The 71,618-nt window shown below is 31.3% G+C and overlaps 8 protein-coding genes and 1 long non-coding RNA gene across 11 annotated transcripts in view; 4 read left to right on the top strand and 5 right to left on the bottom strand.

Annotated features, from left to right (window-relative positions):
* Nucleotides 1-7,827: 7,827 nt before the first annotated feature.
* On the top strand, nucleotides 7,828-9,711 carry LOC148206785 (uncharacterized protein At2g23090-like). The gene is made up of 3 exons (XM_088114771.1): nucleotides 7,828-8,119; nucleotides 8,264-8,304; nucleotides 9,328-9,711. The coding sequence occupies exons 1-3, from the start codon at nucleotides 8,044-8,046 to the stop codon at nucleotides 9,445-9,447; spliced, it is 237 nt and encodes a 78-aa protein (XP_087970897.1). The 5' UTR covers nucleotides 7,828-8,043; the 3' UTR covers nucleotides 9,448-9,711.
* A 2,174-nt stretch (nucleotides 9,712-11,885) lies between these two features.
* Nucleotides 11,886-19,014, bottom strand: LOC148206786 (casein kinase II subunit alpha-2-like). The gene is made up of 10 exons (XM_088104739.1): nucleotides 18,701-19,014; nucleotides 18,040-18,169; nucleotides 15,991-16,185; nucleotides 15,529-15,686; nucleotides 13,351-13,441; nucleotides 13,146-13,211; nucleotides 12,794-12,876; nucleotides 12,522-12,585; nucleotides 12,342-12,410; nucleotides 11,886-12,224 (listed from the first exon to the last, which is right to left on the bottom strand). Exons 1-10 carry the CDS (start codon nucleotides 18,997-18,999, stop codon nucleotides 12,165-12,167), a joined length of 1,215 nt encoding a protein of 404 aa, XP_087960865.1. The 5' UTR covers nucleotides 19,000-19,014; the 3' UTR covers nucleotides 11,886-12,164.
* On the bottom strand, nucleotides 14,430-15,520 carry LOC148206787 (uncharacterized). The gene is made up of 2 exons (XR_015783735.1): nucleotides 14,753-15,520; nucleotides 14,430-14,633 (listed from the first exon to the last, which is right to left on the bottom strand). It is a non-coding gene; the product is annotated as an uncharacterized LOC148206787 (long non-coding RNA).
* A 2,957-nt stretch (nucleotides 19,015-21,971) lies between the features above and the next one.
* Nucleotides 21,972-28,375, bottom strand: LOC148206788 (ribonuclease III domain-containing protein RNC1, chloroplastic-like). 2 transcript variants are annotated; one of them, XM_088104737.1, is made up of 6 exons: nucleotides 27,449-28,375; nucleotides 24,594-24,795; nucleotides 24,164-24,364; nucleotides 23,470-23,556; nucleotides 23,229-23,341; nucleotides 21,972-22,413 (listed from the first exon to the last, which is right to left on the bottom strand). In XM_088104737.1, the coding sequence occupies exons 1-6, from the start codon at nucleotides 28,231-28,233 to the stop codon at nucleotides 22,398-22,400; spliced, it is 1,404 nt and encodes a 467-aa protein (XP_087960863.1). In that variant the 5' UTR covers nucleotides 28,234-28,375; the 3' UTR covers nucleotides 21,972-22,397. The 2 variants fall into 2 exon arrangements, with proteins under 2 accessions (XP_087960863.1, XP_087960864.1); XM_088104738.1 differs by lacking the exon at nucleotides 21,972-22,413 and having other exon boundaries at nucleotides 22,853-23,341; nucleotides 27,449-28,366.
* Nucleotides 28,376-34,383: 6,008 nt separating this feature from the next.
* Nucleotides 34,384-38,340, top strand: LOC148206789 (BTB/POZ domain-containing protein SR1IP1-like). Its single transcript, XM_088104740.1, has 6 exons — nucleotides 34,384-34,612; nucleotides 34,719-34,874; nucleotides 35,035-35,104; nucleotides 35,185-35,787; nucleotides 36,302-36,844; nucleotides 37,618-38,340. The coding sequence occupies exons 2-6, from the start codon at nucleotides 34,855-34,857 to the stop codon at nucleotides 38,155-38,157; spliced, it is 1,776 nt and encodes a 591-aa protein (XP_087960866.1). The 5' UTR covers nucleotides 34,384-34,612; nucleotides 34,719-34,854; the 3' UTR covers nucleotides 38,158-38,340.
* A 1,762-nt stretch (nucleotides 38,341-40,102) lies between these two features.
* On the bottom strand, nucleotides 40,103-42,754 carry LOC124834433 (uncharacterized). Its single transcript, XM_047309113.2, has 3 exons — nucleotides 42,145-42,754; nucleotides 40,859-41,040; nucleotides 40,103-40,776 (listed from the first exon to the last, which is right to left on the bottom strand). The coding sequence occupies exons 2-3, from the start codon at nucleotides 40,937-40,939 to the stop codon at nucleotides 40,231-40,233; spliced, it is 627 nt and encodes a 208-aa protein (XP_047165069.1). The 5' UTR covers nucleotides 40,940-41,040; nucleotides 42,145-42,754; the 3' UTR covers nucleotides 40,103-40,230.
* An 18,526-nt stretch (nucleotides 42,755-61,280) lies between these two features.
* LOC148206790 (peroxidase 73-like) lies at nucleotides 61,281-64,067 on the top strand. The gene is made up of 4 exons (XM_088104741.1): nucleotides 61,281-61,577; nucleotides 61,807-62,007; nucleotides 62,144-62,309; nucleotides 63,358-64,067. Exons 1-4 carry the CDS (start codon nucleotides 61,359-61,361, stop codon nucleotides 63,759-63,761), a joined length of 990 nt encoding a protein of 329 aa, XP_087960867.1. The 5' UTR covers nucleotides 61,281-61,358; the 3' UTR covers nucleotides 63,762-64,067.
* A 2,081-nt stretch (nucleotides 64,068-66,148) lies between these two features.
* On the bottom strand, nucleotides 66,149-68,431 carry LOC148206791 (uncharacterized). 2 transcript variants are annotated; one of them, XM_088104743.1, is made up of 2 exons: nucleotides 68,213-68,431; nucleotides 66,149-67,618 (listed from the first exon to the last, which is right to left on the bottom strand). In XM_088104743.1, exon 2 carries the CDS (start codon nucleotides 67,593-67,595, stop codon nucleotides 66,561-66,563), a length of 1,035 nt encoding a protein of 344 aa, XP_087960869.1. In that variant the 5' UTR covers nucleotides 67,596-67,618; nucleotides 68,213-68,431; the 3' UTR covers nucleotides 66,149-66,560. The 2 variants fall into 2 exon arrangements, with proteins under 2 accessions (XP_087960869.1, XP_087960868.1); XM_088104742.1 differs by having other exon boundaries at nucleotides 68,090-68,431.
* A 3,158-nt stretch (nucleotides 68,432-71,589) lies between these two features.
* Nucleotides 71,590-71,618, top strand: part of LOC148206792 (uncharacterized) — a 701-nt gene continuing 672 nt past the window's right edge. The window contains exon 1 of the mRNA XM_088108785.1: nucleotides 71,590-71,618. This exon is cut by the window's right edge and continues 439 nt beyond it. Within this exon, the coding sequence (XP_087964911.1) occupies nucleotides 71,590-71,618 (29 nt within the window).

Here is a 71,618-nt window from a genome sequence, read left to right on the forward strand (position 1 = left end):
AAACTAAATATTAAAAGACTCATTTTGTTTCCCAAAACTTAGGATCACAGTTTCAACTCTAGCTGTAACATCCTAAAATACAGTAATAAATCATATAATAGAATTAATTACATTTAATAATATATCAGTTCAGTCTTACACTAAAACGATGCATACAAACGGCCGAACGGCCTTGAGGAGGCAAGGATAACTCGTACGCCACTGGTCTGATCTTCCTCAAGATTTGATAAGGTCCGACGAACTTGGGGGATAACTTCTTTGGACGAACGGCTCTGCCCACTCCAGTGGTTGGATTTAGTCTAAGGAAAACGTGATCTCCTGCAGTGAACTCCAAAGGTCTTCTCCTCTTATCCGCGTAAGACTTCTGCCTGCTCCGCGACGTCTTCAACCTTTCTTGGATCAACTTCACCTTCTCGGTCGTCTGTTGAATGAGCTCAGGTCCAGTTAACACCTTCTCTCCTTCTTGAAACCAACATAATGGCATTGGCACTTCCTTCCATAGAGAGCTTCAAAGGGAGTCATTCCAATGTTGGACTGGAAACTGTTGTTGTAGGTGAATTCAACCAAAGGCAATACTTCATCCCAAACGCCCATGTGGTCCAGCACGCACGTCCGCAGCAGATCTTCAAGCGTCTGGATGGTCCTCTCGGATTGACTATCCGTCTGAGGATGATAGGGTGAACTCATCTACAGTTTGCTACCCAGCTCGCTTTGTAGGGATTGTCAAAACCGAAAAGTAAATCTTGTGTCTCGGTCCGAGATGATACTTGAAGGAACTCCATGTAAACGAACGATCTCGTTAATGTAGAGCTGTGCAAGCTTCAACATGGACATCTTCAAGTTGACTAAATTGAATAAGCTTCCCTTACCTCTAGTGTGAACGAACGTCTTACAGGCTGAACTCAGTTCGCCGAACTACAATTCCTTCTACCCTCAACGCTCAACGACTCTACTGTTCAAACTTGAAACTTGGTCGGTTCAAGATGAAGCTTGGAACACCAGGAACGCTTCTACGGTCTCTGAATGATGATCGGGGAAGAGAAAGGGTGAGTTTCCTTAAGAGAAAAATAGGGTTTCTAGTGAGAAGGAGGAGAAAATGAAAAGATCAGAGTTTGGGAAGACGATGCATGCAGAGTGAGTGAAACGGAAATTTCAGAAAATCAGATTTTGCTTCTCTCTCGTTAAAACGAACGTCCGCTCACTCGTTGACACCTGCCGAATCATCGCTGCTTGACACCTGGCGTCCGTTCAGAGGAATTTTTAAGTGCATTTGAAATGAGCCTGATAGGAGAAGTTTTGGGTGCGTTTTTACGAGGTCTGACACTAGCTCTTAAAGTTACTATGAAATAAGTTTTTCATATTAAGGGTGTTTTTTTGTACAGTTTTTATTTTCAAAGTTTATGACACGTATTAGTGTTAAAAATATCATCAACTCAATGCATAACATAAGTTGTTTTTTTGATGATTTTTGTTTTACAAGAGAACAAATTGAAGTATAATTTTGAGGAAAGAAGAAGGAAAGAAAGGAAAAAGTAACAATATAAAGATGAAGAAAAAATATTTGATAAGGACTGAAAAAGACATGCTCAAATTGTGATAAAAAAAGAAACGAAAAAAAAAATACAGAAAAGAAAATTGTAAAGAAAAAGAAATTAAAGAGAATGAGTTGAGAACAAAAATATAGGAAAATGAGTTGAAAGAAAAATAAATCTAAGAAAAGAAAAGAAATAAGAGAAATAAAAAAAATGGTTAGAGAAAGAAAAATAATAATAATAATAATAATGTTCAAAGCGATATTTTTTTTATATAAATATTGTTTTTTTTTCATTCAACAAAATGAGAAAGTATTTTTTGTGAGATGTCTCGATATCATGTCATTTGACATAAATCAATCCATGGTGTTTGCAGGGGTTCTAGTTTTTGAATGGAAAACCAGGTTGATCTTTTATCTAGATATTATGTTTTTATTGGAAAAAATCTATTCATAATATTAGAGAACGAATGTTCTTAAAAAAAGAGAATAATATGATTTCTAGATGTCAATGTAATTTTTAGGTTTTTTGTAATTTTTACTTTTTAAATTAAATATATAATGGGATTAAAGGCAACATTAGCAAGGTTAATTATTAAAAAATATTAAATATTACTTATGGAGAATTTAGGAGGGTATTGTTCAATTCATTTTATAAAAGAATGCATTTGAAATGTGATAGAGGTATAAGTTTTAATGAAAATTGAAATTTCTTTTTTGTGATTTTTTTTAAAATTGAGTTATAAAATCTAAATTTGATTTTATCAAGTAATTTGTGATAATCAACATTATGACTTTTCACACACATTCTCAACCTTATTGTGATTTATGAGTGTTTGACAATTTTTTTTAAGTTTAAATTATATTTGTCCACTTATTATATATATATATATATATATATATATATATATATATATATATATATATATATATATATATATATATATGGGTTTGCTAACGCGCGTATGCCTGTTTTTCAGTTGGTACATTTTTAGCAATGTGTATCGGATTTTAGTAGACAAAAATACCCTTATATATTATGGATTCCAAGTTTTAAGGTTAAGGATATTTTAATAATTTTCATTCTCAAAACTTAAAAAAAAAAAAAAATCCCAAACCTTTTTCTCTTTCATCTCTTTCACTTTAATATTTTCTCTTTCCCGATACACGCGTTAACAATATATATATATATATATATATATATATATATATATATATATATATATATATATATATATATATATATATAAATTTGATGATTATTTCAATTATCAGAAATTCCATTTAAGACCAGTATTAAAATTTACCATTTTATTGGTCACAAAAATCATACTTTTTTTTTAATGTTAACATAATAATTACATACTTGTGACTCAAAATATAGCCAGTAACATGCTCATAAATAAATTCATTAAAATAGACGTAAACATCATTTAATTATTTTTACTATTTCAAAATATTTTGTCGATTATCCGAGTTTACTTTAGTAAAATGTAATCAAGTGTAACATCATATTTATGACTTTTATCTCCATAATTTAAAAAAAAATTATGAAAATAATATTCCTTCCCTAATTATTTATATACCATGTTTTCAATGTTAAAAAGAGACTAAATATTTTCTAAAATTAAAAGATCAAATCCATTAATCTAAATGTACAATGCTAAGACAAAAACTTGATATAACTTCAGAGCTTATTTAAAAACCTATTTTAATTATGATAACTTAATACCAACATAAAAAAGTGAAAATAAATAACGATTACATATTATTAGAATTGAATATGACCGAACATATTTTTATACTTAAACTAGTGTTAAACTCATCTTTACACATGTGTTGGTGTTTGCTTATATGTTCATTAGAAAAGATTTAGATTTTAAAGAAAAAATAATAAATATTTTTAAGTTCATAATTAAAGTTTAAATAAAATCAATGTGAAAATTAATTTATAAATTTTAAAAATTAATATATTTATAAAAGTATAAGTAATAAATCTTGTAAAAACTATAGAATAAATTATATATAAAAATATAGAATAGGTTCAATAAAAATATAAATGATATATATGAATAAATTTATCTAATATTTATTGTTAAATTTGTATCATGTTTAGTAATATATATTAAACAAATTTATTCATATTTATATTTTTAGTTAGTTTATTATATATATTTTTACATATTTTTTATATTTTTATTAAATTTACTCTATATAATTTATCCTATAATTTTTACAATAAGGTCTATTATTAGTATTTTTATAAATATATTAACTTCCTATATTTATAAATTATTTTTCACGTTGATTTTATTTAAATAATAAACTTAAAATAATTTATTATTTTTTCTTAACATCTATTTTTTTAATAAATATATAAATAAATATGAACTGCACATGGATACAAATTTAAAACTAGGTTAAAGCTACAAAACAAATCACTTTTAAAAAATATATATAAGTTTTGGAAAAAGAAAAAGGGAATGGGTGGACAGGGAGCCTTGAGTTCATTATTATTGGCATCCAGCTGGAACATTGTCCGCGTAATATATTATACTATGCATATATGATATAAGGGACATATTATCGATATTTTATTAAAAAAATCTCTATTGGAGCATAATAATACGTTATAATGCTAATGTGTATAAGATAATGAATTTTGAAAATAAAAATTATTTAATTATAATAATTAAATTATTATTTTTAAGATTAAAATGATAAAAATGTTAATTTTATTATTAAAACAATTTTTTTAAAGATATTAAAAATAATGTAGCAAAAGCAAGACTCATTTAGAGTAAGATAATATCTCTTTGGAAATTTTTATATAAGTGATATTCTTATAACAGTTTCAATCTCATCATATATTATAAAGATTTAGATTTCATACATATTTAATTGAGAATTTAAAATAAAAACTCTAACCTGGTTCATGTATCCTGTGGAATAATTATATCACATTTATAACTTTCACTTTTATTTCAATATTTAATTTAAGAACTCCCATTGCTATTGAAAACACTTCTCCTATAAATATAAGTTCCTTAAATCATCTCTAATAAGAATCATTTAAGAAAACGATTTAAAAACAAGATTACTATTTTAGCGTAATTTTACATACATGATTATTTTAAATTAAAAAAGTTGACAATTTGTTTTCAATTTATAAATAATTATTCTTAAATTTATAAAAGTTATAATAATAATTTTATTTATAAGTAGTTTATAATAAACTGGAGACGTAGTTAGATTCTTAAAATTAATTTAAATTAAGAAATAAAAAGTGCAACAGTGAAAAAGGAAAGAAGAACAAAAAGTAAAGTTATTTAGATTGAGTACTATAAATAAAAATAAAAGAAGACTTAAATATTAATTATGTTATTATTTTAATAGCATTATTGTAATGACTTATCTTATTATAATACAAAACATAAATATTGATAAAAATTAACAGCATAGTTAATTAACCAGGTCAATAATTTAATCAATATATTTTTATAGTGTTGAAAAATAGAATTACTTTACCTACTTATAATATTTCCTCGTTTTGGAACACATTGATGGATTAAATAAACCTCAGCAGTTTGTTTCGAATTATTTATATAAAAATGCATGTGATTGATTAATTTGTATCAATTGTTGATATGAGAGGATGTATAAGAATGAATCTAGAGAAATAGGGGATAGAGCGATATTTTTCCAGGAGATTTGACTGAAAAGTCAGTTCACTTTCCAAACAATTATCGTTTTGTTTTTATGTTTTTCACTAATTCATTTATGCAATATGGTTGTATTTTTATCTTTTCTATTACATTTATCATACATTTGTAATATCTTAAAAATACATATCATACTATAAATATTTAATAAAATAAAATAATTAACAAAAGAATAAAAAGTTTCATTATACTTACTTAATATAACCATAAAATATGTCTAACTAGAATCAAAACTATACATATAAAAGATTTAAAAAGAAATATAAATATATGCGGTCTCTCTATCTAAAATATGCTTCAAAATCGTCTTACTATCATCTACTCACACTCACTGTATGATCATAGTCAAAACAATCCAAACACAAAAAGAAAAACAATAAAATACAAATAAAGGATAAGCTAGTGATGCAAGAGTCATTAATAATATATAATAAACATTTCTCAATTTAATCAAATGTTACATAACACACAATTCAAACATCCTAACATGCAAATACCTAGACTAAAATATATGGATTAATATGAATATCGAGTTATTGCGGTTCTTGCACTTGTAGTGGTGAAATAATTGGTCCATCCCAAACTACCATACAAGGTTAGTCTGTTATCACTCACCTTAGATCAATGTAAATCACATAGACTATGACCTCCTACTACTCTCACCACATGCATTTTCACAACTTTTCGTTCAATACATATACATACACATACAACTTTATGTATCACAATAAATCCCACATTAAATCATTTCACATACATCAAAAGATTCAAAACAGTGCTTCAAAAAACACAAAAACAGACAAAAACTAAAGAACCTAAAAATTGGCTAAGAGGCGCCCAGGCGCCACACTCACTCGAGCGAGTTCTTCTCGCAAAAAGAGCGCCTATGGGCGCTTGGAGGGTGCCCAACGTGACACCAAATCCTATTACACCTCTAATATAATCTTTGCTATCCTATATACAATTTCAACTGACTCCTAATACCCTCTAGACATTGATAGACATCCAAAAACACATATCTAACTCCACTTAACTACCTTAAACCCAATTTGATTACTTAAATTCATCTAAACTCCAATATACTACTTATAACACCAATTTCAACAATTTAATAGCTTAAACCAATCATATATGCCTCAAACAAGAACCCCAAACTCTCCAATTTTGTCCCAACTCCTTACTTCATAATTCCATTACTCAAAACTCCAAATACACACTTAAAACACCAATCATGGACTAACCTTTGGTTCTAGATCAGTTTTCACCCAATTCACACTTCTTAGAAGTTTCAAATGATCCCATAACAAACTTGAAATAATTGTTTTCTCGCAACAATACCTATCTCACAAACTCACCTATTAAAACCTCCATTTGTAACCTGAAAACCCAAATATTTGATCACTCACCACTTCAAACACCTTGTAGTCAAGTATACACATCAAAATAACTTTATAACATGCAATTCATAACAACACTGACATCCCAAATTTAATCACATTCAAAACAGATTATCAATTAACTAAACAAAAATTAACATAACAAAATTCTTGAACTCCTAACTCAATTAATTAAATAAACATACAAGCATCAGACTTAACAAACATCAATTAAAAGTAGACATTTAGTTTCTCTTACTTTACACCGAACAACGGGGTTCTAAAAACATTGAACCCTTGCTTAGAGTTCGAGGTACTCTAGAAATGCCTACAAAAACACCAAATTGAAAACGAAATAAGTCCTTAGAACCTCAAATTACCAAATAACTAGGGAAAAAAACAATTAGATGAAGAATGACTTCGAGTGATTTCAAATTAAGAACGAAAGAGGAAAATGAGTCAAAAAATTTTTGCTCTATACTAAAAATTGATTGATAGAAGTGGAGATTACTTTGTCGTTATCTGAGCTTCCGGGTAATCAAACAGATGATCGATGATTTAGAATTTTTAGAGAAAAGCTAGAAAAAAATTAAGAGAAAGAGTTATAGAGAGATGATATGTATTTCAAGCAATGAGACAAGTTGAAGAAATTCTATTTATTTTATTGAATTATTTTAATTTTAAAACATTTAATGTTACTGTTTGAAAACACTTATAAACTAATTCCAAAATTTTATTTTATCTTGATTATTGAAAATCATATCTTAATTTAATATAAATTTTTAGCAATACTTTTTTTCAATTTAAATAATCAGTCACATTTTATAATAATATAATTTACACTATTTATAATTAAAATTAAATTAATATCTTTTTATCAAATTAAATAATTATTTTCAATCTATCACTTACGTCCCATTACTTACTAATTCTAGTAATTTTTCATTTTTTTTCTTTTAAATCTTATTATATTTTTCTTAATCTAAACAAAGAAACTTTCATTTTTCATTCTTTCTAAATCGACTGAAATTCACTGTTCTAACTCCCAGAAACAAACACAATCTCAATAACAAGGGATACCGACAAGTGGTGTGGAAAATACTACTACATTAAAAGCGCACTAAATTTGAGACATGTTTGGATACCTACATAACTGTCCCTTACCTAGAAGATTTGAAAAATATAATTGCTTTAGCTGAATATGAGTATTAGAATCTAGTTATAAAAAGAAGTTTCAATCTAATCCAAACGCGAAGTTAATGAACCTAAAAATTGCGTGTGAGAATCACTTTCTCATTCTCGTATAAAAATATAGTAACCCATTCTCTCTTGCGCCCAGACTCAGCACCCAAATCCTCTGTAAGAAAAGTTAGGGTTTTGTGTTTTGAGTCTCTCGTCTTGGTGGCCGTTAGCCATGGGAGGAGGCAATGGCCAAAAGTCTAAGATGGCTCGCGAGAAGAATCTCGAGAAACAGAGGGCTGCGGCTAAGGGTAATCTTTCTCCTTTTATTTTTCGAATTTCGTACGTTTTAGGAGTAAACTAGAATTGTTTGACAAAAAATATTTCAATTGAAAATAATTGGGGCTATATGTGTTAGATCTGATGTAGTTGTTGATTTTAATAATCCTTTGCAGGAAGCCAGTTGGATTCAAACAAGAAAGCCATGAACATTCAGGTACAATTCCTCTGTTTAGTTCTTTTTCTGACATCACAACCCCTCAAAGATTGTAAAATTAGATTGCTATATAATATGATGGCTTGTAATTAGAAGGTAGAATTCCTTCCCTTCGTGAGAGAAACTCTCCAACAGAATCACTTTGTAATCTTTCATCTCAATATTTAATTAATTACTTTTAGCTATTGGTATTTTTGGAAATTCACCAAAGACGTTCTGTTTGATCAAATAGAAGGTAAAACTTTTCAATAAGAAGTTAAGATGTGTTTGACCATCTTTGGATAACTTTATTCATAAGTATTAATAAGATAAGAAAATAAATAAGAGAAAAATGAAATAAGTTACTTTTTTAAACTAAAATTAGCTTTGGTTTTTTTTTTCTGAAAACATGCATAAGCAAAAATTTAGTTTATTTTGGAATTTTATTTCAATTTTCATTGTTGCTTCTCCGAGTTATTTTGGACAAGTTTATCCACATAAGATTTTACTTTTTTTTAGGTAAATTAAAATTATGTTATGTTTAAGTTAAAATCCGCACTTGAAAAAGAAAATGAGAGCTAAAATAATTAATTTATGAATAAACTAATTTTAAATTTTAGAAACCGATAAATTTACATAACTTTTTTTCACCTAAAAGTGTTTGTGGGAAAGTTTATCTGAAGAAGACATGGGTTTTGAGAAGTTTATTATCTGAATGAGACATGAGTGATTGATTCTTTGTTGGACTAAGTATATACTCGGTAAGCAAAAGGCAGTTCTTTTGAAGTTTGACCTATTTCTTTATATTTGTCTCATGCATACGCTGTATACTTATATCAACCTTATATATAATTTTTCAATCTGTCTGCGAAGGTATTATTCTGTCAGATTATTTACATTTTCACTTTACGTATGATATTCCATCACAAAGATGTGGGATATTTAATAGATTGATGATTTGGTTTTGGTTGTGTTATAAGGGTGAGCTAGTTCTTTCTGATTGCATTACTGTAGTGACTATAATGTTGTAATTGATGATTGCAGTGTAAGGTTTGCATGCAAACATTTGTGTGCACCACATCAGAAGTGAAGTGCAAGGAGCATGCTGAAGCCAAACACCCCAAATCTGATCTCAATGCTTGTTTTCCTCATCTTAAAAAATGAGGGAATGCATGTTCAGCCATAATATCAATTTGGTCTGTTCTACATATCCACATAGATCTTCAATTTCTTTTATATTGAATATGTCTGTGTGTTTTGTGTCTTGGGGGTAGTTAGAGACGAGAGGGGATGATCAATACGTTTTTTTCCATTGTTTAAGTGTGAAAAACTGTTTTAGTTTCCCCTTTTATTTGTGGATTTGTAATTGGTGAATGTGCTAGTGTCCATATTAAGCCTATTATAAAATCATTACAAAAGCATAGATAAGTGTTTGACTCCCTCTCTTTCATTGCTTCTTTGCTTGCACAAGGCTGAATGGTCTCTGCCTTTCACAATTATTGGGACAGCAAAATTTAACACAATTAAGATTAGAAATTTAATTATTCTAATATCATATTAAGGTAATAAAATTTAAATTTAACTTAATTTCACAAAGGTTTATGAAGATAAGGTTTATCTTTATATATTAGAAATTGTTCCTATCTCATTAATAAACATTACAGATCATTTCCAACAAAGTTTTCTCTTATCTTTTCTTCACTTGAATGGATTTAGATGAGAGTGATTCAATGAATTTGAGGGAATTTGGAGATAATTTTTTTTGTTTATTTGAGTAAATTTGAAGGTGTTTGGAAGCAACATTTGCGAGAATTAGTGTGGAATTTGATTGATGTAATAGATAAAAAAAATTATTTCTAAATTAATTTTGATCTATTTTCAAATTTACTCAAATAAAAAAAGTTATTTTTAAATTCATTTATTCAAATGAAGAAAGTGGTAAGATCGGAGAAGTTGGATTGGATTTCGTGTTTTGACAATGAATGTAAAGTTTTGAAGTCTCTGATTTCAATTGTGACGGTGTTGATAAAGAAAAAGGAGAGTCAATGATGGCTTTGGTCAACGAGCATTTATGCTATTAGTTGAGAGAAACAAGATATGGTGAAATTAATGTAAGGAGGTTGATTGGTGTGAGAGAGAAGAAAAATAATTTAGAATTTTCTTATATATAATATTATTTTCACATATTTTTCCCTTCTTTCTATATATGTTTTCTCTAATTTATTTAATAAAATATCGGTTACTTTTATTTTATTTTACACTTATTTTCTTTCATCCATCTTTTTCATTCAATTTGTTTTTTATGTACAAATATACTATTAATCTACCTTTTTTTCTTCCACATTAATCATACCCTGTTTCCTATCCCCAACCCAGTAACAATAAATGTTATTTATTAAAATAACTTTAGTTAATTAATTAAAATTTCTGAATAGAAATATCTCTTTTATCTTTTGAATTTAACATTGATAATATAATTCATCTTGAAGTAAGCAAAAGAAATGAAAATACTAACACTATTAAAAATTAAGAACGATTGAATTTATACTTCTTGAAAACAATGAAAACTAGTGACAATAAGATGGAAGGAAAAAAGATCCGGGAGAGAAAATTGTACAAAAATTGTTATTACAAAAATATGAATATATATATATATATATATATATATATATATATATATATAAAGCTATTTATTTCTTTTACTAATTTTTGTACGTATTTTTTTGGTAACTATATTTGAGTACTTTTTTACATTTTCATACATTTATTTATATATATTTTTGTTTTAGTAATTATTGTATATTTATAAAATTTAATTGTTTGACTAGTTTGTAATATATATATATATATATATATATATATATATATATATATATATATATATATATATATATATGTATGTATGTATATAATTTTAAATATTCTTAAATTAATTTTTTAAAATGAATAATAGGTACTAAAATATTTCTTTATATTCAGTCCAATTTTATTTTTAATATAAGGATGTTTTAGTTTGTTTTTAAAATATTTAACCTTTTTTTATCATATTAATCAAATTACATTTACAACTTTTTATTCATTTTGTTTTTACATTCTTTCAATTCAAACAATTTTATTTTCCATTCTCATTTTTTATCTTCTTTTTCTCCGGTTCCATCTTAACCCAAAGAAAACATAAAAAAGAAGAAGAATAAATTATACTTCAATTATTTGGCAGCGAAGCTGAAGTTGACAAGCATGTACTTGACCCTTTAGTAAAGTGGACTACAGAAAAGTTTAGAGAAAAATAAATAGGAAAATATATTTTTTATACCTACACAGATGCTTAAAAATATGTTGAAAGTCAAAATAATACTATCCAAATAAATAATAAACAAGCAGGCTAGGTTTTCTGATGGAAATCGTAACAGTAATTAAAAAAGTGAAACTAAAAATATCTTGTTTTGGTTTTCTAAAGTCTAATTATAATCTTACGATGTAATCTTCAATCAATACATGCAATAAAACTGTGTTTTCTTGAAAATTGATAGCGGGAAAACTCTGAATAGATATATTTAAACTAGCTTATTACTCATGTAGAAAAGTTTATAATAAAAATGATATCAAAGAAAAATAACTATTTTTCTTATCTAATATTAATAAAAAATAAACACCGGCTTAAAGGTGTCTTCCGAGTTTATATCAAACCACAACTCTTTTATGATAAAATTTAATTTTTCAACAGATTAACAGATTATTCCCTTGGAACAAGATATATGATATTGTTACATTCCACAACAAATCTAACAAACTATAATTAACAGAAGGCAATCATGCCTCATGTTCTTGGGTATTATAAAACAATCCCACATATTAACTCAGGTTTATCACAAATGATGAAGTTACTGTGTCCTCATTCTGCTGCTTTCAGCTGCCCTTACTTGAGAGAAATATGGATGTGCCTATGGGAATACATCAAGGAAAAATAATGTTAAATCAAAAAGACCATAATATAGTGAAAATTAACTAACTCACAACAAGAACAACCATGTTACGGTAAATTAATGAGCTCTTCATACCATTGCTTCTCTTGCTGTAAGCCTGTCCTGGTGATCGTATCGAAGGAGCTTATCAAGAAAATCAATTGCCTGCATATCCGATAATTTGAATCAATTAAAGACCCTTTATAGAGAATAGTTCATTACAGTATAAACTAGTTGGTTAGTCCCAATGCCATAATGGAATACGGGTTAAATTACCTCAGGAGACACGAGATGTTGATTATCAGCATTAATAAATTTAGACCAAGGTTTGCGACTGTGCCTGCAAATGCAATAGTGTAACACATGTGTAAAAATATTAATATTGCATATATCTATAAGGAAGAGAGAAAGTCAAAGAAAAGCAGTAAACTTCTAAGAAGAGAACTCTAATTATACCGCATTGGCATGAAATAGTGACAGAACGATGTGAATTTCACTATATTTAAACTGGTATGAAAAAAGTAGAAAATGAAAATAGAATATGATACCTTCCAACTAGTGCATCAAGTTGAGGATCAAGCTCCAGATGATACTTATTCAGATATGCATTCAGTTCATCAGTACCAAGCACCTACGGATCACAGAAAAAAGAAAAGAAAATGAAAATCAAAACCTACAGACCTTGAAAGAAAAGTATCTCCCTAAATGATCAAAAGGAGGGGAAAAGTGGTCTAGAAATATATCTTTTAGCATGTTAAACAACAAATAATTCAGTCATACTTAAGATTCCCCCGTAAAATGAGAAGATATTTCAATAAGAAGCTTAAACAGATTAACTGGCAGAGTCTCAACATATTGATTTTGCAATTTTATACATTACTGAACCACCGTAAATATTACCTTAGCTATTTTGACTAGTTGGTCATGGTTGTCGTGACCATAAAAGAAAGGCTCCTTGCGAAATATCTACACGAAATAAAATGATTATAACCCACATTACACGCTCTTACACTTGTAGATTCAAAATTAGACTTCATATTAAATAATAGCAAGGGTCTGGCACATATAACCAGTAAGTTGTAGACTATAGTTAGATTATTCTCACCATTCCAGCAAACATGCAGCCAAGACTCCACATGTCTAATGAGTAGTCATAATCTTGCAAATCAACTAGAAGTTCAGGGCCCTTAAAGTATCTGCAAAGTAAAAGCATAGCACATGACATTTTTTTGGTGGTCATTCATAAACTTTTCCAAAACTTAGTCCCATATAGCACTATCGTACAAGTCTGACAAAATCTAAACAATATCTTTCCTTCGTCAATTTTATATCTAACTAACAAATATAGGCAAATTAGAAACAATTAAAAGGGGAAATCCAAAAGTGAATTGACGCTGGCGCCTAGAAGGAAGCTGAGAATGTCTACATAACTATAAACCAAGTGTAAGATTAGGGAGCTGAATATGTTTACTAACAATTAGTTGACAGAAATTTACATAACCAGACAAAATGAACTAGGGTATGTTTCGGCTGGAAATAACAATAGTTCTTGGAACCCCGGAAAATAGTTCTTCCAACCCCATTCCTTCTTGGGTATCCCTTCTATGCCTAACAGCCCTCACACATGGCAAGAAATGACTGGTCTTGTTTTTAATATCTTCAGCTATACCTTTAAATTATTGCTCAGTAGGAACTATGGATTAAATGGCGAAATGGGTTTATTTAACAAGTCTAAAAACGAAAAGTACAGTAACTTTGGCGCGTGTACATTAGCTGCTACATCAAGCTCGCATCATTAAGGTTAAACTGCTTCAGTGTCAACAAAAATATGCCTGAACTAGTCACCTGTCTCTTTAGATAACACTTGCACATTGATCCTTGACAGTACTCATTCAATTATGCATGTTTATGAAGAGCTTAGTGTACTATAAGCTTCTGAAAAAAATAGTCTAGTAATTGTTCAAAATTGTCTCTTGAAAGGTTAAACATAAAAGGTAGCTGAAAACGAGAGCTTAAATAAGCTCATGAGATGTTTGTACACTTGTAAAGTCGAATTGTAATTAAGGGTTTACTTCATATAGGATACTATTAAAATACCTATAAATAACATGACGATTGATCATTTTAATTATATAATAATGCAAAATATTAAACCTTAATAATAAAGCAACACCAAGTAAAACATAAGCTCATACAAGACGTAAGTTCTTAATACGATAAAATTAAAATAACTAAGAAAAGAGAAATATCTTCAAATAAGATTGAGTTTCAAATTATGCGCAGCAGAGAGAATAAGAATGATTGTGCAGCTTCAACACATTCACAATCCACAGCACTGCAGGGAGAAGATGTTGTTGCTGCTTGCTTCAGCCTCAAAACAGAGAATGGCTGGTGATGGACATTACAGAGAACAGCATGGCAAGAGCAAAGAAGTCAGGCTTCACAAGAACAGAGAAGGATGTCATGATTGTATCGCAAACAGAGAAGGGAGGTGAGAGCAGACCAACCATAATGATGAGCGCAGCAGCTGTCCCCACTTTCCACTAGCAGCAACAAAGAGAAATAACAAAGAAATGGGATAGCCAAGAACCCTATTCTTCTCCTTTCTCTTATCTTTGCAAGCAAAATGACATAAAGCGGCCTCGTTTTCAATCAAACAAATAATTAAAAAAGAAGAAGCTGAACTCGCCAATTGGGATGCGACCTCCAAACAAGTTCACCGGAGTTTACATGGAGCCCACTCAAACACTCAAATACGGTTCTACGAGTCAACTCGTACAAGAGGCATGAGCTTGTACGTTTTTGGGAGTTAAAACTTGAGTTTGATAACCAAGGAAAACACAATTGGTTGACAAATACTTTAGGAATAGACCAGTTTGAGGTGGTTGCATGGTTTTAAACATTGGTTTTCAAATACAATTATTAAAACAATCCGTGTTTAGTTAGAGAGGAGCTAAATTATTTTTTCACTCAATTTTGAAACACTTTGAACTCAATTTTTAAAACCAAAAAGTTATTTTGATTTTTAGTTTTCAATCATAAAATATTTTGATCAAGTTTCCACATCTTCTGAATCATGTTAGCGGATATATCCCTACTTGGGAAGCAATAATTCCAATAATTCATTTGTATCAAAAATTCATACTCAAATGAGCTCACTATACCTTGATGCTTTTGATTTATGCTATATACTAATATCCTTAGGCTCATCCATTGTATAAATCTTTTATTATTGTACTTCAGAAATAGAGTTGTGACCATAGTCAATTGGTCAGAACATTACCTTGAAGCCACACGAACATTGTATTCCTTTCCAGGGTGATAAAATTCAGCGAGACCCCAATCTATCAACCGGAGTTTCCGTAATTCATGATCTATCATAACATTATGAGGCTTCACATCTCTATGCATTATGCCTTGGGAATGGCAGTAATCTAAGGCCTGCAATTCACAAATAAAGCTTTCATTTAACAAAAAAAGGTTCTTGACATGTATTTCTGCAAATGTAAAGTATTTTACACGATGCATACACAAAAAGCTTTCATTTAACAAGAAAAAGGCCCTTGACATGTATTTCTGAAAATGTAAAGTAATAATATTTTACACGATGCATACACAAAAAGCCTATACACGTAATCAGAAGCAAAATTTATTTAAACCTTGTTCAAAACAAAGATACTACAATTACTTTTAAGGAAAAATATATAGTTCAGGTATAGCATGAGAGATTGAAAAATCAGGTTACCTTGAGAAGCTCGTATATATAATAGCGTATGTCATAATCCGTCAAGGTTGGATATAAAATTTTAAAATCCGTACTGTTGACATACTCAAATATTAAGCTAGGAGTTTTAGAGTGTTGATCTCTGACAATATCAAGAAGCTTAACAATATTTGGCCCCCCACAAAGGTTCTGAAGTATTTTTATCTCTCTTTTAATCTGCAAAAAGAAGTTAAATATATCAGAATGTAACATAAAAATCTCTTAAAACTGAATGTTTCATTACATGAAACACCATATAATAAAAAATGTATTTCAAAAAATAGAAGACATATACTAAATCTAAAAATGTGAAGAGCACTTTGAAGTTCTAATAAAAAAATTGGAATTGAAGTCGTATTTCTTCATGCCCCAAATGATTCACATTACAAGTTGGACTTAAGGTTTGGCCACCAACTCCACTAATAATTTAAAAATTAAGAATTGCAGAAGCAGGTTGCCAGGTGAAGCAGAACAGCTCTATGTCCTGTTTTCGGTGTGCAATCTCAACCCCTCCTTTCCAGCATTTTGTTCCAAAAAGTGGATGCCCCACAGATGCCTAAAGTCCTTGTTTAAATCTAATCATGGATATGCATACTAGGGATATACAAAAAAGTCTACCCCTTATTGCATGCTGATGCACTTTTGTAGATGGCACGATGTTGGCTAAGAAACCAAGGGAAGCAGTTAACTCTCAACTCAAAACTCCAGAGACAACTTTGAAAGCTAAGGGCCAACACTAGAGCAGAATTAAGACAAAGTATATGCACTGTAATTTTAGCAAGAGACAATGTGACTCAAGATAAACTGAGAAAAGATGTCATACAGCATATTTAAAGTATAATAAAAAATGCAAGGAAAAAAAACGAGAATGTTACACAAATGTAGAAATATAGTGGGGGCTATTTATGTTTGAAAAGTGCCAACCAAATTCAAAGGCCAGTTTTATCCTAGTGCCATACACTCAACAATATTTTATTGTAGTGACGTTGGGGCTTAAAGGGACAGCAAGAAAAAATGTTGGAATAGCATAAACAAGTAAAGATAGATGTGTGGTCATACAAGAAAGAAAGAAAAAAGTACGGAATGATTGTATATGATGAGAGATGCATCGATAAAAGTGGTTTATACATGTATAAAGAAGACCTAGGACGAACTAGAGGAATAATACATGGTTTTGGTTTCTATGAAGAGGAGAGGGAAGCCAATACGCATTGGAGGAAGTAGTCAACAAGGATTTCATTGTAAATAACTATTAAGAAATGAGTTTAAACTTAACTCGTTCTTACAAAACCAGCTAGTAAGGTGAGGATTTGATCAGATCTCTAATCCACGTAGAATCTTCAACACCTCCTTTCATGATGAGACATAGACATCTCATGCTTGGGACTATATATTTAGAGGTGGTCCAATAGCAAGTGACACAATAAGTCCAATAAACCTCACTAGGCTTTGATATCATATTAGGAAGTGGGTTTAAGTCTAACTCATTTTTACAAAACTAGTTTATAAGGTACGGTGAGAATTGACCCACTTATATACAATAAATTAGTCTTATCTCAAATCAATGCGAGATCTCCCAAAATAACATTGTTGGAACTACAGTATTATAATTGAAGGAAAGAGTGTCATGTGATCCATGCAAACAGCCTCGTGTAATTCATAATCCTTAAAGCCCACCAAAATTGAGGGGGACACATAATTACACAAATTTTCAGCTAAGGTGAACTAGTTCGAACTTTGAAGCTACTCTTCTCTATTCAAAGTATAACTTCCAAAGGTCAAATGTTATGTATTTTATTTTATGTTTTTTCTTTTGGAAATAATTATTGCAGAACTGTGTTAGGAGATTGTGCAGAGTTGTCAAGTTGTTATCCAATAGCTCAAAAGAAAATAGTGAAAGAGTATGTGTGAAACTTGTGCGTAAATTTTAGGAGAAAACTTCTCATGAAGCACCCCTGCTCGACCTTTTACTCGTACTCTGCAGGTCCCAAAGTTCGAAAACAGCATCAATGTAATAACAAAATCTCTCACCTTTTTTTTCTTAACAGGCTTGAGAATCTTGATTATACAGCGGTCGTTGCTATTAACATTTATGCCTTCAAAAACCTCACTGTACTTCCCCCTTCCCACTTTTCGCACAACCTCATAATCATCCTGATCGCTGAAAAGAGCACACAGAAAATTCATAAATAAGATAATTGGAATGGGAAACGTAAAGCCCCATCAATATTAGACCTAATGCATACCCTGGCGATGAACCTTGCTCACAGAATCAACAAAATCTTTAAGTATTTCAATTTAGACTACATATAACAATTACATCAACCAATTTCAAATGACAAGGTGATTCGTCATGGTCAATCGGCTTCACCGAGTTCATACCACATAACGAACGTAAGAGGGCCGAGAGATCCAATAATATAATCATAACACAAACGACAACATTCAGCATCCCCATTGGAAATAAAGACTTGAAAAGAATGTGACAAAAAATTGTTAAAGGTTTAGGTATTTGAAATGGAGGACAAGTAACCAAAACAAGAAAAACAGCACCTAAGGGTCATAACCTAAAAAGAAAAGTATCCATCAATTGAGAATTGTGGCTAATCAAGGCGCAACAGAAAGCTTTGAAAACAAATTAGATAAGAAATCAACAAAACGATGAGAAGTATATTAGAGATGGGAACAATACCCCCATTGAACGGTGAGAGACTCGTAATCCCAGTACTCTTTGGGGCGAAGAACGTTGACATCTGTGTAGACACGCGCCTTCGACATGGATTGGGAATTGGAACCCGAGATCTGGGTTCTGTGGAGCTGATGAAGGGTTGTGATGGTCTTAGTTTCGATGAGGTGGGTGGAGATGCGCAGGTTAGGGGGTTGCGCAACCGGCGCACGCAAGGCGACAAGGGTGCATACTAGCAAGAAGCGGAGAAGTAGTGCCGGTGGTTCGTGCGCATATTTAATGCGTGTGTAGGGACAATAACACATACTATTTACATTCTCTGATATTTTTTTTTATATGTAAAAGTGTCAAACCAATAGTACCTACCCATCCGATTTTGCGGTAACTTTTTTTGGAATGGTTTGAGGTTTGAGGATCATTTCCCTTACTCAATAAAGCTGGTATACTAGGCTCTCCCTCATGCCGTTTTAGGTCCTTAAAATTATTTTATTTCAATTACCAAACTGGTCTGAGGTGATGCTTTACCATGCACAAAAAATATTCATCATAGGCTCTTTGGTATAATCGGATTTAGAGTCTTATTAAAATATAATGGATATCATCAAAATGAAAGCTCAGATATGGTTGGCAAATAACTTAATAATAAATTTTGTTTCAAGTGGATTAAACATCTTTAGAAAAACACTTCTTTACACTTTCTTTCGAATTTTTTTTAGGTTATGTATTTTTGTTTTGTTTATAATGTTTAAACGTCAATCAATACTAATGATACTTATCATAGACACCCAAATACTCATGTCAGTAATTTAAATAATCATAATCATATTAAAATTTTAAATTCATAATTAATACAAAATATTAAATACAATTGTCTATCATTTTACTTTGACCCATATTTATAAATTTTAATTTAAATTTATGATTAATAATATCTAATCAGAGTTCCAAATATCATAAACAGGACTTACAATAAACTAATTAAAAATTGTATCACAACGCTCGGAGCATGTTTTAAATGTGTACGTAAATCGAATAATACATTTTTGTATTAACTAGATTGAAAAACAGCGATAAAAATTATTTAGAATGTTAAAAAAGTTGATAATAGCCTTACACATATGAAGTCTTTTCAAATGAGCGCATGGTAGCAGGTGTGTGCAATACCAATTGAAAAATGCCAAACTCTCAAAAGTAATTCTGATGTAAGAAGTTGTTGCCCCCATTATGAATATAACCTCCAAATTGTCCATTCGTTTAGAATAGAATAGACAGACTTCTAACTTTCAAATCAAAGCTTTGCAATGGACCTGTTGTTGCACGTTAAAAATAATACCAGACTCTAATCACCATGTATTTCTAAATGTCTTAAATATATCTACAATAAAAAGTTTCGATCTTAAAATTGACGGAGGAATTAAGGTTTTCCCATATGTTAAAAAAGACATTCAAGAAAATGTTTGAACTAGTTATAACCACTTGGTATGAATAAACAAACAAACATTGTTAGTAACTTAACCAAGCTTATTAATTCAGAGATGAGAGGTCGAACCCGATGAAACCGCTTGGAGTATACACAGATACGATTCAAAAGTCTAGAAGATTATACAAATACGATTCAAAAGTTTAGAAAACCTAAAATAATTTTTATTGTTATTTTATTTAAAATTTATTTTTTGAATTTATTAAAGTTTTTTATTCTTAGAAAATTAAAACAATTAGTACTTAAAACAATTAGTACTAAAAAAAATTTTAGATTTTTTTTAAATATAAAATAATTAATATTTGTTTCAAGTGATTCGTCGTTCCTAATGAACTTTTGATTAGAGTCTATTACGGCCCAAATTCGTTTAAACCTCATTGTGGGTTTAATCAGGATGTTTTTATAATCAAAAGAGACATATAACAATCAATAAAGTTTAGTGGAAGTAAAGAAAATCAAGTCAGTGTCTCCCTTTAACAATGTGGAGAAGACTCGATACCAAATGACATCATTTATCATATATAGAGCCATTTGATTCATGGTTATCCTTATGTGTTCATCTGGACCAATAGATCTATTGTATCTTTCAAATACAAGCATTCTTCAATGGTTTAATAGAGGGGTATCTGCAATTTATGTGGTGAACGGGAGCATCCGATGTATTTATCATCACAATAGATGGGTTATGATCTTTGTTGGATCCAAAGTTGCTATCCTAAGCTATACAAATAGGTTCGTCACGTTGTTTGGTTGGTCCCGAATGGTTGCGTTCTCAGCATACATGGTTCTATACTCTTCCTCATATCTATTATGCATTCCATCCATGCACTTTTGCAAGTTCCTTGTCATCTTCCTAGGATCCATATGATTGTCTGAAGTTTCTTCCAGGACAACATTGCTTATTATGTTTCTTGTGGTTAACATGTGAGTTTAAAAGTGATCACTTGACCCCATGTGGATGCCAAAATGTTTCGGTATGCTAGAGCGATCAATCACTTCTAATAAGCAATCGTCCAAAGTTTCTTGTTTTTCTTCTTGGTCAAATTGATCGAAAATACCTATCAAAGATCCTTTGATGTTAAAGTTAATCTAAATCTAAGCACAAAAGTAATAACTATGTAATTATATATGTAACTCACCACCTTACATGAACCTCTATTTATAGTTTTCCTAATGAGGTTTTTATTAAAATCGACCTAACTATAATTCAAATTTGTTTAAACAAGATTATAGGTTTAATTGAGATGTTTTACTTGCCTTACGCGGATTGTTTCACTCCTTAACCAGTCAGTCTATATGATACTTTCTAAATTAGATGGTTTGAGTTTTGACTATTGTATTGCTTCACCATCCTATCTATTTGCTAATCGGACAGTCCATATTGCATGGTACTAAAATTAAATTTTAAAACCTTAAAAAGGCCTAATACAAGAACTTTACATGTTTGAACCTTCACCCAGCCCCATAAGTATACATCATTCCAACATAAGTATACATCATTCCAACAGCCAATTTAGGATTTTAAGCCTTCCTCTAAACTTGACTAAGAAAATAAGCGAGAAGAAATGTCTAGATACTTTTGGACTCGATAAGCATTTGCCACTCAATGAATGAAATTCAGTGCGATCCTAGCTACAGTAGGTGCTTTCATGCACCACGACATTCTTTCGATGCATGCTAGGGTTGTCTCAATACGAATATTATATTACAAAAGTGTTAGGTTTCTGAGTAAGAGATCTAACTTTTTTCGCAACACCCAATCACACTAAAACAAATAAACAAGAGAAAACAAAGGAATAGTATGAATTTCACCGTTTATTCATTGTAACTATAAAACGAAATACAATAACGGGAGCTTAATCCCCCTCAAACAAGGTCCAAGACCTGTTTTCAAAACGTAAGAAATGACTAGCTACTCAATAGAATCACAGAAGGTTTATTTATACTTTCTCGCTCCCCCTAGCAACCTAACAAACTTTCCCGCCCTTTTTATTCATTCTCTACCGTTCAATATTATCAACCTTGTACCGTTCACTTCATCCCCCTTGCAGCCACCGAACGATATTAGTATAAACACTGTTCGATGCTTCACTCCTTCCTCCCTTGCAACCACCGTTCGATATTAGGGTAGATACCGTTTATCTCCGTCACTCTTATTCCCCTACTATTCGGACTCTTCTTCCCATTCCCTTACCGTTCGGTACTCTTCTTCCTTCTCCTTTCCTAGACTTTCCAACTCCTAACAATAAGTGACAAGAATCAGAAAATTTGGAAATACGCAAATGCTATAGTAAGTGGATTCATACATGCATAAGTCAACAAAAGGAGCACCAAAATTTATCATTGGAAAAAAGGGCGACCTTTTCATTCGACCAACCAAAGCAACCTGTAGAGTGTTCTCCAAACAACAAATTTTGAAAAAGGCCACTGTTTCTCAAACCATGAGATGAAATTGTAGCATGATGATCACAATGCGAAGAGTGTAAAGACTGAGAACTATTCTATATCTACATCTTTGTGAGGTTTTTTAGGAGGTAGGGGAGGTTCATAATGATTAGTTAGAATAAACTTCTGCCACATAATTTTGTTACAATGGACAAGTATGAGGTAATATTCATCCTAAAATCACCTACTTAACCAACAAAACCATTGTCTATATAGCCAGACACATCCGCATCTCCATGCAATTTTAAGAATTTAGTTCTCAGTCTTCAAAATTAATAGTATACAATGAATATATATATATACAAGGGCAACTTCAAAAGAACTTGCAAATCAATTAAAGCAAGGGACCAAATGATCATGTGTAATGCTTCTATCCTTGTCACTATTGTACTGTCTCTTCATATTTACATTGGCTCAGGCTGGATTTGCTCGAAGTCAAAAACTTCAAACATCAGACGCCTCACATCACGTTTACCATAAACAGCGTATGAAAGCCCGTGAAGGGCCTGTTGAACAGCCGTATTGACTGGGTATTTCAGTCTATAGCTGCGCTGATATGCGTCTTGAACCTCTTCGGAATATATAATAAAGTGGTGGAGATTTTTATACCTCAAATATCTTCCACAAAACTTGTTCATAAGAAACCTCCGGTGCTTATTTTGTAACCATGACCCTGGAGCATCTAAATGCTTCATCAACAATCTTTCAGCCATTACCAAATCCTGTAAAAATTCCCAAAAAAGACAAATATATACGGTATGCAACGCAAAGACACGAGAAAATTTAGTTTATGATATAAAGAGTTTCATTTCGATCAAATACTAATACCGGTGAAAAGAAAGATTAGTACCTGAATCTTTTGGCCAAGGTATTCTAATCTCTCGTAGCAAAATCGAGGATGATCAAATTTGTACTTTGATGGGTGCAAGAAACATAGCTGTGATTCAACAAGAAATTCAACAGCATTAACGGGGAATTTGGGAACCTTAAGCTGATCTAGGAAGATTCTTGGGAGATTTAAGAAAGTTGAAAAATCCATTGAATATTTCTTAACTAAACTTCATTTTAATAATGCTCAATATTTAGATGGGTTTGATACGATCTTCAATTTAATGAGGCGAACTCTGCGTAGACAAACCAAAAACAGTGGCCAAATAAAAAAATAAATAAAACAGATAAAAACGATGGAAATGATTCACGCAGCAATAATTCATTATCAATTAATTATGATGTACCAATACTTCAGTACTGGTAATTCTTTTTCTATTTACTTCTGAATTACCACAGAATCACTGGCAAGTACCACAACAGGTTAAATAACAGTCCCACCACTCCAGACAACTTTAATTGTCATTGAACAACCTCATGGCCTTTGTAATATGAATATTGAACCCAAGGATGGGACAATGGAAGAATGAATGGTTATTTATTTATTTAGAGGTGCATGAAAAGATATCCCCAACCCTCGGAAGTCAAGTCAATGTTTATGTAATAGTCAGATCTGGGAAAATTAAAATCAGAATGAGAAGCAATAATAGAGATACCTGCAAACCAAGATCAAGCTCTATGTTCCTGGCTTTCGTAATTTCTGGAATTCTATCTGTCATTTTTAGTGGATATCCAAGGACTCGCATAATTTGCGGTTTGCAATCATAATCCCATATATTTCCTCTAAACCGATGCATGCCTGGAGGAACACAAGCTCTGAAGAGCCGTGGATGTGCAAACAAGGCATCTGCAGGAGGCTGAATGCAGAGCAGTAAACATCATTGCTGTTCTCCAAATAATAACATAGTGCCAATTACATTGAACATCAGGGTTTTGCATGCACAACTGACAAAAGAGCAGAGAAACAATTTTGAATTTATTATGAAGCAAGATTAGGTTTGGCAAACATAGTTCAAAATATTTAGTTGCTTTTGTGGTAGCTCTTTTAAAATAAATAATACTGTGCCAGAAGATTGTAGAACATGCCTTGTACGCAACCATATCCTGCCAGCTTATCTTGCCTTCAAACTCGGCAGATACATGATCTATATCTTCAAGTTGCCTACGCAATTTGGGCTGGCATTCCTCAGCATCTGGATCCATTCCAAAGACTTCAAAGAGAACACGATATACTTCTGGCATACCAAAACAGAGATAGATTGCTCCAAACAAAGCCCAAAACACAGACCTGCCATGATAATAGCAAACAACAAAACCATATGTTAGAATAATTACTAAGCCTATTTGTTAGTGTAGTCAGTAGGACTAAAATAGGGGGTAGTGTGTTGGGTTATCTCTAATCATTGTACCTAGCAGTCTAGGACAGTGACTTGACCTTCTATCTCTCTATTGTATCAACTCTTTATCTATATAAATAACAGAACATGAGAGGTGTTTTTCAAGCCCTCAATAACAGGCATGATTGATTGTAGACTGGTTGAGAGTCCCATGGACCCAAATCAAAAATTAACAACAGAAGAAGGTGAGTTATTCTCCGACCCGGAGAGATATAGGAGGCTAGTTGGAAAACTAATCTATCTCACTATTACATGGCCAGATCTATCTTTTGTTGTTGGGGTGGTTAGTCAGTTCATGCAAGCTCCATGTGTTGGCCATTGGAATGCTATCATTCGCATTCTAAGGTATCTGAAAAAGGCTCTCGGGCAAGGGCTGTTATATGAAGAAAAAGGAAGCCTTCAGGTATCAGGATATTGTGATGCCGATTGGGCAGGTTCTCCTATTGATAGACGATCTACTACTGGATATTGTGTTTTCCTTGGAGGAAACATTATCTCATGGAAAAGTAAGAAACAGAATGTAGTGGCTCGATCAACAGCGGAAGCTGAATATAGGGCAATGGCATCACTAACATGTGAACTTATATGGGTGAAACAGTTCCTTCAAGAGCTTAGCTTCTGTGACATCCAGAGTATGAAGATGTATTGTGATAACCAAGTTGCTCTTCACATTGCATCAAATCCAGTGTTTCACAAGAGGATTAAGCATATAGAAATTGATTGTCATTTTGTTCGGGAAAAGTTATTGTCAAAAGAAATATGTACCGAGTTTGTTGGATCAAATGACCAACTCGCAGATGTGTTGACTAAGTCATTAAGGGGACCTCGGATCGAGTTTATTTGTTCCAAGCTTGGTACATACAATCTGTATGCTCCAGCTTGAGGGGGAGTGTTGGAATAATTACTAAGTCTACTTTTTAGTGTAGTCAGTAGGACTAAAATAGGGGGTAGTGTGTTGGGTTATCTCTAATCATTGTACCTAGCAGTCTAGGACAGTGACTTGACCTTCTATCTCTCTATTGTATCAACTCTTTATCTATATAAATAACAGAACATGAGAGGTGTCTTTCATGCCCTCAAGAACATATTTTTATCTCAAGTCCATACATTCAAGAAACATACTATTGCCAGACAGATGTTTCATTGATTAAGGTCGTTCTACAGTTAATGGATTAAAATAGCAAAAGAATATCCTCATGAGTTGCTAATGAGCAAATTTGTCTTCTCTTTCATAGATTTCCCTTTAACAGTATGCAACTCATATTTAATTATTACAATTTATGAATGAACAGCTTGGTCTCCAAAGGAAGCTAGCATCAAAAGCAAAGGTCATTGTTCCCACAAACTCAGCCCATATCATGGAAGATTAGGCACATGGAGAAACACAATGCTGAGCTAGAGAGCAGGCCCAACATACAAACATATATGTCCAAATTTTGCAGGCAGGTTTTTGGTTAGAAGAAAAAATAACACCAACGAAATTTTCAAATCCAAATCCCTTACTGTTTTGAAGAATAAGGTTTTATTACTCATTTGATCACTATACTTACAAAAAATTTCCCCTATAGCCCCTATAGTTGAAATATTATCTTTATGTCCTTACACATACCAGTTTTAGACCCTTTTAGTACGACAAGGATTAAAAGAGATTAAAAATGATATATATTATATAAGGATTAAAAGAAAACTTGTTAAGCATAAGGAATAGTGAGAAAGGTTTTGTATCTAACAGAACCAAATAATAACTTTATACCGTGAGAAGGAAAGGTGGGGGCATTACTTAAAATTCAGTGTTAATATAATTAAGCAATCCAGTTTAGCCAGTCAGGTGATTCCAACCAAACATATCGATGTTCGTGTGCCAACAGCCCAACAGCTCCACATCGTCAAGGTTTTTCGGCCTTCCACAACCTAACTCACAACTACCGCTGGTGCATCAGCCGCATTCATATACATGGATTGTGACAAAACCGTGACTGCATTCTAAAACCCTCCGTAACAGTAACACATGACAGAGGACCTCCCCTGTAATGAAGCCGTGCTTGCATTTTCTAAAATATATATTCCTTGAAAACGAGCATATCGTATTGTAAAGAAGCTACAAATACAATTCCTATCATGGACGACCATCAATTGCATTGTTAAAGTGTCACTCTCCTAAACAGATCCTAAAATTAGATTATATAAATAATCACTCAAGTATTAGAAACTAACTATGTAGTCCTCAAATAATGAAAAATTCTTCAAATTAGTCCTTAAAACATTAGTGAAATATATCAACATAAGAACCAAACCGATGGATATTCAATACTTTAAGAACTATCAATATAATTCATCACTTTATTTACTTAGGAGAGCGAGTGATATACTTGACAAAAATTATAATTGATGTTCTTTCTAATGTAAAAACATGAAGCAAGTTCAAATAAAAGCTAGAAAAACGATAGTAAACAAAAACAGCTAGCATCGTCACAATCATCAGAAAAGGGAAGCACGTTGATTGTACAGAAGAGTAACAAACAAGACACAAAAAGAGGTTCTTACTTTACAGTTGCCTCCCTTTCCTTCCGGACCAACTTATCCATATCATCATATGGGAACACCAAATTGTGCAAGCTCGAAGCTTTAATCCACTTGGGCATGTTCCTCTTCCCGATCAGCCCAAAAACACGCTCCCTAATGGAGGCAGGCGATTCCCTCGGATACCTCTGCAAGAAAAACTCGGCGAAGGCCAGCTCCAGCACGTACTGCCCCAGAAAGAAGAGTCTGGAGTGGCCATACCGCACGTGCCGCACCTTGCTCCTCTGAGTCGACTCGTGCTGAAACGCCAGGTACAAAAGCGTGTCAAGCTCTCTGGCGGGGTTGTTATCGTCGCCGAGCGTGTGGGAGGGCTCCAGCGGGTACCCTAGCGCCTGCTTCACTTCAAGCAGGTGCTGCTCGATCCACGCCATGTCCCCGTGGTTGAGCTGAGTAAAGGGTAGGCACGAGCTCAACAAGGGGAAGGATTTAAGGGAGAGTTGAGGGCTATTGAGCAACCTGTTGGCCAATCTTTTGTTGTCTAGTGGGCGCGTGAGGATGAGATTCCGCGGGGGCGTTCGTGGGGTTCGGCGGTAGGGTCGCTTGCGCTCCGCTAGCTCTTGGAGGAGGCGCTGGGGACTGTTCTTGGGAAGCTCCTCCTGCGGCGGGTCTATGGCCACCGCCGAAATGCGGAGCGAAAGAAGTTGAGGGGGTGGGGTTCTGGGGAAGATTTGGATTTGGAGTGCAATGGGAGTGAGTGAGGAGGAGAAGGAGAAGGTGCGGGAGAGCGTGAGGGAAGAAGAAAGCTCCATTGATGTGGTGAAATGCGATTCAGTGGTGGGCGAAGGTGAGGTGTGAACATTAGAATGAAGGTGTGGGTTTCGATAACATGGATTGATAGATTGATTAAACGGGTTCTGGGTTCGTGTTGATGCAGGGTTTTGGGATTCCAGGATGTAACTAATGGTTGGATTAGAGACAACGTGTCACTGTGTATTTATTTATTATAATTTTTTCATTATAATCTCATTTAAAAATATTTGTTTTCCTATATATAAAGAATATTATTCTTATTTCTTGTCTTTATTTTCAAAAAATAACTTTTTATTTTTAATTTGTTAATAATTAAGAATCCGTTTTATATTATTATTTTAGTTTTTTTTCTAATTAACTGTTATAAATGAAAATTTGAAATTATTAATGAAAACAGTGATTTGTTTATTGGGATTTATGAATTTGATAAAAAAACTCAATTGATCATTCAAAAGTAAAAGAAAATAAAAAACATTTTTCTTTAATTTGGTCTGTTTTTCTATAACACTTTTAGACAAAATATTTTATAATTTTCAAACAAATGTATTTTCAGCTTCAATTTTTTTTTTAGTTTTCACATAAGATAAGAATAAGAAATCATACAAATCTATCTATAATAAATAATACACCTGATAAAGAACATAAATAAAAACTTGTCACAATCACAATTATTAAAATAAAATTCAAAATGAAAATAAAAGAAAAAATTGCTTAATAAAATAGAAAAAACTAAATTTATTTGTATTAATATTTTAACGTGTGATTTTATTTAAATTATACTTTAAAATTATTTTTATTTAAGTTTATATTTTAAAATTAAAAATATAAATTATAAAAATATCTACGAATAATCATGCATATTCACCCACACATTAAAAAATATATATATATATAACAATGTTACCCTTCATCTAACCTAATTCATTTATAAAATTTCATCCAAATCAAATGAATTCATTTCATTTAAATTATTAAGAACATACATAAATAAATCCTAAAAAGATCATAATAACTTATAATTTCGAATACTAAAATAAAAATAAGTACACGCAACTATATAGGTATAAAAATCATGAAATTATAAAAGTATTCAAATTTGTGAAATGACTACAAGGTAGCTAGAAGATACAATTATAAGTTACAACCAAGAGCCTTTGAGAAGGGTGATCTAATATAGCACATAACTAGCATTACCATGAAAAGTGATAAACAAATTCTTTACCAACTGGAAAGGACCCGAGTAGCTGAAGATGTTGACGAGGGCTCTTATTAGCTATAACCTATATCTAATACTTGGAATGTTATATATTTCAAATTTTATTTGAGCTAGATGCTTGTAAGGGCTGCACACTTGTAACCTATAGTGTACACTTTCCTTACTCGGTCTTCCTTTCTTAAGGAGGATTTTTGACCGAGAAGGTTTTAGCGAGGGACTTGACCAATAAAATAAGAGGTTTCATTTATGTACAATTATATTTCATACCATTCTAACTTGGAGAATTTTGCCGTCATCTATTAGTACCTTGTTGGCTACCATGTAGGTCTTAGTTGAACTCATTTATTAGTTTCTTGCGGTTACCATGTCGGTCCTATATGAACTCATTTGTTAGTTTCTTGCCAGCCACCTAGTCGGTCTTAGTTGAACTCATCTCTCAGTTTCCTTTCAACTACTAAGTCGATCCTAGTTGAACACCTTGCAAGTCACTTATCACCTACCTTGTTAGCTTCAAATAAGCAGAAATAACTGAGATTGTTTCCAACAAGAACTTCAAAATGTTAATTCTGTGATACTTAAGATTATTATCATGGCTTGTGGTTATAATTATATTGTAACACAATTGTACTCGGCCTTAACATTCATAAAATATTGAAAAAATTATAAATGATAAAAGGCAACAAAAAGATACAACTACCAAAAGAAAACAATTTTCATTTAGCCTGTAACGAACAAGTCAACACAAACTTTGGCCTTAATGTATTTGGCCCATTCGAAACAACAAGAAACAAAAGCAAACAACAACAACAATTATCTTAAGCAACATCAATAGGATATATCATATCTTCATCATGGTTGGGGTCAACAATAGTAGAAGAAGTCACCGTGATGGCCTTGTAGATCAATCATTGGTCTTAGCTTCAACATTCATGTCCTCGGTCAAGGTTACATTACTAGTTGTCTTGGAAGCCGCTATATTGTCAATACCTATCAGTTGGCCTTCAAACACATTCTTGTTGAAATCAAAATGTGCATCCTTAGAAGAAATATGATAGAGGATCTTGACCTACCGGATCAAGTCAGCCTTCACTTCCTTGGCTTTCTTTTCATTGGCAAGCATCATCATCAAGTCTTCATTCTTTTCCTTCATCTTTTTCTTGGATGCACCTAGTCTTCCAAGTCTTTAGCCTTTCATTTTCATCTCTCTCCCATTTCATTGTTTCTTTCTCCTTGTCCTAGGCTTTCTGGTCAACTTCATACTTTTTCAAGCTGATCAACTCATCGACCATCTTGGCTTTATCCTCATCGTTAGTCTCTTTCTTCAGCAGACTGATTATTTTATGTCCATACATAGGTGTATGATTGTGAAGTTTTAAAAAAGCACGAATAAAGGTGTCAAACTCACTCTCTTCCATTACTCCATCTCATGCTCACTCAAGGCTACCTAAACACCTTTGCACATAATGAGTTGAGCATTCTCCAACCCACCAAGGTCATTGGCCTTGCCTAAAAAACTGTCAACCTGAACATCAAACTCAACTGTCAACCTCTTTACATCCTTCCTTATACCTCACCCTTTTGAGGTTGGATCTTCTTAGCAACACTCTGAGGTCGATGAGTATCCAACACATGGCCCATCAAGTTGGGTACCATATTGGCCACCCTTTTTTTCTTGGCTTCAAACACCATCTTATTTTTCATATTGCCGAGCACATCCTCAAATAGATCTAAGAGTAAGATATATTAAATCAATCTAATTATATTTAATATAATTCACAAAATAAATTCAATTTAAATTAGATTAAAAAATAAAAATTTGATTATCAATTTAAAATAATATAAATTATAAATTCAATATATTTGATTAAATCTTGATTGAATTTATACTATATTTAAAAAAAAAACTCCTATACATACGTCGCATTAATTCTTCCCATTTCAATATCATTATTCATTTTAAATTATTAAAACATTCATAATATATTATCATGAATTAATTATATTTAATTTACTCTCTCTAACCTTTTTTTTTTTCGCGCTTTAGAATTATTTTTATTCACAAAGTTCAAATTACATAGAGTGCTCTATGATGCTAGTTACTATGATGAGAGACAAAAGAACTCTTCTTATTCTACTCATTTAGGAAGAGCAATATAAACAACAAATCTCTTACTCTCTTGTATGTCATTTCCCACATTGTGGCATAATGCATATCAACTTCCACTTCTCATGTTGAGTAAATAGAAGGGGACGAAGAAAAAGAAAACAATATCCACTTGATTGTTTGTTTTGGCCTCTTCGCTTTCTTCCCCATTATTTTATTTTTTTCCAACAAATCCATATATAACCTTCCCGAGACAATATGAGGGGATAGTACTTTTGTGTTCGGATATTTTGAGTTTTTTCGTTTTAAATATATAATATTAAGTGCAATTGAATATGTAAATAAGATACACGTAACATCCAACATAATATTAATTTTTTCCTTTACTAAAAGCTCGTTAAGAAGAGTAAAATCTTAATAAATCGTATTTAAAGGTTAAAAATTGCCTTTTTTTCAACACGAACAACAGCAAAAATTGACCTATTTGGATAAACCATCCATATTAAATAATAAGGAGAAAACAATTGTTTAAGAAAAATACTAGTCAATATGATTCTAAGAAATTTTTTTCTTCAAATGTATTGAATATTTTACGCGTGTATCCACATCGGAACTTATCATTTTGTGCCAAAGCTTGGCTCCTGGAACCCAAAATTTTGTCAATGATGTATAACCTAATAAGTTTGAGAGAGATTTTAAAGACTGTATTTTTGGGAAACTGTTACCCATATATATATATATATGGATGAATGATATGGTATCTTGTCAAGTCTTTAATTTTAATCAAGAACCTTATCATATGATATGACAATGAAATAAATAATAATAAATATAACTTTATTATTATATCTAATAGTATTATTAAGTGATAACTATAATAACATTCAGGATAATATCTTTCAACCAGTTAAGCCATTGCTTTTATTGTTTATTTACTAGCTAGTAAGAAAGAAGAGAGTTTCCTGCAGAAAAGTAGAGGCAACAAACTGAAGTAATAGTTTGGTATGGATATTTTTGCAGTGATTTGATTTGATGATGGTGTAATAGTATATATATATTGATTTGTCTGATAGCAGTGTAGATGACTGAGACTAATTAATTTGGATCTGAGAGAGACACACCCCATGCAAGCAAAACCGACAAGCATGGCTATAGCAACTTTAGGAGATGCACTTTTCATTTTGGTTTGTTGGTTAGTGGTTAACGAAGTATGAATGATCGAAATGGAAATAGTGGCATTGAAGGTGTTGTAGGGCATGTTTTAATTTGTATGATTTATGTGATGCATTATTATTATTCTGCAATAATCCAAGGAAAAGGTCCATAGAAAAACTCATTCGGTTCTGACATGGATTTTTATGAATGATCTTTCTGTCCCGTGATGAGTCTGCATTCTAAAAGGGACCGTTATTGACCTATTATGCATGATGAGGGAGCAAGATCATGAATATGCCTTTGATGGCTACGTGTGCTGGCTGTTCATTATATCACCATTTTTTCAGACCTCCAATTCTTCCTCACCATATCTTATCACTGCCTCTGCAGCAACACTAACAACCCTCACAATGCTTGGATAATTTTTCACTATATATCCAAAACTTAGCTCATCCAAGAGACTTATGATATCATTCTTTCATACAGTTAGATCATATATAAATATAAGAAGAATTAAATTAAGAAAAGAAATTGTACTAGAGTTGGACCAATTTTACTAGTTATATCGATAAAGTTAATAAGAGTAACGGTACATTACACACTTTTACGTTCATTTGAGACATAATATAAAGATAAAATAATCATAAAATATAAAATTTTGTATGAAGATAAAATATTTAGGTATATGAAAGAGTCTCAGTTAATAAATATTTCATACTAATAATAAAATTATAGCCAGATCTATTTATGAAAATTATTGATAAAGGTAATTAACTTGATATGTTTGCAGTATTTAAACAAACAAATATAGCCATGAAAATTATTGAATGGGCTATACGCTAAAAGGAATTCAAGAAATTACAAAGAACATATTATAAAAAAATATCATTATCTCTTTTACCTATCTCTAGTGCATATCATCTGTCCAGTATGAATAACGACTAACAATGTCATCTCAAACAGTACATCTGATTCTATTGATTAATTCCTAACGTAAACGACTATCTTACTAGATTTTTGTGTTTTGGTAGAATATAAGAGATATATTATAATTAAGAGTTTTTATTTTATTCATGCATTTTATATATAGAGAAAAAAATATAATAGAATATTAAATACTAATTATATTTAAAATTGTAACTTTTTAAATCTAATCAATAATAATATATTTTTATCTTATTTAAAAATTAAAAAATTTCTCAAAAATTAATTTGAATAAAATTTAATTTCAAATTCATATTTAATTCTACTTATTTTAATTGATTTATTGTGTTATAATTTGATGGATTTTGAGCAACCTCAGATAAAAAAGGACATTGGCGAAGGATGTGAGATTTATCCATGGTAGTGGTTCAACTCCAACCATTTTGTCCTTTGGCCACTACGAGAACTTTGTATGAACATGTATGTTTATTATGTTGAGAACCCCTTTTCTTTTGCCTGTATGTATGTACAATGTCATCCTGAATTGAAGATGAAGACTAATGTATTGGAAAAAGTAAGCATCTATTTCTAGCTTTCTTGAAGGATTGAGTTTGGTCTGATAGGAAAGGCTTTTTGTCTTGGGACTTTCCATGTGGGGAAAGTGCTGACTACACGCCAACCAAAATCCAACTATCTCATCCTTCACACTCTTACTCACTTAAAGCACACACCACACACCACACATCACAGACACAATCACAATCTCCACGCTAATATTTTCCTTCTCTTCTTACTCATTACTTCCAAAGTACAGCTCTTTCTCCTCCCTGTACTCTCAAAAAGGTCCATTTTCTTGCATGCAACAAGACCCTCCTTTGGGATTTCAAAAAAGTTAATTATTTCTTTCGTGGCCTTCAAGTCCCCTTATTATTGCCCACCACTTGTTCTTCTTCTGTTCGCCTTGAAGCTTCTCATTTCAGTATTATTTCACCCTTTTCCCCTCAAGTTATATGTGATATATAATTTAAGAAGAGCTTTTAACCGTCTTAATGTTTTTGCTACCTTTCTTTCTGCTTCATCGTCAGTCATGAAAGGTAAAGAAACTATAGCGGCCGACATTTCTGCCTCTGACATTGGTCGATGGTGACAACAGAAACCTACTACAGCTAGCTAGCTGTTGCTGATTTTGTTTCTCGGAATTAGGAGCTTATTTCTAGCACCATGAATAGAGCAAGTGGATGGTATGTTTCTCATCTTCTAAATTCCTTCTTTGGTGGCTCTTTTAACAAACGTTTCCTACTTCCTTTAAGTAACATACATTTCCTGAGTGCTAGCCTTAACATTTACTTAGATATAAAGAAAATTATTGGAAACTCTCCGACTTGAGCTATTTGATTGCAGGGCTTTTTCTCATGAGATTCCAAGTGATGTCACCGTAAAAGTTGGCGAAGTTTCGTTTTCCTTACATAAGGTAGTGAACCAATTCAAACATAACCCTTTACAAAAGATAATATTTAAGTTTGAATTGATGGATTGAGATATAATTTGCAGTTTCCATTAGTTTCCAAGAGTGGTTACATAGAGAAAATGGTCTCGGCATCCAGTGGCGATGATGTTTCATTCATTGAACTCTATGATGTCCCTGGTGGAGCAGAAGCATTTGAACTGGCAACAAAATTTTGCTACGGGATAAACTTCGAGATTAGTGTTGAAAACATTGCTGTGCTTCGATGCGTGGCAGAGTTTCTTGAGATGACAGAGGATTATTCAGTTGGAAATTTGGTGGGAAGGGCTGATTCTTACTTGAATGAAGTGGCACTGAAGACTATTTCTGGGGCTGTGTCTATCTTACACGTGTCAGAAAGGCTCCTTCCAATTGCGGAAAAAGCAAAAGTGGTGAGTCGATGCATAGATGCTATTGCGTTCATAGCCTCAAAGGAAACTCAATTGTGTTCATCTATGAGAAGTGACATTAGCAGTGATGGCATGGCATCTCACCAGAGGCCAGTTGTTCAATGGTGGGCTGAAGATTTCACAGTTCTCAGAATTGACCTTTTTCAAAGAGTGGTAATTGCTATGATGGCAAGAGGGTTTAAACAGTTTGCTCTTGGTCCCATCATTATGCTGTATGCACAGAAATCTCTACGAGGTTTGGTAAGACTATGACCTTACTCAAAACATGGAAAACATTCAAATAAATATGGTTTTATGTATTGACTCTGTGCCAAGAAAAGATTCATTTTTGTGATTACTGTTAAGAAATAATTGTTTCAAATACGAAATCATTTTTCATTCAGTCACGTATTATCACTAATAACAAGTTTATTAAATTTTATAACAATCACTTTCGCGAAGTTATGTTTAAAATAATTTCTGATTGATTAATATTATTGACAGTACAATGAGTTCAGCATTCATGCATTCTCAGTATACAAAATTTTACAGTGTCAAACTATCAGAAATTAGTGTTGATGTGACTTTTATGATAATTATTATAAGAACTCAAGAATCGTATATGATGGTTTAAGTTGACAAGTTTCATAGCCTAAAGCTATATACATAAAGGTAAAACGTAGTTTTATGATTAATTACAACAAATAACAGTGATTAATTATCACAAGTAATCAAAATGCAGAATGATTCATGAAAATTTCTTGTTGTGGAGCAGGAGATATTTGGAAAGGGTAGGAAGAAGATAGAAATTGAGGCACAAGAGGAACACGAGAAGAGGGTTGTTTTAGAGACTCTAGTGAGCCTTCTGCCAAGGGAGAAGAATGCAATGTCAGTGAGCTTTCTTTCTATGCTGCTTCGGGCAGCAATATATCTGGAGACTACGGTTGCTTGCAGGCTTGATTTGGAAAAGAGGATGGCCCTGCAGCTAGGACAGGCTGTTTTAGATGATCTTCTCATTCCTTCTTATTCCTTCGCTGGGGACACATTGTTTGATGTAGATACAGTGCAGCGAATCATGATGAATTACCTACAATCTGAAAATGAAAAACATTCAGCCTATAATGCAGATGATGAATATTTTTCTCCTCCCCAAAGTGATATTTATGGGATTGGAAAGCTAATGGAGAACTACCTCGCTGAAGTAGCCACCGACAGAAATTTAATTGTTTCAAAATTCATCACTCTTGCTGAACTAATTCCTCAACAATCAAGATCAACAGAGGATGGAATGTATAGGGCCATAGACATCTATCTTAAGGTACGCTTCTAAACCCATGTGGCTGTATCTTCTTTTGGGGTAACTTTTTGGCTGAAACTTGGTACTACATATTAAATTATTCATCACTCTATTGGTATAACTTATATAAATTGGATTCCTTAACTATACACACACAATAGGTCATGCATGTGTTGAAATATTAATCATTAAGTGAGTGTTTGGTCTTGAGTCAGTGACCTATACTATGTTTGGATGCAACCATGGGGATGTTTCGTTTTCCCACCATATCTCTTTGTAGCTTTAAGGTTATCATTTTTTCGTCATGATAAAGGCTCTCTACGGTAGCTTTTATGTCTCAGTTATTTGGGGTGAATTCTTACAACCTAACTTAGAAAATGTATTTCCAAACACATGTTTTATCCTTACTCATTTTAAGGAGTCAAATCCAACTTTTGTGGTGTACTCAGATTACCTGTCTCTTTTTCGGGTCTTATTAAAACTTTATTTGCATAATGATGTTATTTTAGTTGGAGAGACATGGAAGGAGATCGAAATCTGAGACAGGTTACTTCATTTCCTTTTGGTAGAACACGCACTCAAGATCACATTTTGTACTTTTTACTATTTTTCAAAGCCAACATCAGATTCCCCTTCTAGAAAGCACATACACTGAGGTTTTACCACATTTGAATTGGCTTTAGATTCTGATGTCACCACATAACAATATTAAACTTACAACAATAATCTAATGTTATCAATTTTATAAAGCATCATAGATTGCTGGTGGTAAAGTAAAAATTTGCAAATCTCAGGCTCATCCAATTCTAAGTGACATTGAGAAAAAGAAAGTCTGCAGCGTGATGGATTGCCAGAAGTTATCACGAGATGCGTGTGCTCACGCAGCTCAAAACGACAGGCTTCCCGTTCAAACAGTGGTTCAAGTTCTCTACTATGAACAACAACGTCTTCGCGATTCCATGGATGGTAGTGTAGGTTGGGATTCTCCCAATAATTTTCGTGACAAGACGAATCTATCCCCCAACGAGCTTAATCCAATGTCAAACGAGTTCTCCAACTTACGAAGAGAAAACGAAGAGCTGAAACTAGAGATAGTGAAGTTGAGAATGAAACTAAAAGAGATCGAAAGATCTTCCCTTAGATCAGCATCAAGCAGTCCTGTAATATACGGTTCACCCTCCGCTGATAAGCCTCCTCTCCCTCGAAAATCGTTCATCAACTCAGTGTCTAAAAAACTTGGACGTCTTTCTCCTTTTTCACGTGGCGGTGCAGCCTCCAACCCTCTCAAAGGTCGCGTAAAACCTGACAAAAATCGACGCCATTCTATATCCTAGTATGCAGGACACAAGTTCTATCTTTGTTCTCAGAGGCTTATTGTATACAGGGCTAGTTTTACTTCACTGTTATACTCGTGAAGATTGAATTTTCATGATCCTTACGTCCAAGAACTTTAATGTGTAATTTGTAAAGGGTGGTGAAAAGTAATACAGAGTTTCTTATTGATTGCTTGCGTTGCAGCCCAGTGACTACATGATTGCTCTATGGTTCCAGAAGAATAATAAAATCAATAATTTATCTTCTGGTATCATCGGAAAAGATAATTTTTGTTCTAATCAACATGAGCATATAAACGCTATAGAGTTACTTTTTGCAGTTATGTATGAATCAACTCCTGTAGAGTTATGCGTTATGTTGAATACCCAGAAGAAAAAAAAACTTTTTATTCATTCCCAAATGCCAAATGAAGTTGTAAATTTTGTTCTGTTCCATTTAAAAGTGCATAGCTTCTTGCTGAAGATTCCAATGTTAATAATTCTGTGTCTGTGGTCAATTAGAAAGGGAGGAACGGAAATTATCCGTGTTTTGGGGACAATTTCAGCAAAGGGTTTAGTGGTGTAAAGATGAGAAAAGTACAATTTTATAAAATTTCTAAACGAGTTAATGGTATAAAGAAAAATGAATATTAGGCGGGTCAACTTGGAACAGTACAGCGACATAGACACTACATCTTTCCAACGACCTTAAGATCCCTGGAAGAACACAACATCTGATAACAGCAGTTAGTGGGGTCTGTCTGTCTTTGAATTATTGAGTCCTTGGGATAAAAGCTTGGTAATATGGTTCAAGTGACAGCCTAGCAATGTCCGTGCTGATGTTTGAGCCTAATCATGTAAAGAAAGGAGATCATGGTCTGGATTCGATTCATGTATATTCCAAAGGCACCAAACATAGCTATAAGTTATACATATTTCGGGACAGACCTAACGTAAGTATGTTAATATGGATGTTTAAATATTAGCTGGAGAATCTGATGTCCATCCCATGGCAGACAGGATTTAGATCTCCAACTTCTTGTTGGCTTCCAAGTTATGTGAAGATAAGTGGAAAACGAATGACACTGGGGAGAGAGAGAAAACATCGTTTGCCTACTTAATGCGTTCAGGGAAGTAAACAACAATATCGTCAAATGAATCCTTTTTGCTTTCTACTCTTAACCAAAACTTGAATTGTTTTTGTTCTGTACCCCTCCTATATTCAATTCACTTCCAATAACTAAGACTTGAGATATGCCACCACGACCTTCCAGCTGTCCAAATACACTGAATTATAGATTTGTAAGATCTGTGAGGAACTTGTATAGGAAAGGCCAAGATGACATAAATAGGCCTAATAGGGCTTGATGTATTGCTATCTAATTTCTAACTTCACTTGAACATTAGAACATTTGCAGATACACCTTGAGACATTGACAATGCCAATTTCCGAATTGACTCATTTGGAGATTCCGTTTGAATATTTTGTTCTAGAGAACTGGTCGTGTTGTGAACAGTTTTTATGCTATCTGCAAAGAACCATCCACTCTCGTCGGAGGTTTGAAGGGTTTTGACTCCTTCAGAAATAAGATTTATTGTGAGTGGTATCGGGAATGAACTACAGCGGCCTGATATTGCAGTAAAACACTGCTGGGGTCAGTTGCTTCAGAGAGACCTATTAGGATAGACAGTTTTTTCTCATTTTAAGGAAAATTGGTATCGAAAAGTTATTTGTTGAAAGATTGAATGTGGAGGTGGGAATCTAATTAAAATGAAAAATTTCAGCGTTTCTAAAAAAGTGATATTTAATTCATCTAGTTGTCCTCCATTAATGTATGAAAGGATGTTTGCATGGCCTTTAGTGGGAAGGAACGCGAGTAAGTGCAGGACCAGAGAAATATGAGTGGCATGTGACTTGTGAATAGTAATGGGTTTGGGCATCAGGGAAAAAATCGATCATACGATAGACACATCAAATCCCACCACACTCAATAATTCGGCTGAACATTCAACACAAACATCATCCACAAAAGTTAGTCTTAACTTTTGAAACATAAACATAAAATATATCACATTGACCACAGATTTTTCTTTTCAAGTCATGTTCAGATTCAACACTTGAAAAAGCCAAGGTGACTGTTTTAATTTCTCTTGTCTTAATTGTTCTTCTACATCAAAACTGTTTCTAATTCCACTTTGGCACCCTGGGTTTGAACCGGGCATCTGGACTAGGCGAATTATGCTTCCACTTGATTCTTCTCTTGTGGTATGACTGCCATGACACCTTGTCTTGTTTATACGGCTTGATCCACTAGAAGAAGAAGACAAGCTGTGTCCTGAATCTGAAGTTAGTGGTGTCTCGACTTTCTTCCTACGGTTGTAACTTGAGGGGCCTAATGTTAGCTCAATCTCAGTCTCATCTATGATCTCTAGCACCCCATCTTCTGATTCTGCAATGTGCTCCTCTGCTGGCCGTTCAAGGTCAAATTTCATTTGAGGCTTTTCTTGTGCTCCATTATGAGTTAAACTAATCGCATTCTTGAAGTACCACTCTTCTTGGCTTACTTCAACACCTCTTCTGGCTTCCATATTTTGCATCAGTATCTTCTGAATTCGGTACAAACGATGTAGTTCATATACCTGTTAAAAACATTCTCAGGATTTTAAGGCTCTAGTATTCATGATAGAAGAAGATATCCTGAAGGAATAGAAAGAGAAGTACCTGCTCTTTGAAGGTTTCTTCGTGTTTTAACATGGCCATTCTCATGTATTCTTTGTCGCAGGACCTAACAAGCTTCTCCATCGGTAATCTACTTAGCCTCTGAGCAAAAGAACTTTGAACGAGTGCTACACAGTTGAGTCTTCTTTGTAGGAAATTTTGAACTCAGACTTGTATCTTCATGCCTTCATTAAGTTATATGTCACTGATGAGTTTAAGTGATGTAGTTGAAAGATGAAAAGCTTTTATATAGAAAACAGGATGGTTCATAAAAAAGAAATGGTTGCAATGGCCTTCAGACCTAATACAAAATGATAGCATCAACTTCCTTTTAGTATAATTTGTCTGTTCCCTTGCTTGCTCTCCTTTCAAAACTTTGGACCACATTCGACTGAACCCCAGCAAAAAGAAAATATCTCCCGACACCTTTATCAGTTAAATTTTCCTTCCATAATTACAACTCCTCATTCATACACACGCATGATGTCATTATTCATGTTATCCGTTCAATTATTGCAATATTTAAATTAACGACCAAGGAGACATTTTTCTCTTCTTTTCATATGCCCAGATTAAAAAGAATGCTTGAAGAAGCAGTATCATTATAGTTAGGACCATAAGGAAGCCCATTTACTTGTTTTTTAACCCTAAATTTCCTTCCTCAGTTTCTCTCTCATTCACGGAATGTGTACCATAATTTTGTTTGTCATAATTAGTTTTTCCCTTGTTAAACTATCTGCAGACAGACATCCATCCCTATTACACTGGATATTTAAAGGCGTGAATGATTTAGGCTACGCTTTTGTTTGGGTAATCTTTTATAAGGTACTATACTTCTCCACATTGACCCGGCAAGACGCGAAGCATATTCCTCATCTCTCAATTTCTTCAGGATTCAACACTTTTTTGTTTTGTTCTCTACAATCTAATATCACAATCTGACATTAAATTATCACCCTAATGACATAATATAAATTTTGAACACCTCAATATATCATCTTCAATTCTCAACAATAGAAAAACTTTGTAGCACCCTCTCATTAAAGTTATGCAAATCCAATCCCATAGCCTAAAATACATAACAATGATACAGAATGACACAAAATTTGCTTGCAAAAAGGGAAGACGAGGGGCATGCAACAGTTTAAAAAATCAGTTTGTACATATACCAACAATATGCCTATCATAAATACTGAACTGATTTTGGTTTTGAGAATATTCCTAGAATCAAACACAAGTTCAAATAAGAAATAACTGAATTTCCAACGCAAAAGATTGTAACTTCTAACCTGCTAAAATTCTATGAGCCGAGGGCACCAAAAATTTGTTCTGAACAAGAAGACGAGAGAACAAAAGGGGATCTCAGAAGGAAAGGCGAGAAAGACAGTCTTCCTTTGAAATTCAAGCCAAGTTAAGGGACAAGACAAGGCTGTGTAAATTTGACGAAGACTCTGCTAATCTGCTAATCTGCTCTCATATTCCCCATCAGGGTGGTCAGTACATACTGTTGGGGATTAAATAGAAGAATACAATGTAACAGAACTGTTGTGGAATTTAAGATTCTCTCTTGAAGACACGGAAACCGAGGCGCTATTGCATGAGGCTGGAGGCATGCGAAAGAAATCCCAGTGCCTTGACCAATGTGATCGAAGTATTGTGGAGGAGATGCCTGAGACAGGTCCAGCAATGCAGATATATTAAACAAAGGAGTAAAGAAAGGAGAAGAAATAAAAAAATAGATGTATTATTAGCACTAATTTAAAAGTATATAATTGTTGAGGATCACAAGGCCTTGGTTTGCTCAAGACAAATCATGAACAGAAGAGCATAGCCTGCTGAGGTGAATCACATGCACCTAAAATTACTACATCATAAAATAGTTGTCTGAAAGTGCACATCAGAGTATTATGTATGTATGTAGGCTAGTATTATTGTATAATTGAAGCGTGCCTATGAGGTAGAGAAGGAGGTTAAGGTGGCATGTTGTGTGCCGCCGACAGATGGATCCTGACCGTACGATGAATGGGTATCTCTGGTAGTTGTCGGAGGTAGAAATAGCCCTCAGGATCTCAAATCCAACCATTGGTGTTCAGTTTTGGATGATTAAAAAAACAAAAGGGGACAAAAAAATCATGGGTTTATCCCTTCCTTAATTCTTTTGTTTGTTGGGGGTGAGCAAACAGTGAATGATGAATGATGGATGTTTCGTACCTGTACTATGGGAAAATAGATGCAATATTTGATGGGTTTTTGGCAATGATTATAGAAGTTAACTGGGCATGTGGGTGGTATGTTTTTGTTAATAATGTAATGTAATGATGTAAAGTAATGTGATGCAAGTGATTGCATGGTTGTGGTGAGTTTATAGATTTTTATTTACAAATGGATGTGCATACGTTACGGGTATAGATGTACGGTAATCCATGTAATAACGTTGATCGATGTGTACCGTGGTCTTTGTGAACATGACCACACAGATGGTTGTGAGGCGTAGCTTCTGTCTGTTTTGGCAATGTTGAGAAATAATAATAATAATTATAATTATAATAATATATTTGAAAAATGATTAATAAAAGAGAGGGAGGGAAATGGACGTGGAGTGGAAGCACGCGTTGCCGGGGAAGAAGGTGCATTCTTATGGGTTGGTGGGTCCTTTCAGTTTGCACAAAAGCCTGACCTACATACGGGGCTTCCCTCGTTCTTTCAATCACACCAACCAACCAATTCACACAAAAAAATACTACTATATGTCACATGCCTAACCTTTTTAAACTAACCATTTCACCTACACCCTCTTAGATCCACTCAATTCTTATTAATATACTTACTCCTACTAATCACCATCTGCCCAAATTTTAAATTTAACATAACATCTCGCACAATGCTGAAAACATTTTTTCTTAACTATTTCTTTCCCTGTTACGTTTATTACTTTTTCATTTTTCTTTTAGTTTATAGAAACCTCTTTTATTTCATTAATATATATTACAACAAGTATTTTAATGACTTTTTTTAAATATTTTCAATTTTTCTTTTACTAATGAAAAACAAGATTTAGCAATGATTTATTATTTCTGTTGTAATAACTTGTAAATATGAAAAGAGTTTTATGTCAGATTATTTTTTTTTCTGATATAAAATATCTTTCCTTAAATATTTGTTGTTGTACTCAACCATTTTTTTTCATCTTTTTCGTTATTAGTGTATTTTTGTGTTTAGATTAATAATAGTCGTAGAATCTAACAAAAATATAATTGAATGGTATCAAATAAACCTTTGAAGAATATAGATGGTAAGACTTTTTTGAAAGAAATAAAAACACCTGACAAAAGCACTACTAAGAACGAAATAGAAAAATAAAACACAACAGTAAATATGCCAAAAGAGTTGCAGCCTCTTAGCATTAACACATCTCCATCAAATTTCACAGTACAAGTTTTATATGGGGTTAATTATTTTTTTGTTTATAATTGGTTTTTTAAGTGAGTATTTACTAAAAATTATAATAATGAAAAAGGAAAAAGTAAAAAAGTATTATTAAAATGAACAATTGATTTGAATGTTTTATATCATAATTCAAAAAGTCTTGTGTAGAAAACTTAGATAGTTGTACGTTAAGAGAATATTAGTAAGAAAATTGTACTGGAAAATTTATAATTTTTATAAAAAATATTTATGGTTTTTATAAAAAAATATTTATTATTAAATATTAATAGTTTCACTAAAATGGATTGTAATAATAACTTCAAAAAACATAATACATGCATAATTCATTATAAAAGTCTTAAGCCAAAGAATTCTATCTCGTCAGATACTTTGTATATTGAGATCTAGTTTCCACTCCAAACAACAAAATTTGTTCTATCAACCGAATTGCAATTTTTTTTTCTTATTTTGTGGACGAGATCGTAGCTGAATGAAGACTTTGGGACAATAGAAACAACCAGCAAAGCAGGAGCCAATACATAAGTTATCATTATAAAATTGTTTGTTTTAGACAACAATTGAAAACGTTACACTCATACTATACTTATAATATGCCGGGACTCAATGAAGGATTGGTGACTGGAATCAAACTTTCTATAGGGTTAGTTTCACTCCATACTTTATAAATTCATCAGTTTTAAACTTAGATTGGATCATCATCCACTCTACATATATAAAATAATAATAGTATCTCACAGTTTCATCTTTCCTGATAAGAATGCAACTGTCTCCATAAAATTATTGTTGTTGGCTTGAAAGGGTCCCATATTGTGTTTTCCTTCACTCGGCAAAACATTAAAATGGTGATTTTTTTCAAAAAAATTATTAAAATAAGAAATGTTTCAGGTATGGGTAGAGGCCAAGAGTTCAAACTATGTTGTATCTAAAATTCAAGTGCTGGGTCTAATTGATTGTCCAAATCGTTCAGATGGTACTTTGCATAAGACATTCCGATACTAAAGTCAATATTTAAGAGTTAAGCACAGTAAATTCAAATCACCTATCTTCTTACCTCATACTTTTATTAATAAGTTTCAGGGTGAACTTTTATTAACACTGACATAATTACGATCCAATCACCGATAATCATACTTTACCTTTAAGTTGATAAGTAATAAGGTTAATGCGCTGACTTATGACCGACAAGTTTGCTTGGTGATCGGTCAGGTTCATTGGTGGCTCGCTTGATGGCCTGAGCTATGATTGATCGTCTGATTTTTAGTTGACAAACCATCATATAGTATGTAAAGATTTCAAAAAATTATAAAAAAGCCGATTATAACTTTTGATTTATTAAAGTGAACTTAAACTTGCATGGTACAACTTCAATTAATTGTAATTTTTTGAAATTTTAAATAAAGTCATGTTTGAGTGACACTATTTTAGTGTATTGGTATATAAATTAAAGTTGTGGTGACACAACTTCAATTATGTAATATTTTAATATATATTAAAAGTTTAAAAAATGAAAACTTTTGTCCTTGAACATATGAATTATTTAATAAATCTTTATTTATTATAAAGACACATCACAATTTTTTTTTAAATTCTATCATAAATATAAGTATATCAACTAAAAGATTAAAATGTAGAAAAAAGAAAGAGAAAATAGTAAAAAAGAGTAGTAGTAAATTATGTATTTTTTGAAAAATTGGATTTCTAATCCCCTTTGAACAACTTTCATATATAAAGTATATAAAGTGTTTCAATCCGAACTCCCTATAAAAAGTTTTAAGGGTTTGAAATTTTTCTCAACAAATTTTTTTATCTCAAAATCTATATCCTATAAAAAATAAGATAAAAATCAATTTTTAGCTATTTTTAATAGTTTATAGAAAACAAATTGTATAAACAATTAAAATTTCGTCACTCCTAAGTTCAATTCAAACTACACTAAATTATCACGACTTTAATGAAAATTAAAAAAAACAAACTAACTGAGTCAAAATCAATATAAAGTTGAGACCACTTCTTATCATACCAAATTAATAAAATTGGTCTATTTTCATAAATTTTTTAAACATGTCTACTTTGATAATTTTGAAAAAAAACACATGATTTTAGTAATTATTTTGCCTATACAGTGATATTGAGGGATTTTCATTCTTAGCACCATAGTTTCAACCTTTTGATATATTAATTTTTAAATCAAAGGCAGAGATTTTTTTTTCTCTTACAATTTTCTCTGATTCTTTTCTGATTTACCCCCTTTTATCTGTTCATCTTAGTGCGTGCGTGTTGTGGTCCCTTGTTATTAACACCATTATTCATCACTTCATTCTTTTACTTTTTTACTTTTTAACCATTACCAGTCAACGTAGTTAAGCATTCCATTTTTGCTCAAAACAGAGTATAAGGATAGTCGAAGAAATTAGAGTAGGATCTTAGGTTTCAACTTTATCTTCTTATAAAAATGGTTTTGTTTTTAAAACCCGAGATTCTGATATGGTTGACAAAGATAGATTGGTCTTTGACAATTTTTGTTGTTACTGTCCATATTGGATACAAAATGCTTAGCAATAAAAGTATTTGAGACAAAATAGAAAGGCTAAATTAATGAAATGGAATAATATAGATAAAATACACTATTACTATTTATTACAGTATAATATTTAGACTAAAACAAATATAGTCATGTTTATTTAAATTTTATTAGCACAAAAGGAAACATTCTAATTTATTTTACTACTAAAAAATAATAGATAGAAACAGAAGAAGGTACGATAGGTTCTATTAATTTTTTAAGATAAACTTTAATAACACTATTTATATATTATAATTTAATGACAATTTTATAATTAATTGAAAACTTTGAATATAGTTCTCTTGTGTGGAAGAGATGGAACGTGAGAGGAAAGAAAAACTGAAACAATGAATGGCAAGATAAGACAGGACATAATATTGACGTCTTGCCAATTTGCTAAAGCATGGTCATTGACTTCACTTTTATGCATTATATAAATAAAAAATGAAATCTTCAGAGAAGAAGTAAGAAGTTGAAGAAAAAAAGAGGAGAGAAGAGAGATGAAGAGGAGAAGTGGTTTTTTTATGCTTTATTCTGATGAGCATTAAAAATATACTTTGTACTTTAATTTTTTTAATTAAATTAAATCTTCAAAACTAGTGATCATAAGTGTATTTTGAAGATACAATATGGGAACAAAACAGAAAAACTCAACAAAAAAATCTAAATTCGATAAAATCACCCATAGGTAGGGAGTAAGATGAGATTGAAAGGAATAAGTGTATTATGTTAAAAAAATAATCAAAATAAATAATAATAATTATATAAAAATAAGATAAAGATATAGATAAAAGAATATTAATTAGAGTCAATCATTATTTTAACAAAAAATAAAAATACAAGATAAAAGTAAATAAATAAAAGAGTAGAAATAACATGAGATAAGCCATGTGTAATGATGTCTTTAGTAAAAAAAATGTCTCACACGATAAAATAAATTATATACGTTTCTATCCAAAGATATAATAAGATCGATCGAATGCAACAAGTGATCTTTAAAAGACAATATAAAACAAGACTGAAAATATTTTTTATAAATTGATGTGTTTATTGTGTATTTTCTCATGCACATGAAAGATATTTATAAATAGAAGAGAAAAACTTATTAGTTAATTGTAATAAATTTGATTTTAAAATAAAATAATTTGTAATGAACATAATAAATATAAGTCGTCTATCTATAAATAACATTTACTTTTAAAATTAATTTGACATAAAAACATTAGTAACACTAGGATTTTATTTTAATTACTTATTTTTTAAATTATATTAAATATTTTCAACAATCTCCCATATAATTAAAAATAAAAAATAAAATAAAATACATCCTTTTAAAATAAAATGGCTTAAATACTCTTTTGGTCCTTATTTTCGTTGCATGATTGTCAGCGTCAAGAGTGATGGTGGTGGAGCAATCAACAATGGTCGCAGGGCAAACAGCATGGAGGAGGTCATGGTGGTTGCCTAAGGTTTCTAGGTGTGTTTGAAAGAAAATAAGATGACATGGTGGTCACGCTAAAAAAAATAAAAACAGGTCATTCAAGCAATACCCACATGTATAGTATACCACTAACTACTTAGACGACATTATGAAAAACAACCAAATTGAACATAAATTACGAAATGTTAGATCACATTGAACACTCGAAAAAAATGAGTGTTATATTAAACAAAGTCGACAAAAATAAGAATCAAAAGAGTATTTAAGCCAAATAAAATATTGTATTCAGCATAAGAAACCTTTCGAATTTGAGCCTTACACCCAGTGTTTATAAACTTCCTCCCTAGAAAATGTAAAGACTTAATTATCTTGAGCTATATCTCCTGTAGAGACTTAATTATCTCGAGCTACATCTCCTATAGAGACTTAATTATCTTGAGTTACATCTCTTGTAACTGGGTTTTAATAAATAAAATATTGATGTTCATTTTAAGTTTTAATCAGTGGTTGCACGTTATAGTCTTATGCATGTATCTTGATTCATAAGTATCACTTAGAGATTTATTCATGTCTCATAATAGTGGTTTCGCCTATGTCTCATAATAGTGGCCCCACCATCACACTTAATGTGTAAACCCTCAAAGGATGGGTTTGACTTACACCCCTACAATAATTGTTATTGGATTTATTAAGAGGTATTTTAAAAATAAGTATGATAATACACATACTTTAACCTTATTATTGCCACAATTTATAGTACACATCACTGTAGGAATGAGACATAACATTTAGTCAAACTAATTGGTGTACTTTAGTCAAAAATAACTTTGTTATTACCCATTGAATTCTATTCCATGGAATTGCCATTCACGTGGAGACAGGTGTCCATTATTGCAACAAATTTATGGGCTTTAGTCTCACTCTCCTTGATAAATCAAGTACTTATTAATGCATCAACCTTTGATGTGTGGATATCTTTTGATATGACAAAGTCAAGAAAATTAATTTCATAAATAATTCTAATATATTTTTGCCTCACAATTAGTTGCCTTCTTTTTTCAATAAAATTTTTGCTAAAAATTTTAGATATGGCAAATTGACTATCACAATGTATTGAAATATGAGGTATAAGTTTATTTAATAATGGTAAATCTTATAAATAATAAAAAATTTCCTCAACAATAATAGTATTTACTATAAGAATCTTTGCTTCCATGTATATCATGAAACAACATTTTGTTTAGTAGATTTTCATGATATTGACTTCCACCCAAAGTAAAAACACAACTAGTAGTTGATTTTGTGTCACCCAGAACACCATTCAATTTGTATTAAAATATCCTTCAATAATCTCAAGAAATTTCACATAATGAACGTCATAATGAGAAGAATCACAAATAATATCACTAGAAGACTTTTCTTAGAGGTATAATAACCTTTGTAAAACACTCACACTTTAAATATTCTAAAGGTGGTTCTCCTTTTATCCATAATTCATAAGGAATTTTATCACAACTTTTATAAGGAATATAATTCTAATGTCATTACCAAAAACAACACAACTCAAAAGTTAACCCACTTAATTTATGTCACTCGCAACCTTTGCTATAAAATTTCTGCAGTCAAATCCAATAAGTGTATTGGTTCGTTCATAATATCTCAAATATCGTATCCACAAAAATTTATCAAGAAAACTCATAATTTACATATATATTTTAATGGACCAATGTAAAAGATTTGGTGATCATAGGAGAAATAAATTATGCAAAAATAAATTGAAGTGATTGGAATATTGATTAACCAAGGAGGTTGGATTTCATATCCTTTTATGCTACTGCGCTATTATTGGTTTGATTATGCTTATTGCATCATTGTACTTATATCCTAGAAATACTCTTTTTTTAGATCTAAATTCATTCTTGAATCACTATAACTTGAGGATTTCAAACCCTAGTTTGATTCCTCTACCTCTGGTAGAATAAATCTTGACTTTTCTCGCTCAACACACCCTCTAGATCTTGTGAGAGCTTATAGTAAGAGTGTGATGGTTAGATTAGATCTTAGTTTGAAATTAGTTTTTCAACTGAATCCAAACCTGTGAGAAGATATGAAATAAAAATAAACCAAACCACAAAGTATAAAATCAAAGATGAATGAAACATAATAAAATATAATAATGCAGAGAATGTGAGTTAATTACATCAACCTACCAAAAGAAGATTCAACCACTCATGGTGAATTTTGCCGTTAAACTTTAATAGTTGCATATCCACGTCTTTATCATCTAATACAAATGATAAATATAGAGACTTTTGACAACTCTTACACTCAATAATTTAATTAGATAATAAAGTTCATAAAAATTACAAGAAACTATTTTTGGTATTTTCATTTACAAGTGGTGGTTATTCTCTCACTAACATTAATAGAGTGGATTGAGACCAAGAAACTCTAAGTTGTAACAGCAAAAATAAGATCATGATTCGACAAACATATAAAATGAAGTCAAGAAATTTTCCGAATTAGAATGATCCTTGGTGAGTCAGAAAAGTGCAGGAGATGTGTCGTATATGAAATAAAGAAAGCAATTGGCTAGGATTTTCGAGAAGGCAATAGAAAGAAAAGGGGGATGTGCATATACATATTTGGACATTTGCTCTTCTAACTTGAACTTCTTTAATTCCGATTGGTTTTACTCATGCTACAGATTTTAGACATCTTCGATATGCTCCACCTTCATTGGTTCTTTTGCATTGTCTGCTCAGCACGTTATCCCCCACATGTATTATCGTCTTTGTTGCATTATGATGGAGTGTTCCATGATGATGTGGACAGAGAGAATCCAAATTGGTTAAAATAGCATAATTGCGCCCCCACCATGTTCAAATTTAATACATCGACACATTTGATTGCGTTACCAACACCAGAAAACAGAGATGAAAAGGTCATGCAAGTCTTCGTCGCATGTCGTATGTGGAAAAAAAAGACACCCTATGAATGTACCTTAAATCTATTTCACTCACAATCACACCTCCTTGGACCCCCACCCTCAAAAAATCAATCTATATCTTCTCCTTCGTATTCTTTTAATATCATTTTTTAATTTCTCCATAAATTAACTTCATCATTATTCCTTGGAATGCATGAGTATATGCTCACATCAATTATTAACTTCATAACGATTTTTCATGATCACAGCAAGATCATGAAATACACGTGGGAGAGTGGAGGAAGTGGACTCGAGACTCTGAAATACACTGTGAAATACGAAAAAGAAATTTGACAATACAAAAAATAACCAATCTTTTTAAATTTTATCTTAAATTTTTTATATTTATGCATGTGTACACATAGATTCTATTATATCTGTCAGAAATTAAGCCTATTCTAGATATTTTATGATTTTATGTTCCACTTGTTCACACTTCTTAGGTTGAACTTAATTGCTGCTCTGTTTCATAATGTTCAAAATCAATAGAACTCAGTCTATCATATCAGTTTGTGTTTTCTATAATGATTGCCATATTGTCTGCGACTTAATGTACATAATATGAAAAAAACTGCATAAAAGGAAACAATTACGAACCGGTGCCAGTGTTGTAGTTTGAGATAAGGCGTACTTGCAAAAAAACAATGTAAGCAAAATGATGAAGTGAGCCTTAACAAATAGCAAACCTTTAAGGTAGTGGAAACTATTTTTCCTTTATTCGTTCATAAATGGAATCCAGTGCATCAACTTTAAGAAATTTCCCTACACATGTTATGGTACCATCAATACCCATTTCACTAACAAGTGCATTAACTTTACCTCTTTAGCTTTACCATATCTTAACAAGGAATATAATAGTCTCGTATTGTCAAAAAAAAAAGTGTCGATAAGTGATACATAATATTGTTACTTAGTTATTATATAGACTCGTAAAGTTTTTATATGCATTTTTTTGTTACTATATAATTCAATACAATGCTTATCAAAACGTTTATATAAACAAACCTTAAAAAGTAAAAACAAAGCGAAAAGGGTAATGCGATATTTGGTACCCAGGATCCACTCCCATACAGATGAAAATAAAAAAGCTAACAATAATTGAAAAGTCATTTTCATCTAAATCGAAAATGTTATTAATGGAAATTAAGAGGAGCCCATTGACGAGAAGAAGAAGAGGCCCATTATGATTTTTCACGTGGCCGTGAAAGTGTTGGGTTTAAAACAGAAATCCAAAAAATAAAATGGACCCATTGATTGCAGTGCCGAAAACAGGGGAAGGCACAAAGTGGATCTTGTCGTGTATCTCCGTATCTCTCTCTCTCTTGCTGTACTTAGAATTCACTTCAATAAACGAACGTGACGGCTACCTAGATCTTTAGAGTTTTACGGAGAATCTCAAGTAAGAAAATAATTTTAAATTAAAGTTTCAAGTGAGAAATGTGAAATTAGAAATTAAAAAAGGGGACAATTAACTATTTTAAAATTAAATTTAATGTTGTGAGTGATTTCGAGTAAAAGAAAAAGGAGACAATTCGAGAGGTTTAATTATCAATGAGGGCATCGGATTTGGTTAATTTTAAAATTAGAAGGACTCAACCGAGTTTTAAAAAATGCAGGAGAAAATCATACATTGACCAAATTATAAAATAACAATTAAGTCAAATTTCTAGTAAAAGAAAGGTGAAACTCAAACAAAAAAAATATTAAAAATAATTCAAATTTGCGAAGAAGAGAAGACAACCAAAACAAACATATAAACATGGACCTATGATCTCTAATACTAAAGTAAAACACATAAATATAGGTAATGAATGAACGCAAGACCTGTAATTTGTGAACTCCCATAGGTTTCTAGTTAGTGTATACTTAAAGAACAAAGTCAGGTTTAAAATTAAAGACTGGTCAAAATTTGAATAATTCAAATTAGATTGAACAGGGGTTAGAAAACAAGACTCGTATTAAATGGTTTGAAGAAAATAAAAGAGCAGGGAAAGATAATTATGAGTTTAAGATAAATTTTTAGGTGAATAAAGTTGTTCAAACTAAATCTTCTTTTTTACACTGTTTAATTTTTGAATAGCTTATCTTGTATTTTTTTTATCTATTAAGATAATAAGTTAATAGAACTTAGACTCACACTTGGATTTTCAACATCTCTCCCTCAAGAGTAGGGTGAGCTGGTCACCAAGACAAATATGACAAATCTTCGGTTTTGATAGCACTGTTGGGTCTATCGAGAAGGAGGTTCCTTGTGGGTTACATAAACACCAATAACATCTGAGTCAACTATATAAGGGATCGACACCTTTCTTTACCCAAAACCTTAAGGTAATGAGTTAATGAATCTTTCATCTTTATATATTGTTCTACTTTTCTATTTCTATCTAATGTGAAACTTAGACTTAGATTTGGATTTCCAACAAAACGATCATCCAGATAGTGATCTATCTAAAAAGTGATAGACTAAAACTAATCGATTATATTAATCAAAGAGTGTTAATTCATGATTAACCAAGAATTATTGAACTTAAGTTAATCAATCCAAATATATATACCTTTAAAAGAAAGTATATTTTATTTTAATTACTTTAAAATTTAGAGTGATTATATGAAAAGGATATACTTTGAAAAATAAGTTTTGGAACTTAAAAAAGTAGGAATAGTTTCTTGCGTTTGAATGAATACGAGGGCAGGTATATGATAGTTTGGTTTAGAATAAATGATAAAGTTTAATTATTGGTTTTGTCACATCAACAGGACAAGTAAAAGAGTGTAGTTTATTAAGATGATAGCTGGCAAAGTTGATACACTTTTGTCCTTCGTTTTCCTTCATAATTGATACATTTTTGTCCACTATATAATTACACTATTCTCAATCAACATTTTATTTCCAAAACACAATTTTCCTATTAAAAATATGGAGACTCCATCTCTCCTTATCCTTATGGAAAAGTCATTAAAATGAAGTTGTTATCAGAACTTGGTTTTTCTCATCATAAAAGGCCAAAACTATATAATTAGTAACTACTTTTTCTCTTTGTTTGCGTACACGTGGGAGCATAAGATACAAGAACCTCTAAATTCTTTCTACTTCCTTTTAGACAAAATTTCATACTTTTTTTTTCTTCTATTTCTATGTTTATTCAGAAGAATAAATCAAATTTGAAATTTACAATGACTTACACAGTCTAACATCTGAACAAAATATATTATGTCGTTTGCATCTAGATTGTTATTTTAAAAACTGGCCAAAAGATTTTAACAACTTAAGTTAAATTTATTTGTGATTAAGTCTGATCTTTTGTAAATACTATTTTTGTTTTAATCTGTTACTTTTGTGAATCATAAAACAATTTTTGAGATATTTATATTAGATATATTTGATATTTTTAAATACATAAATTGACTAAGCCATTTACTGCATTTTATCATATAAATGATTTTGAGTAATTTTAATTTTGAAAAAAGTTGTTCATTAGGAATAATTATTCTCTAGGTAAATTTTAGGGTTTGCAGTCAATCTATCTAATTACGGATTTTCATATTATATTTTGGGAGTTTTAAGTTTTTTTTGTAAATATACAATTTTTTTAAAATGTCATGTATATAAAATATATTAAAATTTAAAAACATATATTTGTACTTATATACTAATATACATGTTAAAAAAAATTGCAAGCCCCCTCAACCACACTTAAGATGCCATCAACTCTATCATATTATTAATGTAGAAACCTCAGGAGAAATGGATATAAGTTTTTCCATAACTTAATACTTCTACTAATGATTTATTAATTCTTAAATATTTAAAGTTCTAAAAATACTAATTAGAGGATGAATTATATAAATACAGGATCAATTATCGGATAAATCGATATCATCGCAGTGCAATGAAGTTGTTATTAAAAAACATATTTAGTATAATGAACTTGTAAATATATATTTTTTGTTTACATTGGTGTTATAATTATAAAATTATTGTTTTAGTTTTTCACTTATTCAAATTATATGTATTTTAATTCATTTTGTTATTGCGTCAACATATTGATTTATGTTATAAATTAAACACGTAATTTTTAGAGAATAAATTCTTATTACTTTATGTTTATCTATTTTTCACACTACTTTTACCATTAAATAGAAAAACTATTTTCAATGTAGCATCTTTTACTTTTATTTACCAATTAAATTATATATTTTAAGAAAATGTCAATAATTACTAAATAAATTATCTTAATTTAAACTATTCATTTTACATGTGAAAACTATACATTATATATTAAATATTTATTTATTATGGACTTTACTCGGAGTATACTTTATATATCAAAAATATTTATTTATTATAAATTTAATATATAAAATAATAACTTATCTTATAAAATATTAATTATATATTTACACCATGTTGTTCATCTCTCTACCTATTTTTTGACGTCAGTTTGTATTTTTTTTATAGCTATCTTTATAACTTATGTTTACTAATTGTAAACATTTATCACGATAAGAATTTAAACATAATTTATTTTTATTATTATATAAAAAACTAATTCATCATCTCATTTCGATCAATTTGTGTAATTATAAGTTAACATATTACTTCTTACATTGATAGTAGGGATTAACTTATTTAATTACGCTCTTGACATGATAGATACTTATGATATAAAATAATGCAGTTATTTAAAAGTATAGTTTCTAACATGTTTTTCTTTTATCTTGAATTAACTATGTATTAAAATAGTGGTCATTTGTTGTACTTATAGCATTAATACGGCTTTATTTATAAAGTCCTTCTCATGCCAGACATCAAGATATAAAGTAATACTAATTTTAAAACTATATTAATTTTCAAATGTTTTTGGCATAAATATCTGTCTTTTCTCTTTGAGGAATAAAATAACAGACAACTTCTTATTTTTGTTTTTGTACTGATCTTCTTATATAACCGTTGCTAGCGTGAGCCTTAATACACAATCTAATATTTTTATTATATGCATTGACATTGACAATGTAAAAGTTAATATAAACTGGTTGTATTACTATTTAGTTATAAATTATTTTTACATTCACTTTTAAAATAGCTATAGTAAAAATGAACAAATTTATTATATACTTTCGTTTTTAATTCAAGAACCTTGTAAATTATTTTGCAATGTTATAAGCTTGTTTTATCATATACTACTTAATGTGCTTATCAGAAAATTGCTAACATTTTTTATTTTTCTGGTATGAAATGTGGATTGGAAGAATTTGATTTGATGATATTATCGTTATTATATGGTTATTTATTTATTGATTTCGAGGTGAAAAAAAGAATTATGATTTTATGTTTAACATGTTATTTGTGTGAGAACAATATTGACTTTTATTCTCATTTATTCTTTCAATATTCTATTATCAATTGTGGGAATGGTTAAAGAGAGTTTTTTAAGATTTATAATTTTTCTCTTTGAATTTGGTTATACAGATTTTGAAGTCTTCTTATAGTTATTTACTTAATGTAATTAAAGCGACAGTCATTGCTTTGGTTATTTAGATAATATAGAGAATAAGAAACCTTAGAGGATTTTAGGTTATAATTACTTTTACTTTTATTATTTTTTTAAAATTAAAAAATTGGTGAGTGTGACTAAGAAACTTAGGAGTAATACTATTTCTGAATTTTTAGTGTTGAAAATTTTCAATATAGGAGAGTACAATGATTTCATTTATGGACGTAATACGGCAAGTTCCATGTGCTACTTGGCTTAAAGTGATATATCAATATTTCAATTTGGATTACTGGATTCAACAAATATTTAAAATAATGATATTTTTATGATGACAATAATTTATATTATTTTATTTTGACAATATTTAGTATATAATATTTTAATTTAGATTCACACCATAATAATCTTATATTTATTATGTTTTAAAATTATATATATATCCCGTACCATATATCTTATTGTTTTTAAAATAAATATATGTACGTATCAAATATATATTATATCCTATATACACATATCACAGCGTGCATCATATAATGATAGTTTACTAAATAACAATATGTGAATAGAACGTTACAATTGTTATTGATTAATTTCATTTGTATTTTTCTGAGTGTAAATATTTTTCAAACTTTCATTTAGTTTTGACGTAACATATAAAACATGTATTTTGATTTATACACTTATTGATGATAAATAATGGATTAAGTGAGTGATTATTATGACAGATAGAAGGCCACATCTTCGTTATCACGATTTTAAAAATTAGTCTTCAAATCCTCATTATTTCAACGTCAAACAATACTCCAATTCTTTTGTCTTTTTCATCCATCACTTTCTTTCTTTATAACGGGAAGATTATTGCATAGTAAGTCTTATATATCTCACATCAATTACTATATGAAATACAAATATCATGTTTCACAATAACTAAACTCAATCTAATTGACCCTGTTATTTTATGATTTTATAAAATGCTTTGAAGTCATCATGAATTAACATTATAAAAACGCTAAACATTTTTTTATAATTTTTTAAAACGTGAAATATTTAGAATTTGAAAGCAACCACAAGAATAAAAAGTAAATTAAATAAAGAAATAAAGAAATCCAAAATAGTCTGTGCATCAGTAATTTAAAGTTCAAGTACCAAAAAATTGAATAAAAACAATAAACTAAGTCACATGTCCCACACTTTTAATTACATCCACTTGATATTAAGTTTTTTATTGGATTCACAAGTTGCCACTTTTCTTTATTCCTTATTGCTTGCTGGTACTATTTATATAGAGAGTAGAAAATGAGAATGACTTGACCAAATGAGAAATTTCTCGATAATAAAAGAAAGTGCAAGAAAATAATATAACCACATCATCTTTTCACAGCGTCGAACATAAAGAGTCACACTCATAATATTTTTTTTTCCTAATAAACTTACTTTTATATATTTTACTTAATTTAATTAAATAAAATTTAACATTTATTATTAAAAAATAAATTTTAATATTCATACGGTTGAAAGTCCTATATCAACTAGAGATAAAATAAAATAAAAATCTTATCTTACAAATTAATTTTATGCTAGACTTAAAATTCACTTCTTAACACATACATCCTATTTTTAATTTATGGAAAAATCATTTATGTTATTATTTCTTGAATGCAGCCCAAATGAAGTATTTTTGTTGATATAATTAAACCAAGCATTAGGGGAAAAAGGGTTAAAGCAGTAGAGAAAAATGCATGAAGAAAAGGATGTTGGATAGTAACTTGCCCCCACACAAAAATTGGATAAGAAATTGCAGCAAATGAGGGAATAAGAATGCGAAGAAGAAGAGGAAAAAAGAGGAAGAAAAGTCAAAGATAAAGTTAAGAATGAGATTACGTGCATGAGCAGCCAATTATTGAGGGTAGTTCCACATGAGGGAGCCTACTTTTTTTGAATGCTATTTCCTTTTAGAGTCACTATTATTCCGAATACCCTAATCATTCTAATACTTCTCTAATTCCTTATTTTTGGAAACTAGTGTTTCATTTTCTTTACTAAAGCTTCTAAACACACTCTCATTAAGTAAAAATTGAGATTCAAACAAAAATAAATGTATAAACATCTAAAGCAATACTTTTTATTTAATTACTTGGATAATTAATAAAAAAATTCTACTACATGACAAAATTAAAATTGTTTCCAAGTTAATCATACTCGCATCTTGACTTTTCCTTTTCTTTTTTATTTATTGACAAGGCTGTTTTTTGTTTTCGGTTGCTGGCGTGTATATGGGGCATGTGCAATGTTTAGAGCACGCCATTCACAAAAGTTACTACACCAATTATGATTCTTCTTTTTTTTTTCTTCAAAACACGAGCCATGATCTTTTTGTGAAGCTTTTGTTATGTCCAAAAAGTTTAAAAGATAAAATAAAAAATCGCTTACAAGTTGTTTAATAATTAAATAAATAAAATTAGATTATTGTCCTCAATGATTTTTCTTCATTTCATCAGATTTCCTATTGTAGTGATAAACGTCTGCAATCTACAATTCGCCATTAATAATTGTCCTACAGATATTATACTTTATAGGTATAAAAGGGCATCTGAATTAGAAAGAAAATAAAACTAGAGTTAGAGGATAAGACACCCCAAAAGAAAATTACATTAAAAAACGCATACGAAGTGTACAGAAGATAGTTACAGAAAATTAACAGTTTGTAAATAATGACAAAAAATTTGGTGGGTATTTAATGGGTGCAAGAAAATTCCTCTTTTATGAGAATATACTACTGCGATAAGTTTACGCCAAAGTATTATTGCACAAGTCTTTCTAAGGTTAAAACGTAAGTTTTTTTTTCCTTAATCAAGCAATGTCTCTCTGTACTGTTTCAAGGCTTTTAATGAACTAGAGACAAGTTTTTAATAATGTTATCTTAAAGAAATTCATATGAAGAAATGATTATGCAGAAACATGCAAACATTTAATTTCTTAAATGCAAAAATAATGTAGGAAATTAATACAACAAAATCTGGAGAATGAAATAAAAGAATGGTTACAATTTAATTGTTGCCTATGCATTCTACACAGGCAGTGAAAGCCAACTTTTACAATTAATTAATCTTTTTTACCGGGAGTAATCATATTTATATAATCAATATTATAGTACATTACTTTTTTAATTAAAGGTCATATCTTTTTATCAACATATATGTTTATTGTGAAAATAAATTTACACAATTAAAAGTAAATTTACACATGTAGAGTAGAATAGATAAAACGAACATTGTATAGAACTATTGTGATTACTATATCATTATCATAACGAAATCATTATATTTTTAGTTTCATTATATAAACTCTGAAAGACATGCATCACTCCGAAAAAAAATAAAAAATTAGGGATCCAATCTTTGATAAGCATACATTGTTTTTGTACTGAAAAGGCTGAATGTCTTCTGTATCATCACATGTTCCCAGGATTATCCTCATCTTGTGCCCAATAATCTTTCATAAAATAATCCTCTACCCTGCTGTTAAGAATCGACCACTGTCTACTTCAAGGTCAAATTATATATATATATGCACATCAATTTGTTCAATTAAAGTATTAAATAAAATTATAAATGTAAAAATATTAAAAGTATGCAATCAGTATGTTATTAATTCACTTCAAGGCCATCACTCTGTAAAAACTTCAGTTTATCATTGCTCACTTTCAAATAACCTTCTTCAGGAAACAAATCCTTTGCAGTTTTCAAACAAGTTGTAACTTTTTTCATTGTTACATGGTAAAGTTTAAATAATTAGTGTAGTTCAATCAAGTTTGGCCAATACACATACAAAATAACGATTTTAATCTCCATATATCAATATATTACTGTGAAAATTTTGGCATTAATCCATCAATTAAAAATCTTGATAATTGGTTAAAACTATGAGCGCACACATATTTTTGAAGAACCTTTATTACATACTTTATGAGGAGAAGTCGAAGTAACAGAAAAAGAAAATGCAAACTTTATTCATACAAGGGAGCCCGTAGAAAGTGGGAAGCTTGACCTTTCTTTCTCGTGCTGTATATTTTGGCAGCCCCTTCACCTTTCTTTCTCTCTCTCTGTATAAAAAGTTCTCTATAACTTTATAGAAATTAAGAATTGAGGATTCCCATGACATAAATAATCCCTTCCCCAGCAACTTTCTGGAAGCACTTCGTTTGACAAAGATAAAAGCAACGAAGCAAGCAAGAAGTTATTTGAATGGAACAAGGCGGCCACAGACACAGTCACAAACACAACCTCTCAACAACAGTGTCCCTTTCGGAGTCTTCTATTATTGTTTGTTCAAAGAATAATATAATAATAATAATAATAATAATAATAATAATAATAATAATACAATTTTATTTTCTAAATTGCTGTGTTGAAAAGATTCCAAGACAACTGGCTGCCTCGTGAGCCATGTCCCACGACGCTTAGCTTAACTTGGGTTGCTCTTATATATCCCCACTTAAACACCCTTACTCAGCACCTTTGTCACAAAATCCTCTTTCGTAATTCTTCCTCTGCAAAACACAGTAAATGGGTCGGCTTAATCTCATACTTGTGTGGTCGCTCTCATTAACACTGTCCCTTTATAATCTACATCCAACCTCTGCCCAGCTTAGTCCAAACCACTACGCTAATGTATGCCCCAATCTCGAAACCATCGTTAGACAGGTAGTTACCACCAAGTTTCAGCAAACCTTTGTCACTGTTCCAGCCACCCTTCGTCTCTTCTTCCACGATTGCTTTGTCCAGGTAAATCCACCAATCTATTAATGCCTACAAAACTCTCGCTTCAGTATATTATTATTTTCAAAAATACCCAACATTAAGCTCATCACTGATTTCTTTGTTTATAGTATTGTAGTCACACCTCTACAAAAATCTTCACATTGTGAAAGAAATCAAGGTTGAAAAAGTTTTTTGAGATAACAATTTGTTGTTGAAGTGGTGATGTTTTTGTTGTTTGTTGTGTTACGTAAAGGGTTGTGATGCCTCGGTTTTGGTGGCATCCACTGGGAACAACCAAGCGGAGAAGGATCACCCAGACAATCTTTCCTTGGCAGGTGATGGATTTGACACGGTGATCAAAGCAAAAGCTGCAGTAGATGCTGTCCCTCAGTGCAGGAACAAAGTCTCGTGTGCTGATATTTTGGCCTTGGCTACCCGTGATGTTATCGTACTGGTTAGTTCTTCACTCACTCTAATCTGTTCGTATATAAAATAATTTTATGCTTTCAAAACAAGCTCTAGCTTTTAATTATATGACATGGTATAAAACTATAGTTTTTTTTTAAAAATTTCTGCCTTAATTAATGCAGTCCGGTGGACCTTCGTATACCGTTGAGTTGGGAAGGTTTGATGGGTTAGTTTCAAGAGCTTCTGATGTAAATGGAAGGCTTCCGCATCCCACGTTCGATTTGAACCAGCTCAACTCCCTTTTTGCTGCAAATGGACTCACCCAAACTGATATGATTGCTCTCTCAGGTAATCACCCCTGCAACTGTTTTCTACAATGGTCCCATTAACTTATAAACCTTATTAGGGTCGTTGATAATGTAATTACTCATTTATGTTATAGTCAAATGAAGAGATAATGACTCACGAGTTCTTTTGGCTATTGTGAAAGTTGAAAAGCCAAAAGGGGTTGGTGAGGGGGAAATTTATTACATGGTTAATCAATACTGTATATTTACTTCAATTTTATTAATTTCACGAATTAAAAAAGTTAATCACATATCATATCCGTTGATACTATAAATCTTTGGTAATGTTGTAAAATGTATTGATCGTTTTTCAAAAAAGGGATGGTTCACTTTAGAAATAGAAGCTGAAGTAGAGAAACTATTAAGTGATTGATAAAGGACCAACAACACGTGTCTACGTGTACTCATGGGTTTTAATTTATGAGAAAAAAAAATAATGACATTTAATTGTTTGTAATGTAAAAGTTAGAAAAGATGGTGACAAGTTCCAAATCACCTGATATAGCTTTTTCAGACTTAAAATGTTTTTCCTTAGAGTTAATTCTTAAATGGATTTAAATAAGTAAAAAGTGAAAAATCCTTATATAGTCTTCATCACAGAGTTTTAAACAAACATATTGACTTGTCGTCATTCAATTAAAAACATATTATGACATCAAAATGACGACCTTGATCTAGATTTTATCATTAATTAATATTTTTCTAAAACTTAAAAAGGTTACTTTTGAAAATAATGCAATAATTTAATATATTTGAAACTTGTTTTTATTATGCTGTTGTATAAAGGTTGATACAAGTCTTTAGAGATAAATAATGGTGTATTAAATATAATAAAACACAATCATTTGTGAGTCAGAAAGCACTAAATAAAATGACATAGAAAAGCGAGGTCGGAGCTTGTGATCTGCATGCAAGTTGCAGAGGCTGAAAACGAGACGTGGTTGAGAGATGAAATCTGAATAAAAAGTGTTCACTAGTTAATAATTTTTGTAATCTTGCGTATTTACTTTATCCTCCCTCAATCAACGTGCTTAATTGCGAATTTGCAGGTGCACACACCCTTGGATTCTCCCACTGCAGCAAGTTCGCGAATAGAATATATAACTTCAATGGGCAAACTCCAGTGGACCCATCATTGAACAAGCAATACGCAATCCAATTGCAACAGATGTGCCCAAGGAACGTGGACCCAAGGATTGCCATTAACATGGATCCAACCACTCCCCGAAGATTCGATAACGTTTATTACCAAAACCTCCAACAAGGAAAGGGCCTTTTCACCTCGGATCAAATCCTCTTCACTGACCAAAGGTCCAGGAACACTGTTAATTCCTTTGCTTCAAATGCTAACGTTTTCAACTCTAACTTCATTGCTGCTATGACCAAACTGGGTCGTGTTGGAATCAAGACAGCAAGAAATGGCAAAATTCGTACCGATTGTTCTGTGCTTTAATTCAACACAATGTCGCAAACAGTGCATGTTTTAGGGGGAAAGCAAGTTGCAACCTTAATGGGGGAATTTAACTTGCAAGGGGCATTTAGATTAATTGTTTTTAATAAATTTGTTTGCGAATGATTCGGGAGTTGCTTGGATGCCCAGGGTAGGGAGTTTAAGGGAAGAAGAGAAGCTAAGGTTCAGTTTTTATTTGTTGTAATGTTCCAAATAATTCAAAGTCCTCCAAAACTATGAACTTTGAATTGTTCATAAAAATAATGGTTACCCAGAGGGAAAAAAAATCAATAAATGGATTTTAGAATACTTGAATCTCTATTGTTTTATGTTTATATTTTATTCTAGTATTAAATTTCTGGATCAAATAATGACATAAAGTTTAATTTAATAAAAATCATCAGTGGTTTAAGTATAAGCGTGATGCTATAAATCTTTTATTTTTAAATAGTTAAATTGTTGTCTTCATACTACTCCAAGTATGCTACACATAGTTTTTATTGAAAGACAAAATTTTTAATTTGTCTACTACCCATTTTCATTTATTTTCTTGCATAACTTTTCCTGTATTCGTTCCCTTAAAATAATCAACCTCACCATCCGAATATAACTTAAAAAATAATGCAAGTGCAAAACTATAATATTTGCTGACCTATTTGTATTAACTATTATTTCAATCCATTTCAAAGCCATGGGAGCAATCTTATTCTTACATTCGCACTCCAATATTTTCTGTATAAAAAACAAAACCAATTCCATCATGATAAAATACAACCCCGCACACAACAAGAAAATGAGCTGCATACCTGGTTTGTTCAGCATACCTGTAACGTGTGCAATTTACAATCTCCATTTGCAGATTACATTCATTGATACTATTCAACAAAAATCATATAGATGTTACGCTGAGAGTAACAACCAATACATTTACAAACCCTAAAGAAGCTTAGGTTCAAAAGTCATGCCAATAGTAAATCCCTCACTTAACATAATTCACAAAATGCTCTAAGGCAAATTGTTAAGAGACCTGTTAAAGAATTAAGAAATAGACAGAAAGAATGTCTATATATACTTTGGCTAAGGCATATCTATATTCAACTAATGCCACAATGTCATAATAGTAGCAAAGACGGATCACAAGTTATATGTCATGAACATTATATACTATTAAAAATAGTCATTATAATTTAGAATATACAAAAATAATCTTATTGTGTCTCTCTTCACCCTTCCCATTGAATATTCACATCATTCTCTCTTTATTCTTATTAATGCTTCACCCATCAATCTGTTGAGGCAACTAGCCAAAAGAATCCTCTCAACTATCTCAAACTGCCATCCTTTTAGCTTTATTTGAATATTTATCTTTATACGTGAATTGAAATATCAATATTATTTAATGAAATATTATTAAGAGATGAAAATAATCTCATACCACAATCTAACCCGCCCATTGTAAATTTAAATAGTCAACGATATCGATGTATTATGAATTTTAATTATAACAGTAAAAGACATTTATTTATTAAAAAATTTAATTTGATAAACCATAGATTTAACTTCTAATTGCTAAATCCTTAAAATTTCAAACATAATGGTGACAATATTTAAAACTGATATACCATGAACACAAAGGGATTGCAGTTTCACATATATCTTACCATGACCATCAAGCACTAATCATAAAAATAAAATGCAAGAAATGAACCACACGTTAAAGTCCTTGAACCATCAAACACAAGTAAAATAGTCAGAAAACCCAAAGCAATAACTTGGAATCTAGATCAAAAGCAAACCAAAGGTCAAAGTCCTTGAACCATTAGTCAGAAAACCCAAAGCAACAACTTGAATCTAGATCAAAAGTAAACAACAGGTTAAAGACCTTGAACCAAGTAAAACACTCAGAAAACCCAAAGCAACTACTTGGAATCTAGATCAAAAGCAATGGTTGCAAATTCATATCTTTTATGCACAGCAGATAAAGCACTCTTATTGGATTTGTGACATGAAATTCAATCCCTCACAGAAACCATCACATCACTTTTACCAACCGTTACATTGTTAATAAATCTATTATAATCAAAACTTGAAAATAGAAATATTACAAAGACCATTAATATCTTTAGATCCCAAGACAACTCATGCGAAATAAAAAAAAAATTACTTATGTGGTTTTAATATGATGATAGAAGCCGTCAGGTTGACCTGGAGGCCGAATTCTATGGTAGAGAATGCTTTTGTTATAGTAATTGGGCCATGAGAGACCTTATTACGCAATGCAAAAGAAAGGGTGTGCTGATATGAAGAAAGCTTGTTAGTTGCGCATATGAAGACCAATTTGCAATGTTTTTGAAACATACTACAACCTTTGTACAAATGAACACACAAGATGCTATAGTCACGCATACATTAATTATATTCAGAACTTGGAACAAAACGAAATGTTTGGAATGAAATGATTGAAAATGAGCTTTACACCAAAAAAAAAAAAACTCGATACAATGAAGACATAACCTAACTATATCAAAAAGGGATCTCATCTATTCAGTAAGCTTTATTCTTGTGGTAATAATTTTTAAATTTAACTCGTCATAATGTCCCAAACTAAATTTGTCAGCACTGAAACCTATACAGCTTGTAGTCACCAGATCAAAACTTCTCACATTTCCACTAAAGTATGTCAGCAATGTTGAGTGAAAAATCAAATATTAGATTCAGAGTAGACTTACCCTATTCCAATATCATCCATCCACTTCAAGGGGAATTCAATTTTATAGCCGGCAGTATTGAACCTGTCTTGCATCATTCCTCTGATTCACGTAGGCAAACCTTCTCTAAATTTAGAGGCCAATCTTTCCCTAACACAGTAGGATTCAACTCTATTGCTGTTCTAAAGTCAGATAGAGATCCAGAAGCAGATCTCAATTGCCTTTGCACACCCCTTCTCATTGGTAGCTCCTTCAAACTAGGTTGGATTGAAGCACCAAACTTATTTACAGACTTTGAAGCAGCTAAATCCAAACACGGCTTTATCAATCTTTTGAGATAAAGATCAAGTGCATTATTTAACAAGTTGGCTGCATCCATGGAAATCTTACATCCTTCTGTTTCCAATTTCTGTTCTAACCTTTTGGTTAAAGAAGATGTATCTGGTAACTGACCAATGTTATGACAGGTATCACTTAAAGTACCAAGCGATAATCCTTGGGATAAATATTTTTGTGGTCTTCTGTTGTAAATTGGAATACCCAGAGGTGCTTCAATAGGACCCCTTTTGTAAAGGTTCATGATTTCAGAGTCCTGATCAATCTCTTCCTCATCTTCCACTGGAAGAGCAAGTTTACTCCCTGGGGACTGTAGATCAGCAATGCTCTGCTGCTCATGAGTTTTTAGGACTGAATCCTCACATCCAATGTTGTTCTTTCCATGAGGACCAAGAGGGCTGGGACGGTCCCTGTATCTGCGATCACGCAAATTTGGAGTCCTGCCTTTTCGAGGAGATTGTGGAAAGTCCTTGCACAGAAATTGAAGATTGCTACACCCATTTGATGTTTTCACATTCAAAGAACTTACTGTTTTGCTTTCTCTTGACCCAATTGTCTTGGAGAGACAAGCTTTTCTCAGGATTGACTTAAGCAAATGATTATGAAGAGGAACATTTTCCCTCCCAATAGTTGCTATGCAGGTCCTATCAAATTCACTTTTGCTAATTTTGAGACTCAGAAATCTCTGCAGCAGATCAAAATACTTGCGTGCTTTGACACTACCAAGCTTCCTTTCTATATGTAATTTCTGATTTATGGTGTCTTCAGGAATAAAACACCGCACCGCTGGCATGATGCCTCTCCAAATTATCACCACTGAAATCAGAAACAAACCATCATACAATTAAACTTCCTCAGACCAAAATTCATAATGTAACATGAACAAAAAAGTTAAACTCGTGTTCCACATCAATTGAAGCAATAAAAATAAACCAAGACAAGGCACAAACACAACACAGAATACAGGAGGCAAATAATAGCCAAAACCTAACTACTAAAATTTTCGAAGTCAAAAAAGAACACTGCATACAATTATTCGCTGCACTCGCAATTAAGAGGACAATATGTGGCACCGTAAAAAGAGAGAGTAACCAATTTAACAGAAAGGATAAAACAAAACAAAAATTGACAAATATGGAAAAGAAAGTTCTGCTACTTGAAATCGATAAGCAGAGCAATAGAGGAGAACCCGATTGCGCAAAATTGATAAAAAAAATTGAAAAGTAAGAGGGGCAATGAGGAGAGAAATAAAATAAATGAAAGTGATTATGAGAGAGAATGCAAAACCTTGGCTATGAAAGTTAAAATAGATAGTTGGAGCAACAGCGGAGGAAGGTGAAAGCGCGGAATTGAAGAAGAAGAATGGCGAGGGTGCAGTGAAAAAGAAAGTGAGTAGCGAGAATGTAAAACCTTGAAAATTGAATTGAGAGTGAAAGGGTTGTTTGGAATTGGTGTTAATGGATGAGTACAGTGGTAGCTACCGCTTGGAAAGTGGAAGCAGAAAAAGGATTAGGGCTGGGAAGGATAGAGGAGAGAGTTGCCGTTTGACCTTTCCCAAGCCTCCAAGTTCCAAGTCGTAATATGGTCAAAGCCACATGCGTTTTGCAATGCTTTCAGTGTTTAACTGCATCTCTTACTCTTAACCCTCACATGTCCATCCTATTACCATCTCTTATATTTAAACTATAACATCATATCAAAATAATTCAATTTTCGTGAATAATGAAAAAAAATATGAGTGGACAAGTTATTTGCAATCCCAAAAAAAGGTAACCAATAATTGCTATTTTTTTTTATTTTTAAATGTAATTTAAAAAATATGTAAAAGAAAAAAATGTGTACAAATTTGCACTCCAATTTAAAATATTTTTGCATTCTTTTTCAAAGAAAATATTTGTAAATTTGATTTTTAGTTTTATTAAAAACTAATAATCATATTATCTTTGATACTAATATTTTATATTGTCGCTAGTAATATAATTATCAATAGTAAATATTATATAAAAGTATTAATATTATATCATTTTACCTTTTATTATACCATTATTATCAATATACTATTATTATTATTATTATTATTATTATTATTATTATTATTATTATTATTTTATTGTATTGTATGAACATACCCATAAACTAATGTTAATATAATTGAATTAAAAGATTTTTATTGAGGCAGTTTATGTTCAACAATGAATATAACTTGAATCTTTTGAATTAAAGTGAAAAAAAAATCTTTAAAATTATAATTATGTCTTTCTCATTCCAAATATTTCGTATGACTATACATCTTAAACAGTGGTAGATTTTAAAAAAGTATTTTGAAATGGATGTATAAAAACTGTGAGAATGTCAAATATATAATATATTACTTTTTTTTAAGAAAAACCTTTTACTTATGTACTATTTTACACATAAACAAAAAATGGAGAACAAAGCCAAAACCTCCCTAAAAAAAACTTTATCACTAGTCATAAAGTTTCTAGTTAAATTTCTTTTTCATCACACCAGTCTTTCAAATATGTTCAAAATCTCTCTATTACATTTCAGTATAATACTTGTAAATGAATAAACTTTTCAATTTAATGTAGAAAAGATATTTTAGTGATTTTTTACTTTTATTAATAAAAACAAATTCTACATATCATACCCACTTCATTAAATTCATATCATTCCAATCAATTATGATATTATCATGATAAATAAGATTAAAAGAAAATTAAATCATTATTAAGTTGTCATTAAAGTAGAAACCAATATGTTTATAAATATGGTGTTGTAAGACATTTATTACTTTTTCATTTATTGTATTTTTAGAACTGTATCTTAATCAAAATATCTTTGAATGATTGTCAATCGAACAAAACAAACCGAAAAACGGTAATAAAAGTGAAGAGTGATGAAAGTAATGTAGAAATCATTACAAAAAAAATTTAAAATTATCGACGAAAATAAATCCACCAATAAATTAAACTATTGATAATTTTTTAAATTTTAATTTTGACAGATTTTTCTATTAGTAAATTTCTTAGTAATATATGTTTCATTTACTAATAGATTTTTTAGTCGATAAAATTTGTCAGTTAATAAAATTTATCTTATTGATAGATTATTCTATCAATAAAATTCATCAATAAAGAAAATGATAAATTTTCTTCCCATTATCTTTCTCTCCGCAAGCCACCCACTAGAAAATTGAAACCTCCCTTTTCCCTTTTTCCTCTCTTGCGCGTCAATGATAAAACCATTCATCGTGAATGAAATGCAAAGAAAGTCATCGCGACTCTCAACCATCATTACCAGATAGATACACCACGAGCCAAACTCACCGCAATGAAGAGTCATCTCACCTTCACCACAAACGACAAATCAGATCACATGACAGAAAGACCATTGTTAGCTTTATATTGGCCAATCACTATGACAAAGGCATCACTGCTACAAGAGCTTTGTTGTCGTGTTTGAGAAAAAGAAGCCTCCATTATTGTCGTTGGTGATTGGATTGACATGAACCCCAATAAATTTTTCACCAAAATTTTATCAAAGTTTGTAATGAAGGATTTAGTTGGATTGAAGGTAGACTACCCCTTTCGTTTGTAATGTATTAATTTTTCAGGATTGAAAAATTTTTAAAATAAAAGAAGGAGAGAAGACGAAAAAGATCAATCAAATTGTGATATTTACTGACTTATAAAAGAATTTTTTTCTTTAAAAATTACTGATTAATATAAAATTTCGTCGGTAAATATTATCTATGCATTATTAGCTATGAATTACTACCCACTGAAAATTTGTCAAAAAAAAATCATTATGAGCATATTTTAACATTTTTAACAAATTTTAACTAATATCTATTTTTCTTGTTAAACTCAACCAATTTAAGAAATGCAATTTATATATATCCTTATCTTATATACAATAATACAAATAATTAATAAAAATAAATATAAAAATCAACATATCAATACAATTCTAACCTACTGAGTCTTTTTCCTATCATTAGAGAAGAATCATAATCTTTATCTGGTAGGAACCAATAGGAAGACACCTCATTTTGCATCCCCATATAAAACTAGTTTAATAAAATACAAGATCAAAAGAATGTTTCTTGTTGGACTTTTCCATCAAAGCCTCATCCTAACCATCATGGCTAGACTATTTCTCAAGAACATTCTCTTCATGTTCTCACTAGTACAAAAAGGAGAAATGGCATCGGTTAAATTTGCTTTTATGCATCGGTTCTACAACCGAGGTATATACGGACGAGGTAAAAAGAAGCAAGTTTATACCTCGGTTCTGAACCGGGGTAATACGAGAGAGGATTATGCCTCGGTTATTGATAACCGAGGCAATTGTGTGTTTTTTTGTATGCAGGATTATTTTAGTTTTTTGTATGCATTTGGATTATTTTGGTTGCACAGAAGCAAAAGGGTTATTTTTCCTTTCCTTTCACAAAACCAAATCGCAGATTCACAAAACCAAATCGCAGAATATCAACAAGAAGCAATTACTTTCCCAGTCGTGGTTCAACAAGAAGCAATTATTTTGGTCCAACGTGATTCAATCACTTTCCCAGTCCAGCCTTAACAACATCACTCCCAAAATAACAAAGAAAAAAAATAACACTTGTAAGAATCAATTGAGAACGATTTGGGTTTTGAAGCAATGAGAACGATTTGGGTTTAGTTGGCGGAGGTTGTCATCACCAACTCTGAGAACGATTTGGGGGAAGAACGGATGCTCCTGCAAGCCCAAACCAGAACATAGAAAAGAAAAGATGAAGGTTGATGCCTCCCCTCTTCGTGACTTCGCCAAC

The sequence above is a fragment of the Vigna umbellata genome, chromosome 1 (genome assembly GCF_029865625.1).
Source record: "Vigna umbellata cultivar VRB3 chromosome 1, Vumbellata_1.0, whole genome shotgun sequence".
Classification (NCBI taxonomy): Eukaryota; Viridiplantae; Streptophyta; class Magnoliopsida; order Fabales; family Fabaceae; genus Vigna; species Vigna umbellata.

Excerpts from the sequence above, each read along its gene's own strand:
- LOC148206785 (XM_088114771.1), top strand. The coding sequence starts at position 8,044 with ATGGGAGGAGGCAATGGCCAAAAGTCTAAGATGGCTCGCGAGAAGAAT. Across the intron at positions 8,120-8,263 it reads ACAGAGGGCTGCGGCTAAGG|GAAGCCAGTTGGATTCAAAC; the intron begins GTAATCTTTCTC and ends AATCCTTTGCAG. Across the intron at positions 8,305-9,327 it reads AGAAAGCCATGAACATTCAG|TGTAAGGTTTGCATGCAAAC; the intron begins GTACAATTCCTC and ends TGATGATTGCAG.
- LOC148206786 (XM_088104739.1), bottom strand. The coding sequence starts at position 18,999 with ATGTGTTATTGTCCCTACACACGCATTAAATATGCGCACGAACCACCG. Across the intron at positions 18,170-18,700 it reads TCTCTCACCGTTCAATGGGG|CGATCAGGATGATTATGAGG; the intron begins GTATTGTTCCCA and ends TGCTCTTTTCAG. Across the intron at positions 13,212-13,350 it reads GCTGCATGTTTGCTGGAATG|ATATTTCGCAAGGAGCCTTT; the intron begins GTGAGAATAATC and ends TATTTCGTGTAG.
- LOC148206788 (XM_088104738.1), bottom strand. The coding sequence starts at position 28,233 with ATGGAGCTTTCTTCTTCCCTCACGCTCTCCCGCACCTTCTCCTTCTCC. Across the intron at positions 24,796-27,448 it reads GAAAGGGAGGCAACTGTAAA|GTCTGTGTTTTGGGCTTTGT; the intron begins GTAAGAACCTCT and ends TTATCATGGCAG. Across the intron at positions 24,365-24,593 it reads AGGATATGGTTGCGTACAAG|CCTCCTGCAGATGCCTTGTT; the intron begins GCATGTTCTACA and ends CTCTGCATTCAG.
- LOC148206789 (XM_088104740.1), top strand. The coding sequence starts at position 34,855 with ATGAATAGAGCAAGTGGATG. Across the intron at positions 34,875-35,034 it reads ATGAATAGAGCAAGTGGATG|GGCTTTTTCTCATGAGATTC; the intron begins GTATGTTTCTCA and ends ATTTGATTGCAG. Across the intron at positions 36,845-37,617 it reads CCATAGACATCTATCTTAAG|GCTCATCCAATTCTAAGTGA; the intron begins GTACGCTTCTAA and ends TGCAAATCTCAG.
- LOC124834433 (XM_047309113.2), bottom strand. The coding sequence starts at position 40,939 with ATGGAGAAGCTTGTTAGGTCCTGCGACAAAGAATACATGAGAATGGCC. Across the intron at positions 40,777-40,858 it reads AAGAAACCTTCAAAGAGCAG|GTATATGAACTACATCGTTT; the intron begins GTACTTCTCTTT and ends TGTTTTTAACAG.
- LOC148206790 (XM_088104741.1), top strand. The coding sequence starts at position 61,359 with ATGGGTCGGCTTAATCTCATACTTGTGTGGTCGCTCTCATTAACACTG. Across the intron at positions 61,578-61,806 it reads TCCACGATTGCTTTGTCCAG|GGTTGTGATGCCTCGGTTTT; the intron begins GTAAATCCACCA and ends TGTTACGTAAAG. Across the intron at positions 62,008-62,143 it reads CCCGTGATGTTATCGTACTG|TCCGGTGGACCTTCGTATAC; the intron begins GTTAGTTCTTCA and ends TAATTAATGCAG.
- LOC148206791 (XM_088104743.1), bottom strand. The coding sequence starts at position 67,595 with ATGCCAGCGGTGCGGTGTTTTATTCCTGAAGACACCATAAATCAGAAA.